The sequence below is a fragment of the Rutidosis leptorrhynchoides genome, chromosome 10 (genome assembly GCF_046630445.1).
Source record: "Rutidosis leptorrhynchoides isolate AG116_Rl617_1_P2 chromosome 10, CSIRO_AGI_Rlap_v1, whole genome shotgun sequence".
NCBI lineage: Eukaryota > Viridiplantae > Streptophyta > Magnoliopsida > Asterales > Asteraceae > Rutidosis > Rutidosis leptorrhynchoides.
The window spans coordinates 260,698,690-260,770,778 of NC_092342.1; the positions used below are offsets into that span (position 1 = coordinate 260,698,690).

The 72,089-nt window shown below is 34.2% G+C and overlaps 1 non-coding gene across 1 annotated transcript; it reads left to right on the forward strand.

Annotated features, from left to right (window-relative positions):
• The first annotated feature begins 33,132 nt into the window (after window positions 1-33,132).
• Window positions 33,133-33,239, forward strand: LOC139874101 (small nucleolar RNA R71). The gene has a single exon (XR_011767805.1). It is a non-coding gene; the product is annotated as a small nucleolar RNA R71 (small nucleolar RNA).
• Window positions 33,240-72,089: the final 38,850 nt, after the last annotated feature.

Sequence of the window (72,089 nt, forward strand, 5' to 3'; positions counted from 1 at the left end):
AACAACTCGTCCGAAATCGTGGTATTTATAGGACCTGGCCACACTTTTTGGCTCATGCGATCGCATGGCCAGCTGGATCAGCAGCCATCATCTTGTTTTCTAGCTTGCCGACACTTTATTTAAATATATATAATATATATAATTATATATAATTATATATATATATTATATTATATTCTTGTGCATAGGTGACTTGTAATTTTAGCTCCGTTGAGTCGTACGTTTCTTCTCAGTTTATGTCTCGGTTTCGAATTTTCGAACGTCCTTTCATATGATTTAATATCTTGTACTTTGCATTTTGTGGCTTGTACACTTGTCATTTTTAGACGTTTCTCATCAATAAATTGAACCACTTGGATTGTATCTTGTACATTTGAGCTTTTTGGTCATTTGCGTCTTCAAATCGTCGTTTTCTTCTTTTGTCTTCGCACTTATTTATTTAAACGATTACAACATAAAAATAGAACAATTGCAACTGAAAACTTTACATATTGGGATGATATTGCGACTAAATATATGTTCATTTGGAGCACTATCAAATATCCCCACATTTGAGCGTTGCTTATCCTCAAGCAATACAGAACTTGAAATAAAATCACACTTCACTCGAATCACTTTTTTAATTCTCACACTTTGTACATTAGTGATTTTGATACGGCGGTATAAACAATGATAGTAACGATGTGGTTTACAGTCCCACATGACTATGAAGATTTAGATCCTTTAAGGAAATTGAATCTTTATGAAAACATTTGATCTTTTGAAAATTCATTCTAGCTTTTATTCTAGATAAGTTTTCCGGAATAACCCTTCACTGGTGTTTGCAAAATGTTTTTTTGGGTTTTGTGGGTTTCAGATTTTAAAATTTTAGCTCAAAACTTGTGTTTTTGTGTCACCCACTTGCTAACCTTGTATTAGGAAAGCAACACGTCCATTATACTTGCTCCGTATATTAACTTTCGATAAACTACCGTCCGGTTGTAAAGGAAAGTGATGAACAAGCAACTTTTAAGGCAATGTCTAATGACATGCAGATGTTCATGGTCCACAACGTGTCGGATGCAATTACTATCCTTTGTAGGAGCAATATTAAAGATTACCCTATAGTTTTTCGGTCTGGCACAAGGTCCTGTCTTCGACCATGCTATGCAACCACCGTTCTTACGGTTGACACCCGATTTGGTTCAGGTGACCTAATGAATTCCGGTGAATTCTTAGGATTTTACGTTCAATGGTAATGAACGCATTGAAAATAGGTTTTCAGAAAACAAATCGGTTTTAATTTTGTTCAAAATATTTTCTCGTCCAAGCTCGAGTTTAGATATCATTGAATTCCATGAGTTTGTAATTCTCAATCTTTAAGGTCAATCTCAAGGATTGAGTAATATCAGTCTTAAAAGCTGATTTTTAATCTTTAAGGAGATTATCCTTTCTGGGGGTCTGATTCATTAGTCTTATCAAGCTAATTTGCACGGCGCCCTCCCCATTTTACGAGACAGATCCTCTCATGGATAGGATAAGTCTGACCACTTGGCGACCCTATTTGATGATGAGGTCCGTGGATTTCCTGCTGATTTTAGAGATGACTTTTCTAGATTTTTCGTCAACCTACAGCTGGTCTGGACGACAACTTCCTGACCTAAATCAAGAAGCGCGTGTATTTTTCGGAAGACTTTACTTCCTTCATTTCTTTTTCTGGAAGACTTTAATTCCTTTTAAATCAAGTGGCACATTTCTTTCAAATATATTATAAGAAATCGGGTAAAACTGATTAAAATCGTCCAAAACAAAAGTACCTTCAATTATTTGTACAAAAATTTGTGATATGTGATTTAAATAACTTGGTAAATTCTTCCCACACTTAGCTTTTATTTATTTCTATTTTTGCCTTTTTATTCTCCTTTATTCCATTTTAAATGAATTCTAATGTTTTGGGTTGTTTCTCAATTTATGTCCTTTCTGAGGCAACAATAATTTCGGTATTATCACCTAGTTTTATCGTTCATAAATATGTATAAACATGATTTTGATTTCATTTAGTTGAAATTTTTTTAAAATTTAACTAGAAGTGGGTAGTCAGTATATAAGACTATGGCTGTTCTTTATTATCAGAGAGCACTAGATTCTAATACAACTAGTGCTTTATTAGTAAAATTTAATGGTGGCTATTAAACCAAGTGTATAAATCAAATGTTTAAAACCTGAAAGAATTTAATCCCTTTCCACACTTAAGATCTTGCAATACCCTCATTTGCAAGAAATTAGACTATAATTATAAATTCATGAGGGTGATTAGTGTAGAAAAGTGATTAAAAATACCCAGTTTGTAATTACTAAGCTCGTCGAATGATAGATGGTGCGCCTCATCGTTCATTCCTTTTGTTGTAATTTCACATATGTTTTGCGTCTTATAGTCAAAATTAGTAGCTTTTCTGAACTTAATGCCAGTCTTTGAAAGTGCGCTGTTTTACCCTGTTTTGTACATAAGATAAACTACAAACATATATATACATAATATTTTTATTATTTTTTTTTTATAAAACCTTTATTTATTAAAACAATTTAAATAAATAATTTTTTTTAAGTTTTGTTTTCTTTTACTTTAGGTAGTTTCGGTAAGTTTACCTAGTCCGTCCCTCGACAAAATTTAAAATTTGTCGTTTTTAAAGCGATTGTTTTAAAAGCAAAGATTTTTGGGTTTTTTTAATTTTTTTGGTATATTTTAGTTCAATAATATTAAAAATAATGATAACAAAATTTTTCGCCCCGCCCTCGGGTAAAGCAATTTCGGTTCTATGACCTAGTCTTTAACTTACGATGAATTTTAGAAATCATTTTTTAAAATTAATGAACTAATGTAAATTTTGTTTTTAAAATCACACAAAACTTAAATTTAAAAAGCAAAAAAATTAATTTTATACAAAACCTACAAAAAAAAAAAATTTCAGAATGGGGGGAGAAAATTAGTTCTTTAGTGTCTGCTAGTGGAAAAGACCAATCGAATTCTATTCTCGGAACTACACGAGAACAGAACAACTAAATCTATACATCATTTTCTTTTTAGAACATTTGAATCTCCCCACACTTAGGTAGTTGTGGCGTCGGAATTGCGATTAACTTCATTGTCAATTTCTCTTGGACCATAATCAACTTGCATGTCTGTGACTTTTGCTTTAAGCCATTGGTCGGATTCCAGTGTAATATCCACAAATTCAACTAGTTTCGCCTTTTCTTTAGGCGATAGATTGGATACTAACCGGCTACATAACTTAAAGTTCCCCTTGGTTCTAGCATCGCGAATCCGTTTAATAAGTTTCTTCATTGAACAGTTAATAACGGGGTCATTTAATTTCGTATCAACAATGGGGTTTTTTGTTATCAGGTCATCATTAGGTGCTACTTCATCTTCCCTACACTTAGACATTTTATTATTGTTAAGCACTACCGTTGGAGTTGGTAAAACAATATGGTTCTTGCCAGTCGTCTTTATTGGTTCAACGGTTTTGGTTGGTGGAGATTTAGACTTTCAAATCACAAAGGTGACCGATTTTTCACCATCACTAAGTGTCATTCTACCTTCTCTTACATCAAATAATGCCCCGGTGGACGCTAAGAATGGTCGACCTAAAATTAGAGGAATGTTTGAGTCCTCTTCTATGTCAATGACAATAAATTCGACTAGAAAGGTTAAATTACCCACTTGAACGGGTAGGTTGTCAGCAATTCCAACTGGGTGCTTAATGGTTTGATCAAGGAGTCGAACACTCATTTTCGCTGGACTTAACTCACCTACTCCTAATCTCTTTTATAATGAAAGAGGCATAACACTCACACTTGCACCTAAATCTGCTAGTGCATCATACATGACACAATCACTAAGTAGACAAGGAACAATAAATTCACCCGGATCACCCAACCTGGGTGGAAGTTTTGGTGGAATTGTCTTCACCGGGTTTACTTTTACGATTTTTGTTTCTTGCACTTTCTTATTCTTCTTCTTCCTTCTAAAGGTATCACAAACTTTATTACCTATCACTTGCTCATACTCAACTCCTTTTCTTGGAAATGGGATGGGTGGTCTGTATGGTGCCACCACTGGCTTTACATACTTGGGTGGTGGTGGTGGTGGTGGTGTAACTTCTTCATTGTTACTCACATTTAAACCCTTCCCATCTTCTGGTGTTGGTTTCTCAAAATTTGTTGACACCATGTTAACATTCTCATTCTGAGGATTTACTTCAGTATTACTCGGTAGCTTTCCTTGTTCCCTCTCACTCATCATGCTAGCAAGAGTACCTACATGTTTTTCTAAATTCAAAATGGAAGCTTGTTGAGTTCTTATTGACTGATTAAACCTCTCATTCGTTTGGGTTTGAGATGTAATAAATTATGTTTGAGATTCCATTAGTTTTGCCATCATTTCTTCCAGATTTGGCTTTTTCTCTTCGGTTTGTTGTGGTGGTTTATACAAGCTAGGTCTTTATTGATTGAAAGTGTTGTTTTGAGTTGGTTGGTTATTCAGACCTTGTTGGTTATACGAGTTATTGTTGGGTCCATTTGGATTGTAAAGAATGTTTTGATTTCGATTGAAGTTTGGCCTTGGCGGTTGATAATTATTTTGATAATTATTTCCTGGCCTTTGGTTCATGTAGGAAACATTCTCACATTGTTCCATAGTTTGTTCAATGTGACAATCTTTCTTTAAGTGTGGTCCACCGCATTGCTCATAACTGATTTGTATTGCGTGAATATCTTTAGTCATCTTTTCCATTCATCTCTCGAAAGCATCTATTTTTGCGGAAACGGAATCAAAGTCATGGCTAGAATCGGCTCTAGCCGCTTTAGATGAACGAAAGATATCTTTTTCCCGGTGCCACTCATGCGAGCGGGAGGCTGTGTTATCAATGATTTTGTGAGCTTCGATTGCAGTTTTCTTCATAATGGAACCACCAGCTGCTGTGTCGATGTCTTTTCATGTTGCGACGTCTACACCTTGGTAGAATATTTGTACTATTTGATAAGTGTCTAAACCGTGCTGAGGACATCCTCTCAAAAACTTCTCGAATCTTGTGCACGCATCATATAATGTTTCATTTGGCTTTTGCGCGAACGTAACAATTTCTCCTTGAAGTCACATGGCTTTGGATGCCGGAAAGAATCTTTTAAGAAATTTCTCAACTAAAACATCCCATGTATCAATCGCTCCTTCAGGTAACGATTCTAACCAATCTTTGGCTTCTCCCTTTAAAGTCCAGGAAAACAACATGAGATAGATCTGTTCATCCTCAACTTCTCTGATTTTGAATAGAGTACAAATCCTATTAATGCTTTCGTTAATGATTGGTTTTAAAATATAGTTAGGCCCTTAAAAAGAGTTCAACCATAAAGAACACCATGGCCAAGTCAAGCTGACTTCCATGAACACGTTCGGTTATCCTAACGGTCCAATCCTTTATGTGTCTAAACAAACAGTTCCTTAATTAACTAAGAATCCCTCAAGCGGGGTACAATGCTTGAGACCACGTTATGGTGCAGTGTATTAATCAACACTGACCGGGTTCCATGGCCTTACTTAGCAGAGGTACAGCTTACAACAACCGCTGTGCTTCAGTGTGCACGTACAAATTTTATATGCTTGGTGACTACACTAGCACGGTCTGGGACTGACAATGTACTAAGGGTCTAGTCAGATGTTTCACTACGAAAGAGTCCTCAGTAGGAATCCAAAACTTGATAGACTTACTACAACCGGTGTGCCTCAGTCGATCTTACATTGTATCTGATAGACTTTTCTTACCAAAGGGTGACACAGATAGTGTACTCTGAATCGGGGTTCGCGACTTCCCAATAACAGAGCCAATAACTACGTTCTATTAGTTGGAAAAACAATTGAGTTTAAAGCATAATCGAAAATCATTTCAACAGCATACACAGACCATAACATTATTTCGGCATTATAACTGCTTACATCATAGCATACACTAAAGATAACTACTCGCTAATCATGGCAACAATATCACATAACATAATGATAGAAGACATTATATAAAGATAAGGGATAGAAGTACCAGTAGATTAAACGAGTTCCGAATACAAAAGTGACAACTTCAAGACTCCAGACCGCTCCTAATACAATCTTCGGCATTCTTCTCCGGGTACTAGGTTTCCCGCACGGAGTTGAAGGCCTTGAGAGTATGACTAATATTGTACAAGAGAGAGAAAGAAGTGAATTGAAGTGTGTGTTGGAATGAATGACAAAGACACTTTAAATAAGCAAGATTTTTGCCTGCAAATGGCTGGCAGGTCGTTTGCAGGGCCTATTTGATCAGGCGAGCCGTTTAATGAGGCCGTTTGATCTGGGCATTTGGTAGGCTGTTTTCCATACTGGTAGGCTGTTTGGCAGCCCATTTGTCAAGCCGTTTGGCTTGCTGATTCCCTGGATCGTAATTTGATTTCTGGTCTTTCACCGTTTTCGCTCTAGAGTCTTCATTTTAGCTCCGATTCTCTTGATTCTTTTTGCACTGTCTTCGTAATTACTTGTTCTTCAATTCTAACAGATGAAGTGGGTATTTTGCCAACAAAGTTCGAATCTTTCTTGTTTTTGGGTCTTAATACCGGGGTGAAAACGTGACTTTTTAGCCGATATCAAATATCCCACACTTAGACTTTGCTTGTCCTCAAGCAAACTCTCATTTCCTTAAGAATCTTTTCAGAGTTTCTTTTCTAATAACCTAAGCGGTTTGCTTTTTATTATAAGAGCAAAAAGATAAGGTGAGTCATCTATGTTATGATCGAAACTATCTCTGCAAGCATGCGGGGAGGTTATATGACATAGGATAGCTTTCACCGGTCACTCAAATCACTCAAGTGTTTAGGGTTCCCTATAGATCTAAGAAATGAATTCAATCATAGCCAGTCATGCTACACCCATCGTCATAGGTTTGATAAAGACTCAAATCCTTGCTGCTAATGCGAGAACGGTAGTAATCTTAGCTTCTAGGTCATTTGTCAATGATGGAAAAGGAATTTTGGAGTGGTAGTGAAGTTGTTTTTGATGGGTGAGATAAAAGGGTAATGTAGTCTTTATACAGAATTTTATTCGGATATATAGGAGTGCTGAAGTGTGTGAGAAGCACTTTTGAACTTTTCTTCATTTGATAATCATTTTCGGTTAACTTCTTCTTCGGCATTTCTTTTATTAAGTTCTGCTCCTTTTCAGAACTTTGAGAAATTTTTTTTCCATCTCGAGAAACTTTTTGCCGGTAAACTTTTTCAAGACCTTTGTCATGATACTTGAGGTTTATAACATCGGGTTTTCAGAAGGAATCTCGTTTTCTGGATTTTTCAAGTAATAGTAAAGATGATGTGGTTGTGGTGGTGGAGTAGAAGTAGTGAAGGTGCGGAAGGATTATTTTTGACAAATGAATAGCTCTTTTGATTATAACCGAATCACGTTTCGCTGCTTAGAAATGTAGATCTAAAGCAAGTTCTGATTCTGAGTATAGACATCATCACTCTCAACGGAAAATAGTGAAGCATTAAAGATAAATGCTGGTCTTATTTGGGGTGCCTCACCATAATCAATTTAGGTCGATAATGCCTTAGTCATGCAATGCTCTATTAGAGATTTGGTTCAAACAAACAAGATTTCCACCCTACTTAAGCCTTACTTTTATTGACAAACGTTTTAGGTTTTCAAAAATACTTTTTCGAAAAGGCTTTCTTTTGCAAAAATTTTAAAATTTGGCTTAAGGACTTGGAATCTTTGTAATGGGTTATTTTAATACAGCATAAAAAGGTTATACCAACATCCCACACTTAGACGAACATTGTCCTCAATGTTCCTAGTGTATCCCACACTTAGGAGTTTTTGTTGAAGATTTGGGAATATTTGTCTAGTGTTTTAATTGGGTTGATATCCCACACTTAGTAATAAGCTAGGATGTGGCATACCTTGAATCTTGAGTTAGTAGCGAAAAGAAAAAAATACCCCTAGCAGATGCGGCTGGCTTCCAATCCTTGCGTCTTTTATTGATCGGCTCATTTGTCATCCTTTATTCTTCTACTCTACTTTATTGCACGGGTTGCCTCCCGAGAAACGCTTTTGTTTAAGGTCGTTGGCTCGACCGTAGTGATGATTTAAAGAGCAAACATTCCTCGCTGATGGTTGTGATCTTGGTTTTCTCGAGGGAATGTGAGTCTTGGTGGGTAAATCCTGAGAAAGTGTCGGACCAATAATTGTAGAAGATCCGGTACTTCTTTTGAAGATCTTCTGAAAGATAAGTAGTGCGCAGTTTTGACTCTTAATAAGTCTTGAAGTCCGATGAGAATGTGATCCACGGGTCTGCTGGTTGACCCATGAATGTCAATCATAGAAGTGGTGCTGGTGGTGATTGTTTCTCTGATGGGATGCTCATTTTTGAGGTCTTTAAACAATGTTAGAAACTGTATCTTTAGAATCTCGAAGTCTTCAGAATAGTGATCTCCACAGTAAGAGTCTGTAGCTTTTCACAGATTTGTTAAAAGACGAAGCTGAAAAGAAGTGAACAGCAATCCTGATTCGAGCATTAACGTCACCGTCTTTGAGAATATCTCCCGACATCCAGCTTTAAATGTGAAACTAGGATCCGTGGATTCATGGAAGATACGTGATATCTGCTTCGTAACATAGGTGGCAATGTTGACTCGATCTGGTTCAAGATGAGAGAATGGATAGTTACACCTTACTTCCTCCGTAACAGCATCTCGTAACTCTTTGATAATTAGATCAGCATGGTGATCAATTGTTACGTAAATTATTAGTCTGTCTGGTGTGCTTTCAAAATTATCTCTTTCCACGAGAGCGAAAAAGCTGTGAATATCCTCGATCATTTGCAAATCAGAGTGATAAGTCGGGCGTCTGGTGGAAAGATCCATATGCTTCCGGAAGAGAGTTAGTATTGCTCGTTGGTTTCGTGAGAACGGAAGTGCAGATCCGGCTAAGGCGTTATAAACCTTAGAGTAAATGATCTTCTGATCTCAACAGAATCTTGTCTCAAGAATAGTGCGAACCACTGAATTGTGCTCTCGTTGCCTTTCTTCTTGGTAGATATGATCGTGAAGAGAATTGATAAATTCTTTAATGCATTCTTCTAGGATTTTGTGATGACCCGGAAATTTCTGACCAAATTTAAACTTTATCTTTAAATGATTTAAAGTTTTCGACATGATAAGCAAAGTCTGTAATGTTGAGTCTCAAAGTTTTGGAACTATATTCATGTAATCAATTATTCTTTGACTGTTCTCGAAGATTCACGAACAATATATATATATATATATATATATATATATATATATATATATATATATATATATATATATATATATATATATATATATATAACTTAATGTGCATATATATATATATATATATATATATATATATATATATATATATATATATATATATGTATATATATATATATATGATTTCAAGTTATTTAGTAAACGATAGTAACATACGATTATTGATTCGATTGATATTTAGATAAGTTAACTAAAGCGTTTAAGATGAACCAGTAAAACACTAATTTGCTACGGTATTTTCGAATTGCTACAGTACCTGAAAAGCTACATTGTTTTCGAAAATCACTATTTGCTACAGTAAAAAAAACTTTGCCACAGTAACTTTGCTACAGTAAAACACTATTTCAAAATGAAAATGTATATGTATATACTACGAGACGATGATTTATAGAAGTAAATGACCAAAACACTCAAAAGTTTAAGATACACTTTGAATGATATAATTTAGGGATAATTTAAGGTTATATTTTGACAAAGGTACGTGTCCCAAAATGTAAATTACAAGTTTTCTCAGCGTACGAAGGGACACTCGAAAAACCGGAACCGGGACATAAGTCGAGTGACGATGTACGACTTATCGGAACAAAAATTACAAGTCAACTATGCACGTGAATTTAATTTAATATATAATTAATTATATAAATTAAATATATTATATATAATATAAAAATATGTCGACAAACTAGAAGTTAAACAATTGTGAGCTGTCCCAGGGTGCCATGCGATCACATGGCCTTGAAGCACAAATCCCATGCGATCGCATGGGGTACTTTTTCAGGCCAGATGCTATAAAACGCGAAGTCTGGTACCAGTTTTATTTACTTATATCTCTCGTCTCAATCTCTCTATTATATTTATAATTATTATTATTATTATTATTATTATTATTATTATTATTATTATTATTATTATTATTATTATTATTATTATTATTATTATTAAGATTAATATTATTATTATTATTAATCTTAATATTATTAGTAGTATTATTAGTAATTAGTATTGTACATAAAATACTACGACGAGGTCATGAGCATGTCACTTTCAAAATAGTTTTTCGAGTGGGATAGAGCTAAGGAAACTATGGGTTATAGCTATGGAGGTTATGAGTAACGTTCGTGGGTATTGTTCGCAAGTCAGAACTAGTGTTTATCATCTCTGTTGCGTCTAAGTACTTTCCTACAATATTGAATCACAATATTGATACGTTGAGATCTACGATTATTTGGTAATCCGAGTTTCAGTCACCTTTTGGTGAATGACTTTATATGCTGCTAAGGTGAGTTTCATTTGCTCCCTTTTTAATTGCTTTTGCAATCTATATTTTTAGGCTGAGAATACATGCAATTTATTTTAAACGCAATGGATACAAGTACATACTAAATTCTACACTGAGTTTAAACCGAAAATTCCTTAGCTTTGGTAACTAGTAACTGCCAGTTATAAGAACTGGTGGGCGCGAGTAGTAGTATATGGATCCATAGGGCTTGATATTCCCTTCCGAGCTAGAGCACTAGCCTTTTAACGGACGTATGCTATTTGAGAAGCGTACACATTGGTTTGCGTGTATTATTAAGATGATTATACAAAGGGTATAAATTATATATACATTAAGTTTAGTTACCAGGGTGCTCAATTTTGTAGAATATTTTGATAAACGTTTCTGGATGAAACAACTGAAAACTTGTGATTCACCTTTATATACAGATTATGCGCAATATTAAAACTATGAACTCACCAACCTTTGTGTTGACACTTTTAAGCATGTTTATTCTCAGGTTTCTAGAAGTCTTCCGCTGTCTGCTTATACGTTATACAAGCTATGTCCATGGAGTCATACATGCTTTATTCAAGAAAACTTTGCATTCACAAAATCATCACCATGTATCTTATTTTGACTGCATTATCAACGGATGTAGTATTGTAAACTATTATATACAGTGATTGTCTATACGTAGATATCATCAGACGTCGAAAACCTTGGATTTATATATATTCATTTATGGTGTGCCTTTTCAAAAGAATGCAATGTTTACAAAACGTATCATATAGAGGTCAAATACCTTGCAATGAAATCAATGAATGACGTGTTCGTCCAGATGGATTTAGATGGGTCGTCACAGTTGGTATCAGTGCGTTGGTCCTAGTAAACCAGGTCTTGTATTAGTGTGTCTAACGGATAGTTGTTAGGATACATTCGTAAGTCTGGACTTCGACCGTGTCTGCATGTCAAAAGTTTTGCTTATTATTTCTTGTCGAAAATTATATGTCTATCATCTTAAGTCTAATCGCGTCTTATTGCATTGATTGCATAGATAGTATAGGCAAAATTCATATCTTGGCATATCTATTACAGTAAACTTTGTCTGACATCTTCCGTAAAATCCTCTGTAACTTGTGGGATTCTGGTATTATAAATACATATGTAAACTATGTATTGAGGAGTACCAAATTAGTCCTATAATCTATTTCATTTCAAAAATCTTTTATTTGATTACACAAAATGGATCATGTATCTAGTTCAAATTCCTTAGATTCCGAAAGCTATTCCGATATGGATATCCATTCGAGCTCCGAAAGTAGCGTAACCAGAATGGATCAACTAATTAGCCATCATCTCTCCTGGATGAATTGGGGATAGGTTCGTAATCTACTTAATCATTGGAGACAAGAAGAAGGCGATCCCTTCCATCCACCACATTCACCTCTTGGCGAAGAACCTGAAGCACTTACCGGCGAACCCGTTCGTAACACCATTTTCACCCTCATTTCCAGAATAGCTCGCAATGACTATGTAATATCCAATATTCTAAATCTTATTCATCCGCTTGTCCGAATCGCCAATCATCCCAGTATAATAGAAGAAGTCAACGAGCTTCGCGCTCGGGTAGTGGCTTTGGAGAATATGGTGCAAGGATTACAAACACCAGCAGCAGCACCAGCAGCATAACCAGTACCACCATCATCAACACCAACAGTATCATTACCACCACCAACAACCACATCCGCATCCCACACCTCAATATCACATCTAAAAAAAAAAAAAACTTTACTTCGGATATAACATCATACTCACCATAGGTACCAAGGAGTACCAACAACAATAAATGATGAAGTATTGATTCATAACTTCATCGGAGAAATATCCTACGGCGATTATATAATCTATAATCTTAGAGATTATCTATTCTAGCCCTAACCATAAATCAGATGAGTGAACCAAAATGATAGAAGGAAGAGTAGAAACCCTGACAAGAATGGTGCGTAAGGTACAAGCTAGACTTGTTTTACCAACAGCATCAACAGTACCCTTAGCCTCACCAGCACAGTCAGTGCTGTCAACATCGCCTCTCACATCACAAGCTCTGCCAGTCCAAGAAAGTACCGTGGACATCAATACGAGTCAACAACGAGTATATTGTATCAATGAGTTATGAAGTATTAACTCAATTCCTCTAAAGAATTTATATGTATATCTTATATATATATATATATATTTTAAAACTATCATAAATCATTTCGTACTAAGCTATTATGTATGAATTGAAAAAAAAAGGTAAATATTACTCGGTTAAATTCATATTACTAATATGCTATGATGTACATCCTTTGTTAAAAACTTAACCTTCATTAACTACAATCTCTATTTCAACTTAATGAATTCCATTTCATAATAAACCAAGTGTATTATTCAATTACATAATTGATTTTACATTTTCATTTTCGATGTACTCGAAACTTTCCAGAAAACGTCATCTGTGCCTTGTAAGGTTCACAAAAAAATTTCACGAGTACCAACATCCTTCACCGAGGAATATCAATAAGAATAAATAATGAAGTATTGATTACATTAGCAAAATACTCCGCAAAGATTATGTAATCTCTAATATTTTAGAGATTATTTATTTCTAAATCAAGCCAAAAATCAAATGAGCTTAATATGATATTAACTCATTAAATCTGATTACATCTGAAGAAAATATACATACATATATTTTCATAAAGACTGTAATGAAAAATTCTTTGGTACAAAATATTACTTGTGAAATCTTTAACGGGTAGGTAATACCCAGGAAATATTTAAGTTCGCAATTAATATGCTACACTGTACAACTTTGATTCAAAAAATTTTAACAAAGCTCACAACGATACACAATATTTTTCATACAAATTCAATTACATATTCTGATATTGACGGATTAGAATCCAAGTCATAACTCTGAACCGGTGACATCATTCTTAGATCCTTACATCTTTCGAAGCAATACTTTGACTTCAAAACTGTGCAAGATCCTTCAACATTGTTTTTAATGAAAATAATCTTGCAATCCCTTTTCAAAGTATCCAGTTTTATCACACTTCCAACCAGTTAACTTCGACTTTTCAAGATTAACCTTATTGTAACTTTGACATATACGTTTTTGTTACTAAGGAACCTTTTATGTTCCACCACATTAGCAGTAAATTTACCAACAACTTCATTGGTCCTTGACCCTCCAAAAAATCATTATAATCATTGAAACCCTATCATATACTCGTCTACATCTTCTAACGATAATTGCCATACCAACTACCGGGAATTAGCAATCAGTATTTCGAATTTCACAGTAATTGTACGCCAACAGTTATATATATACATATAATGTCTATCTTCTAGACTTACATACTTCGAATGTGAAGTTTCTGAAAAACATCCCAAAATATGAACTAGTTCTCTGAAATTGGAACAATGCTGATGAAGCAGCAAAAACTGTAAACGACCTTAACAGTCAAAAGTTTGATGATAAAGAATAGTATGGTGGTAAAGCTGAGAAAAAGAGAAGGTTTGGAACTGAAAAACGGATTGAGCAAAGTATGAAGGAGGTTGTGGATAAATCACAAAGACTGAACCTGCCTTCAAAGAATCCAAATGATTCAGTGTCTGCTGAAGTCATTAACGAATACCTTGCTCCTTACTCTAAAACCTTTGCGAACAATTGAAATGTCCCGTTCTTATTGATTAAAAACGTTCCATATTAATTGATTTCGTTGCGAGGTTTTGACCTCTATATGAGACATTTTTCAAAGACTGCATTCATTTTTAAAACAAACCATAACCTTTATTTCATAAATAAAGGTTTAAAAAGCTTTACGTAGATTATCAAATAATGATAATCTAAAATATTCTGTTTACACACGACCATTACATAATGGTTTACAATACAAATATGTTACATCGAAATCAGTTTCTTGAATTCAGTTTTTACACAATTTCATACAAACATGGACTCCAAATCTTGTCATTATTTTAGTATGCAACAGCGGAAGCTCTTAGTATTCACCTGAGAATAAACATGCTTTAAACGTCAACAAAAATGTTGGTGAGTTATAGGTTTAACCTATATATATCAAATCGTAACAATAGACCACAAGATTTCATATTTCAATACACATCCCATACATAGAGATAAAAATCATTCATATGGTGAACACCTGGTAACCGACATTAACAAGATGCATATATAAGAATATCCCCATCATTTCGGGACACCCTTCGGATATGATATAAATTTCGAAGTACTAAAGCATCCGGTACTTTGGATGGGGTTTGTTAGGCCCAATAGATCTATCTTTAGGATTCGCGTCAATTAGGGTGTCTGTTCCCTAATTCTTAGATTACCAGACTTAATAAAAAGGGCGTATTCGATTTCGATAATTCAACCATAGAATGTAGTTTCACGTACTTTTGTCTATTTTGTAAATCATTTATAAAACCTGCATGTATTCTCATCCCAAAAATATTAAATTTTTAAAAGTGGGACTATAACTTACTTTCACAGATTTTTACTTCGTCGGGAAGTAAGACTTGGCCACTGGTCGATTCACAAACCTATAACAATATATACATATATATCAAAGTATGTTCAAAATATATTTACAAAACTTTTAATACATTTTGATGTTTTAAGTTTAATAAGTCAGCTGTCCTTGTTAGTAACCTACAACTAGTTGTCCACAGTTAGATGTACAGAAATAAATCGATAAATATTATCTTGAATCAATCCACGACCCAGTGTATACGTATCTCAGTATTGATCACAACTCAAACTATATATATTTTGGAATCAACCTCAACCCTGTATAGCTAACTCCAACATTCACATATAGAGTGTCTATGGTTGTTCCGAAATATATATAGATGTGTCGACATGATAGGTCGAAACATTGTATACGTGTTTATGGTATCTCAAGATTACATAATATATAATACAAGTTGATTAAGTTATGGTTGGAATAGATTTGTTACCAATTTTCACGTAGCTAAAATGAGTAGTTTTTACCAATTTTGTTTTGCTCGCCATTTATTCGTTTCTAATCCGTTTTGAGTGATTTAAGCGGCCATGGTTTCGTATTGAACTTGAATTTATGAAACTAAACAGAAAAGTTATAGGTTTATAGTCTGAAATACAAGTTACAAGTCGTTTTTGAAAGAGGTAGTCATTTCCGTCGAAAGAACGACATCTTGATGACTGTTTTGAAAAACATACTTTCACTTTGAGTTTAACCATGATTTTTGGATATGGTTTTATGTTCATAAGAAAAATCATTTTCCCAAAAGTATAGCTTTTAAATCAAAGGTTTTCATAGTTTTAATTATCCAAACCAAAACAGCCCCCGGTTGTAACTACGACGGCGTAAATCCGGTTTTATGGTGTTTATCGTGTTTCCGGGTTTTAAATCATTAAGTTAGCATATCATATAGATATAGATCATGTGTATAGTTGATTTTAAAAGTGTAGTTAGAAGGATTAACTTTATTTGCGAACAAGTTTAGAATTAACTAAACTATGTTCTAGTGATTACTAGTTTACCACTTCGAATATGATAGCTTTTTATGTATGAATCGAATGATGTTATGAACATCATTACTACCTTAATTTCCTTGGATAAACCTACTGGAAAAGAGAAAAATGGATCTAGCTTCAACGGATCCTTGGATGGCTCGAATTTCTTGAAGCAGAGTCATGACACGAAAACAAGTTCAAGTAAGATCATCACTTGAAATAAGATTGTTATAGTTATAGAAATTGAACCAAAGTTTGAATATGATTATTACCTTGTATTAGAATGATAACCTACTGTAAGAAACAAAGATTTCTTGAGGTTGGATGATCACCTTACAAGATTGGAAGTGAGCTAGCAAACTTGAAAGTATTCTTGATTTTATGAAACTAGAACTTTTGGAATTTATGAAGAACACTTAGAACTTGAAGATAGAACTTGAGAGAGATCAATTAGATGAAGAAAATTGAAGAATTAAAGTGTTTTTAGGTGTTTTTGGTCGTTGGTGTATGGATTAGATATAAAGAATATGTAATTTTGTTTTCATGTAAATAAGTCATGAATGATTACTCATATTTTTGTAATTTTATGAGATATTTCATGCTAGTTGCCAAACAATGGTTCTCACATGTGTTAGGTGACTCACATGGGCTGCTAAGAGCTGATCATTGGAGTGTATATACCAATAGTACATACATCTAAAAGCTGTGTATTGTACGAGTACGAATACGGGTGCATACGAGTAGAATTGTTGATGAAACTGAACGAGGATGTAATTGTAAGCATTTTTGTTAAGTAGAAGTATTTTGCTAAGTGTCTTGAAGTCTTTCAAAAGTGTATGAATACATATTAAAACATTACATGTATATACATTTTAACTGAGTCGTTAAGTCATCGTTAGTCGTTACATGTAAGTGTTGTTTTGAAACCTTTAGGTTAACGATCTTGTTAAATGTTGTTAACCCAATGTTTATAATATCAAAATAGATTTTAAATTATTATATTATCATGATATTATGATGTACGAATATCTCTTAATATGATATATATACATTAAATGTCGTTACAACGATAATCGTTACATATATGTCTCGTTTCAAAATCATTAAGTTAGTAGTCTTGTTTTTACATATGTAGTTCATTGTAAATATACTTAATGATATGTTTACTTATCATAATATCATGTTAACTATATATATAACCATATATATGTCATCATATATTTTTTACAAGTTTTAACGTTCGTGAATCACCGGTCAACTTGGGTAGTCAATTGTCTATATGAAACCTATTTCAATTAATCAAGTCTTCACAAGTTTGATTGCTTAACATGTTGAAAACACTTAATCATGTAAATAACAATTTCATTTAATATATATAAACATGGAAAAGTTCGGGTCACTACAGTACCTACCCGTTAAATAAATTTCGTCCCGAAGTTTTAAGCAGTTGGAAGTGTTGACGTATCTTCTGGAAATAAGTGTGGATATTTCTTCTTTATCTGATCTTCTCGTTCCCAGGTGAACTCGGGTCCTCTACGAGCATTCCATCGAACCTTAACAATTGGTATCTTGTTTTGCTTAAGTCTTTTAACCTCACGATCCATTATTTCGACGGGTTCTTCGATAAATTGAAGTTTTTTGTTGATTTGGATTTCATCTAACGGAATAGTGAGATCTTCTTTAGCAAAACATCTTTTCAAATTCGAGACGTGGAAAGTGTTATGTACAGCCGCGAGTTGTTGAGGTAACTCAAGTCGGTAAGCTACTGGTCCGACACGATCAATAATCTTGAATGGTCCAATATACCTTGGATTTAATTTCCCTCGTTTACCAAATCGAACAACGCCTTTCCAAGGTTCAACTTTAAGCATGACCATCTCTCCAATTTCAAATTCTATATCTTTTCTTTTAATGTCAGCGTAGCTCTTTTGACGACTTTGGGCGGTTTTGAACCGTTGTTGAATTTGGATGATCTTCTCGGTAGTTTCTTGTATTATCTCCGGACCCGTAATCTGTCTATCCCCCACTTCACTCCAACAAATCGGAGACCTGCACTTTCTACCATAAAGTGCTTCAAACGGCGCCATCTCAATGCTTGAATGGTAGCTGTTGTTGTAGGAAAATTCTGCTAACGGTAGATGTCGATCCCAACTGTTTCCGAAATTAATAACACATGCTCGTAGCATGTCTTCAAGCGTTTGTATCGTCCTTTCACTCTGCCCATCAGTTTGTGGATGATAGGCAGTACTCATGTCTAGACGAGTTCCCAATGGTTGCTGTAATGTCTGCCAGAATCTTGAAATAAATCTGCCATCCCTATCAGAGATAATAGAGATTGGTATTCCATGTCTGGAGACGACTTCCTTCAAATACAGTCGTGCTAACTTCTCCATCTTGTCATCTTCTCTTATTGGCAGGAAGTGTGCTGACTTGGTGAGACGATCAACTATTACCCAAATAGTATCATAACCACTTGCAGTCCTTGGCAATTTAGTAATGAAATCCATGGTAATGTTTTCCCATTTCCATTCCGGGATTTCAGGTTGTTGTAGTAGACCTGATGGTTTCTGATGTTCAGCTTTGACCTTAGAACACGTCAAACATTCTCCTACATATTTAGCAATATCGGCTTTCATACCTGGCCACCAAAAATGTTTCTTAAGATCCTTGTACATCTTCCCCGTTCCAGGATGTATTGATTATCTGGTTTTATGAGCTTCTCTAAGTACCATTTCTCTCATATCTCCAAATTTTGGTACCCAAATTCTTTCAGCCCTATACCGGGTTCCGTCTTCCCGAATATTAAGATGCTTCTCCGATCCTTTGGGTATTTCATCCTTTAAATTTCCCTCTTTTAAAACTCCTTGTTGCGCCTCCTTTATTTGAGTAGTAAGGTTAGTGTGAATCATTATATTCATAGATTTTACTCAAATGGGTTCTCTGTCCTTTCTGCTCAAGGCGTCGGCTACCACATTTGCCTTCCCCGGGTGGTAACGAATCTCAAAGTCGTAATCATTCAACAATTCAATCCACCTACGCTGCCTCATATTCAGTTGTTTCTGATTAAATATGTGTTGAAGACTTTTGTGGTCGGTATATATAATACTTTTGACCCCATATAAGTAGTGCCTCCAAGTCTTTAATGCAAAAACAACCGCGCCTAATTCCAAATCATGCGTCGTATAATTTTGCTCGTGAATCTTCAATTGTCTAGACGCATAAGCAATCACCTTCGTTCGTTGCATTAATACACAACCGAGACCTTGCTTTGATGCATCACAATAAATCACAAAATCATCATTCCCTTCAGGCAATGACAATATAGGTGCCGTAGTTAGCTTTTTCTTCAATAATTGAAACGCCTTCTCTTGTTCATCCTTCCATTCAAATTTCTTCCCTTTATGCGTTAATGCAGTCAAGGGTTTTGCTATTTTGGAGAAATCTTGGATGAATCTTCTGTAATAACCAGCCAAATCCTAAAAATTGACGTATATGCTTCTGAGTTTTTGGGGTTTCCCACTTTTTAATGGTTTCAATCTTTGCCGTGTCCACCTGGATACCTTCTTTGTTCACTATGTGATCGAGGAATTGAACTTCTTCCAATCAAAATGCACACTTTGAAAACTTAGCGTACAGTTTTTCTTTCCTCAATACTTCTAGCACTTTTCTCAAATGTTCTTCGTGCTCTTGATCATTCTTTGTGTAAATAAGTACGTCATCGATGAAAACAATGACAAACTTGTCAAGATATGGCCCACACACTCGGTTCATAAGGTCCATGAACACAGCTGGTGCGTTAGTCAATCCAAACGGCATAACCATAAACTAGTAATGACCATAACGCGTCCTAAAAGCAGTTTTTGGAATATCATCCTCCTTTACTCGCATTTGATGATATCCAGAACGTAAATCGATCTTCGAATAAACCGACGAGCCTTGTAGTTGATCAAATAAGTCGTCAATTCTCGGCAGTGGATAACGGTTTTTGATGGTAAGTTTGTTCAACTCTCTGTAGTCAATACACAACCTAAATGTACCATCCTTCTTCTTGACAAACAAAATAGGAGCTCCCCATGGTGATGTGCTAGGTCGAATGAAACCACGTTCAAACAGTTCTTGCAGTTGGCTTTGCAGTTCTTTCGTCTCGCTGGGTGCGAGTCTATAAAGAGCACGAGCTATTGGTGCAGCTCCTGGTACAAGATCTATTTGAAATTCAACAGATCGATGTGGAGGTAGTCCCGGTAATTCTTTCGGAAATACATCGGGAAATTCTTTTGCGACGGGAACATCATTGATGCTCTTTTCTTCAGTTTGTACTTTCTCGACGTGTACTAGAACATCATAGCAACCTTTTCTTATTAGTTTTTGTGCCTTCAAATTACTAATAAGATGTAGCTTCATGTTGCCCTTTTCTCCGTACACCATTAAGGGTTTTCCTTTTTCTCGTATAATGCGAATTACATTTTTGTAACAAACGATCTCTGCTTTCACTTCTTTCAACCAGTCCATACCGATTATCACATCAAAACTCCCTAACTCTACTGGTATCAAGTCAATCTTAAATGTTTCGCTAACCAGTTTAATTTCTCGATTCCGACATATATTATCTGCTGAAATTAATTTACCATTTGCTAATTCGAGTAAAAATTTACTATCCAAAGGCGTCAATGGACAACTTAATTTATCACAAAAAATCTCTACTCATATAGCTTCTATCCGCACCCGAATCAAATAAAACGTAAGCAGATTTATTGTCAATAAGAAACATACCCGTAACAAGCTCCGGGTCTTCCTGTGCCTCTACCGCATTAATATTGAAAACTCTTCCGCTGCCTTGTCCATTCGTGTTCTCCTGGTTTGGGCAATTTCTAATAATGTGGCCCGGTTTTCCACATTTATAACAAACTACATTGGCATAACTTGCTCCGACACTACTTGCTCCGCCATTACTCATTCCGACACTATTTGTTCCTTTCGTTCTGTTAATCCCTGGTCCATAGACCTCACACTTCGCCGCGCTATGACCATTTCTTTTACACTTGTTGCAAAATTTGGTGCAGAACCCCGAGTGATACTTTTCACACCTTTGGCATAGCTGCTTCTGATTGTTGTTGTTGTTGCGGTTGTTATTGTTGTTGGGATGATTGTTGTAGTTGCTGTTGTTGTTGTTGTTGTTGTTGTTGTTGTTGTTGTTGGGCAGTTTTTTGTAGTTGCGATAAATGTTGCGATTGTTGGGATAATTGTTGCGATTATTATTGTAATTGTTGTTGTTGTTGTATTGGTAATTCTTATCACCGTTTTCCTCCCACTTTCTTTTGACTTGCTTCACATTGGCCTCTTCAGTCGTCTGTTCTATAATTCTTTCCTCAATCTGGTTCACTAGTTTGTGAGCCATTCTACATGCCTGTTGTATGGAGGCGGGCTCGTGTGAACTTATATCTTCTTGGATTCTTTCCGGTAATCCTTTCACAAATGCGTCGATCTTCTCTTCCTCATCTTCGAACGCTCCCGGACACAATAGGCACAATTCTGTGAATCGTCTTTCGTATGTGGTAATATCAATTCCTTAGGTTCGTAACCCTCTAAGTTCTGTCTTGAGCTTATTGACCTCGGTTCTGGGACGGTACTTCTCGTTCATCAAGTGCTTGAATGCTGACCACGGTAGTGCGTACGCATCATCTTATCCCACTTGCTCTATATAGGTATTCCACCATGTTAACGCAGAACCTGTGAAGGTATGCGTAGCGTACTTCACTTTGTCCTCTTCAGTACACTTACTTATGGCAAACACCGATTCAACCTTCTCGGTCCACCGTTTTAATCCGATCGGTCCTTCGGTTCCATCAAATTCCAAAGGTTTGCAGGCAGTGAATTCTTTGTAGGTGCATCCTACACGATTTCCTGTACTGCTAGATCCAAGGTTATTGTTGGTATGTAGCGCAGCCTGTACTACGGCTATGTTTGAAGCTAGAAAAGTACAGAATTCCTCTTCATTCATATTCACGGTGTGTCGAGTAGTCGGTGCCATTTCCTTCAAAATAGTCAAATGGAACAAGTTAATCATACATAATATTAAGAGTAGTTAATAGTATTTCGTCGCATAATATGAACTCATTTATAAAAGCTTTTTCTTCATATTAGCATTTTATAAGTTTAAATTCGGGTAGTACTTACCCGTTAAGTTCATACTTAGTAGCTAATATACAATTCAACTACTACAATTCTATATGAAAAACTGATTATAATAATATTTCGCGTTCAAACTTTTATACAATATTTTACAAACTTACAATACCGCTTATTTTACATAAAGCATGAAAAATAGCACACAATAACTTTGATACAAGATCGTTGTGAAGATAATTCTAGCTAGTACATAAGTCGTTCAGCAAAGGCAATAAAGACACGTAATTCATACGTCCAGAAACAAGTCATGCATTCTGGTTTTACTAGGACTACTTCCCATCCTTGGTCTTGTGGAACATAACCGTTATGGCCGTTGATAAGACAGCGTGTTGTAATGTCGTCAAAGGGACGAGGGTTACGTAATGACCAACAGTCTCGTAATAACCTAAAAACCTCATTTCTTACCCCAATTAGCGACTCCGTCACTTGTGGGAACGTTTTGTTTAATAGTTGTAGCCCGATGTTCTTTTTCTCACTTTGGTGAGAAGCGAACATTACTAACCCGTAAGCATAGCATGCTTCTTTATGTTGCATGTTAGCCGCTTTTTTCTAAATCATGAAGTCCTATATTCGGATACATTGAGTCAAAATAATTTCTTAACCCGTTGCGTAAAATAGCATTTGGGTTCCCCGCAATATATGCATCAAAGTAAACACATCGTAACTTATGGGTTCCCCAATGTGATATCCCCCATCTTTCAAACGAAAGTCTCTTATAAACCAAGACATTCTTGGAACGTTCTTCGAATGTCTTACAAACTGATTTCGCCGTAAATAGTTGTGCCGAAGAATTCTGACCGACTCTAGACAAGATTTCATCAATCATGTCTCCGGGTAGGTCTCTTAAAATATTGGGTTGTCTATCCATTTTGTGTTTTTATACTGTAAAATAGACAAGAGTTAGATTCATAAAAAAAAATACTTATTAATACAAGCAATTTTTACATATATCATAAAGCATAAGCACACTATATTACATATATTACACCACACGAATACAACTATCTTATTCCGACTCGCTCGTTTCTTCTTCTTCGGTTTTGGTTCGTTTTGCCAAGTTTCTAGGGATATATGATGTTCCCCTAATACGAGCTGTCGTTTTCCACAACGGTTTAGAAAAACCTGGTGGTTTAGAGGTTCCCGGGTCATTGTTACAACTTAAGGGCTTCGGGGGTTGACGATACATATAAAGTTCATCGGGGTTGGAATTAGATTTCTCTATTTTTATGCCTTTTCCCTTATTATTTTCTTTTGCTTTTTTAAATTCAGTTGGGGTAATTTCTATAACATCATCGGAATTCTCGTCGGAATCCGATTCATCGGAGAATTGGTAATCCTCCCAATATTTTGCTTCCTTGGCGGAAACACCATTGACCATAATTAACCTTGGTCGGTTGGTTGAGGATTTTCTTTTACTTAACCGTTTTATTATTTTCCCCCACCGGTTCTATTTCTTCATCCGGTTCCGATTCTTCTTCCGGTTCCGATTCTTCTTCCGATTCCGACTCTTCTTCCGGTTCCTCTTCGGGAACTTGTGAATCAGTCCACGAATCATTCCAATTTACATTTGACTCTTCATTATTATTAGGTGAGTCAATGGGACTTGTTCTATAGGTAGACATCTATCACATAATATCAAACGCGTTAAGAGATTAATATATCACATAATATTCGCATGTTAAAAATATATAGTTTCCAACAAAATTTGTTAAGCAATCATTTTTCAAGTAAACACGGTCGAAGTCCAGACTCACTAATGCATCCTAACAAACTCGATAAGACACACTAATGTAAAATTCTGGTTCTCAAAGACCAACGCTCTGATACCAACTGAAATGTCCCGTTCTTATTGATTAAAAACGTTGCATATTAATTGATTTCGTTGCGAGGTTTTGACCTCTATATGAGACATTTTTCAAAGACTGCATTCATTTTTAAAACAAACCATAACCTTTATTTCATAAATAAAGGTTTAAAAAGCTTTACGTAGATTATCAAATAATGATAATCTAAAATATCCTGTTTACACACGACCATTACATAATGGTTTACAATACAAATATGTTACATCGAAATCAGTTTCTTGAATGCAATTTTAACACAATTTCATACAAACATGGACTCCAAATCTTGTCCTTATTTTAGTATGCAACAGCGGAAGCTCTTAGTATTCACCTGAGAATAAACATGCTTTAAACGTCAACAAAAATGTTGGTGAGTTATAGGTTTAACCTATATATATCAAATCGTAACAATAGACCACAAGATTTCATATTTCAATACACATCCCATACATAGAGATAAAAATCATTCATATGGTGAACACCTGGTAACCGACATTAACAAGATGCATATATAAGAATATCCCCATCATTCCGGGACACCCTTCGGATATGATATAAATTTCGAAGTACTAAAGCATCCAGTACTTTGGATGGGGTTTGTTAGGCCCAATAGATCTATCTTTAGGATTCGCGTCAATTAGGGTGTCTGTTCCCTAATTCTTAGATTACCAGACTTAATAAAAAGGGCATATTCGATTTCGATAATTCAACCATAGAATGTAGTTTCACGTACTTGTGTCTATTTTGTAAATCATTTATAAAACCTGCATGTATTCTCATCTCAAAAATATTAGATTTTAAAAGTGGGACTATAACTCACTTTCACAGATTTTTACTTCGTCGGGAAGTAAGACTTGGCCACTGGTCGATTCACAAACCTATAATAATATATACATATATATCAAAGTATGTTCAAAATATATTTACAAAACTTTTAATACATTTTGATGTTTTAAGTTTATTAAGTTAGCTATCCTCGTTAGTAACCTACAACTAGTTGTCCACAGTTAGATGTACAGAAATAAATCGATAAATATTATCTTGAATCAATCCATGACCCAGTGTATACGTATCTCAGTATTGATCACAACTCAAACTATATATATTTTGGAATCAACCTCAACCCTGTATAGCTAACTCTAACATTCACATATAGAGTGTATATGGTTGTTCCGAAATATATATAGATGTGTCGACATGATAGGTCAAAACATTGTATACGTGTTTATGGTATCTCAAGATTACATAATATACAATACAAGTTGATTAAGTTATGGTTGGAATAGATTTGTTACCAATTTTCACGTAGCTAAAATGAGTAGTTTTTACCAATTTTGTTTTGCTCGCCATTTATTCGTTTCTAATCCGTTTTGAGTGATTTAAGCGGCCACGGTTTTGTATTGAACTTGACTTTATGAAACTAAACAGAAAAGGTATAGGTTTATAGTCGGAAATACAAGTTACAAGTCGTTTTTGAAAGAGGTAGTCATTTCCGTCGAAAGAACGACATCTTGATGACTGTTTTGAAAAACATACTTTCACTTTGAGTTTAACCATGATTTTTGGATATGGTTTTATGTTCATAAGAAAAATCATTTTCCCAGATGTATAGCTTTTAAATCAAAGTTTTTCATAGTTTTAATTATCCAAACCAAAACAGCCCCCGGTTGTAACTACGACGGCGTAAATCCGGTTTTATGGTGTTTATCGTGTTTCCGGGTTTTAAATCATTAAGTTAGCATATCATATAAATATATATCATGTGTATAGTTTATTTTAAAAGTGTAGTTAGAAGGATTAACTTTATTTGCGAACAAGTTTAGAATTAACTAAACTATGTTCTAGTGATTACTAGTTTACCACTTCGAATATGATAGCTTTTTATGTATGAATCGAATGATGTTATGAACATCATTACTACCTTAAGTTCCTTGTATAAACCTACCGGAAAAGAGAAAAATGGATCTAGCTTCAACGGATCCTTGGATGGCTCGAAGTTCTTGAAGCAGAATCATGACACGAAAACAAGTTCAAGTAAGATCATCACTTGAAATAAGATTGTTATAGTTATAGAAATTGAACCAAAGTTTGAATATGATTATTACCTTGTATTAGAATGATAACCTACTGTAAGAAACAAAGATTTCTTGAGGTTGGATGATCACCTTACAAGATTGGAAGTGAGCTAGCAAACTTGAAAGTATTCTTGATTTTATGAAACTAGAACTTTTGGAATTTATGAAGAACACTTAGAACTTGAAGATAGAACTTGAGAGAGATCAATTAGATGAAGAAAATTGAAGAATTAAAGTGTTTGTAGGTGTTTTTGGTCGTTGGTGTATGGATTAGATATAAAGGATATGTAATTTTGTTTTCATGTAAATAAGTCATGAATGATTACTCATATTTTTGTAATTTTATGAGATATTTCATGCTAGTTGCCAAATGATGGTTCCCACATGTATTAGGTGACTCACATGGTCTACTAAGAGCTGATCATTGGAGTGTATATACCAATAGTACATACATCTAAAAGCTGTGTATTGTACGAGTACGAATACGGGTGCATACGAGTAGAATTGTTGATGAAACTGAACGAGGATGTAATTGTAAGCATTTTTGTTAAGTAGAAGTATTTTGCTAAGTGTCTTGAAGTCTTTCAAAAGTGTATGAATACATATTAAAACATTACATGTATATACATTTTAACTGAGTCGTTAAGTCATCGTTAGTCGTTACATGTAAGTGTTGTTTTGAAACCTTTAGGTTAACGATCTTGTTAAATGCTGTTAACCCAATGTTTATAATATCAAAAGAGATTTTAAATTATTATATTATCATGATATTATGATGTACGAATATCTCTTAATATGATATATATATACATTAAATGTCGTTACAACGATAGTCGTTACATATATGTCTCGTTTCAAAATCATTAAGTTAGTAGTCTTGTTTTTACATATGTAGTTCATTGTTAATATACTTAATGATATGTTTACTTATCATAATATCATGTTAACTATATATATAACCATATATATGTCATCATATATTTTTTACAATTTTTAACGTTCGTGAATCACAGGTCAACTTGGGTGGTCAATTGTCTATATGAAACCTATTTCAATTAATCAAGTCTTCACAAGTTTGATTGCTTAACATGTTGGAAACACTTAATCATGTAAATAACAATTTCATTTAATATATATAAACATGGAAAAGTTCGGGTCACTACAACAATATTCTTCATCATCATCTTATCTTAAATATTCTATGATTTCATCGTATCTTCCATTATAAATATCTTCCATATTTCTGAAGATATTTTTTTATAACCATTCTTATCTGAAATCATTCATCTCTTCGCGCTATCTGTGTTACATCATGAAAGAAACTATTTTAGTTTCTAAAATCTAAAAAATTCAAAAAAATAGATGTTTTGAAGTAATGTTGGGAATTGAAGCATGAGTTAGTATAATATAATGACACTTGATCAGCGTGATTATATTACAGTAAGTCATGCTGAGTTTCTAATGAAACGTGATAAAGGTTCACAGATCACACCCTCATCATGAACCATGTTACATAACTCTTTCATTCTATTTAATCTCTAAATATATCAAGAAAATACTTTTCTTGATGATTCGGTCTTTTCCAGATATTTTGGTAATTTGACAAATCAAGATCGTGCCATTACAATTTATTTCTTAGAACATTAACTATGTTCATTCCGAAATGTATAGCTACAAATTCTGGACCATTATTCGCTTGACTTGAAGTCGGGAAGGAAAAACGAAAGCACGGAGCTCCTAAATATAAGGGAAAATATAAAGCCTGACAACAAAACATATATTACAAACCGTGTATATCAATGCGTATAGAAATATAAAGACACGGGAGAATGAAAAATACTATAACCCCAAGGTAATAGTAGAAGAAAATAACTTCCTCTGGTGGCAGATGAAAAAGAAGAATGAAGGATACGATAGCCAAGAAAATATCAAGAATCAGAACTGGATTAAGCATTTCACAATCTTTTGGAAGTATGAAAAAAGGAAGAAGATGTAGGAGTGGTGAAAATAATGAAACGGAAGTGGTTAATTTATAGCAAAATATCATACATAACAATCGAGGCAGATTACGCATTTAAAGGAAATCTTAATTTCCTTAAATTTCAAAGAATCAAATCTTATTTAGATTATGAAGATTTTCTATTCCTTAAATTCCGGAAATCAATCGTAACTACGTCAAAAGTTAAGAGGAATCTCTATTCTTTCATTTCACTCTTTTACGATAACTTCTCTCATACGCTTCGAGAAATCGGATTGTTTTATCCATATTATTCAACGGTGATAAAATTCTATTTATCAACTCATATTCGTCATGAAAACATTTTTATTGTTAGCCATGACGACCTCACTTAAATTTTGGGATGAAATTTCTTTAACGGGTAGGTACTGTGATGACCCGGAAATTTTTGACCAAATTTAAACTTTATCTTTAAATGATTTAAAGTTTTCGACACGGTAAGCAAAGTCTGTAATGTTGAGTCTCAAAGTTTTGGAACTATATTCATGTAATCAATTATTCTTTGACTGTTCTCGAAGATTCACGAACAATATATATATAACTTAATGTGCATATATATATATATATATATATATATATATATATATATATATATATATATATATATATATATATATATATATGATTTCAAGTTATTTAGTAAACGATAGTAACATTCGATTATTGATTCGATTGATATTTAGATAAGTTAACTAAAACGTTTAAGATGAACCAGTAAAACACTAATTTGCTACGGTATTTTCGAATTGCTACAGTACCAGAAAAGCTACAGTGTTTTCGAAAATCACTATTTGCTACAGTAAAAAAACTTTGCCACGGTAACTTTGCTACAGTAAAACACTATTTCAAAATGAAAATGTATATGTATATACTACGAGACGATGATTTATAGAAGTAAATCACCAAAACACTCGAAAGTTTAAGATACACTATGAATGATATAATTTAGGGATAATTTAAGGCTATATTTTGACAAAGGTACGTGTTCCAAAATGTAAATTACAAGTTTTCTCAGCGTACGAAGGGACACTCGAAAAACCAGAACCGGGACATAAGTCGAGTGACGACGTACGACTTATCAGAACAAAAATTACAAGTCAACTATGCACGTGAATTTAATATAATATATAATTAATTATATAAATTAAATATATTATATATAATATATAAATATGTCGACAAACTAGAAGTTAAACAATTGTGAGCTGTCCCAGGGTGCCATGCGATCGCATGGCCTTGAAGCACAAATCCCATGAGATCGCATGAGGTACTTTTTCAGGCCAGATCCTATAAAACGCGAAGTCTGGTACCAGTTTTATTTACTTATATCTCTCGTCTCAATTTCTCTATTATTATTATTATTATTATTATTATTATTATTATTATTATTATTATTATTATTATTATTATTATTATTATTATTATTATTATTATTAATATTATTATTAATCATAATATTATTAGTAGTATTATTATTAATTAGTATTATACATAAAATACTACGACGAGGTCATGAGCATGTCACTTTCAAAATAGTTTTTCGAGTGGGATAGAGCTAAGGAAACTATGGGTTATAGCTATGGAGGTTATGGGTAACGTTCATGGGTATTGTTCGCAAGTCAGACCTAGTGTTTATCATCTCTGTTGCGTCTACGTACTTTCCTACAATATTGAATCACAATATTGATACGTTGAGATCTACGATTATTTGGTAATCCGAGTTTCAGTCACATTTTGGTGAACGACTTTATATGCTGCTAAGGTGAGTTTCATTTGCTCCCTTTTTAATTGCTTTTGCAATCTATATTCTTGGGCTGAGAATACATGCAATTTATTTTAAACGCAATGGATACAAGTACATACTAAATTCTACACTGAGTTTAAACCGAAAATCCCTTAGCTTTGGTAACTAGTAACTGCCAATTATAAGAACTGGTGGGCGCGAGTAGTAGTATATGTATCCATAGGGCTTGATATCCCCGTTCGAGCTAGAACACTAGCCTTTTAACGGACGTATGCTATTTGAGAAGCGTACACGTTGGTTTGCGTGTATTATTAAGATGATTATATAAAGGGTATAAATTATATATACATTATGTTTAGTTACCAGGGTGCTCAATTTTGTAGAATATTTTGATAAACGTTTCTGGATGAAACAACTGAAAACTTGTGATTCACCTTTATATACAGATTATGCGCAATATTAAAACTATGAACTCACCAACCTTTGTGTTGACACTTTTAAGCATGTTTATTCTCAGGTTTCTAGAAGTCTTCCGTTGTCTGCATATACGTTATACAAGCTATGTCCATGGAGTCATACATGCTTTATTCAAGAAAACTTTGCATTCACAAAATCATCACCATGTATCTTATTTTGACTGCATTATCAACGGATGTAGTATTGTAAACTATTATATACAGTGATTGTCTATACGTAGAAATCATCAGACTTCAAAAACCTTGGATTTATATATATTCATTTATGGTGTGCCTTTTCAAAAGAATGCAATGTTTACAAAACGTATCATATAGAGGACAAATACCTCGCAATGAAATCAATTAATGACGTGTTCGTCTAGATGGATTTGGAAAGGTCGTCACAGATTTCAACATCATTGTCTTCTCTTCAGAGATAGAGGTTGTGCTCTTCTCGGATAGCCATAATTCGTTCTGTTAAGCGTAGCGAAAAATCAATTGTTGATTTATGGATGGCTTCGAGAGTATCTTCAAATTCATCGGTGTCATTGATGAAGGTTATCATGGCTGCGTGTGTGGATATAACCGGAATCCGATCTGAAGAAGAGTCCGGCTCCCCTTGATCTAGTTCGGTTGGAGAGTGTGAGTTATTCAGAATGTCTTCATGTTGTTCTCCCTCATCATCATCGGTGTATTGTTCTTCTGAGGATGCGTCTGATGAACGGGTTTCTTCAGTATTCTGATTCTCCACTTTGATACTTGCAGGATCAATCTCTATGTCCTTAACCTCAGCCTTGTCAGTCTTCTTCTTGAAGCGAATGATTAAAATGTGAACTTCCTTCTCAAGCCTCATTAATTCTTCATGACGCTTAATGCTTAGAGTGGGTATTGTCGCAGTTTCTTTTACGTCTTCCATTTCCTCTTCCTCTTCAGATTCCTCCTCTTCCTCTATTTCTTCGCTGGGATCCTCTTCTTCCATTTCTGGTTCTACTACATGCTGTGATTCGACAACCATCTCGATATCATCGGCTGGTGGTGTAGACTCGTCATCGGAAGTGATCCGTCTGATGGAAATAGCAAACATATCTGCCTGTCCAGAAGGATCAGTTGGTCGGTCAATTTTGAAGGTAACGCTCTCCCCATGTGATCGTAAGATCAAGGTTTGATTGTACACATCAATGACAGTCCTAGCCGTATTCATGAAAGGTCTTCCTAACACTACTGGTGTATGTAGGTCTTCCTTAATTTCCATTACTACAAAATCCGTAGGATACAAGAATTTGTCAACTTTCACCAAGAAGTTCTCAACTATGCCCTTAGGATATCGAATTGTGTGATCGGCAAGTTGGATTGTCATTTTAGTTGGTGACAAGTCTTCTAACTCTAATCTCTTATAGAGAGAGTAGGGGATTAGGTTGATACTCGCTCCCAAATCTGCTAGCGCATGAATGGTTCCAGATTGGTAGATTGAACACAGGAAAACAAATCGGCCCGTATCTCCTAGCTTTGGTGGTAGAGAGTTCCTGAGTAATGCAGAGCATTCTTCACTCAGTGGAATTTTGCTAGAATCTGGTATCCTCTTCTTTGTAGAAAAAAGCCTTCGAATGTATCTCTTTTGGTTTGGGACCTTGGACATAATGTCCAGAAATCTTCCATCAAGTTTGAAGGAATTAAGCTTGGATGGTTCTTCTTGTAGCCTTCCAGGATAGGGTACACGAACTGGAGTTTCAGGGGTCAGCTTCTGAGTATATGTCGATTTATTCTTGAGCCTAGCTGACCTTCTCCGTAGTTCTTCCTCTGAGATTACGGAATTTATTTGCTTTGCTTCTTCTATGTGGGGATTTTGGATAGTATTACTTGGTAACCTTCCCTGCGGTCGGGTTTCAAGGCGTTATGATAACTGCCCGAGCTGCATTTCCAGACTTTTGAGCAGAGCCAATTGATTTCTCATTAGTATCTCCGTATGATCTTGCATGGCTGCAGTTCTCTGATTTAGTTGTTGTTGTCCTTGAATGAACTGAGTCAACTGATCATCAGCTCCGAGAGTGGGGTTAGTTGCTTTTGTAATCTAGGTGGTAGGGGAATTTTCCTCGACTGGTGAACCAATGAGTAGAAGTGGTTGATCATAGGTCAATTGAGATTGTTGGGCTGGATAAAGTGGATAGCGATAACGAAAAGGTTGATTGCTTCGCTGAAATTGATTAACCCTAGGTTGTTGATTGAATTCGGGATTTGGTGGACAAGATGGGTATTGGACGTAACAGACTGAACCGTCAGGGTTTTTGTACTCAACTTGATATTCTTCGGTAGGTTACGGGTTGGTATAATTAACACAAGCCTGAGCTTGGTTGACCTGCTGCGGCTGCGTCTTCAATTCTTCGAGTTGTTTAGCGAGAGATTCCATCTTATCCGTGAGGGATTTGATGGCCTCTGTTTGATTGTTAAGTGTAGAGAGTGGGGCAGATGATGAAGTTGTTTCACCACTGTTACAGTCATGATGATGCATTGTCATCTTCTCGAGCAATTCCCATGCTTCGTCTGCGGTTTGGTTCATCAGATTCCCTTGAGCTGCTGCATCGATTGTCGTCCTATGATTTACCGTAAGACCATTGTAGAAGGTACAGATTTAGGCTGACCGTTCTAGCTGGTGATTAGGGCATTTCTTCAGCAGGGTTTTGAATCGCTCCCATGCAGTGTAAAGAGATTCATCATAACTTTGTTTAAAGTTAATGATGTCATTCTTTAATTTGATTTGTTTAGAAGGAGGGAAATATTTGGTTAGAAATTTAGTAGCCATCTCCGTACACGACGTGATGGAATCTTTTTCCAGTCCTTCGAACCAGGTTTGAGCATGATGAGTGAGAGAATAGGGGAATAAGTATAGCCGGACTATATCTTGTCCTATCCCTGGTTGTTTTTAGGAGTTCGAAAGAGATATGAATTTATCAAGGTGAGAATTAGGATCGTCATTCGGTAATCCATGAAATTGACAGCTATTTTGAATGAGCTGGATGATGTGATGTTTTAACTCGAACGAGTGTCCTTGAATCTCCGGAAATCTGATCGGTCCTCCTCGACCTTCAATCGAGGGTTTGGTATCTTCTGCTAAAGTAACGCGTAACGCCATTCGATTTCTGATTCGTGCTTCCTTATGTGCTTTAGAGATTATTGCGTTTAGATCAGGTATGAATAACAACGGCCCTGGTCTAGATCGGGTTTGGGTCATACACTGGGTATGCCTTTTTGTTTTTAATTTTTAGCAAATAAACTAAATTTCTAAAGTAATCTAACGTAAACTAAACTAGTCTAAGGTAGTCTAATTCTAAAGTAATCTAATTCTAAGGTAATCTAACTTAATTAACTAACTATCCTATGGTTGAATATGTTTTTGGTTCTGGCTACTGATTCCCTGGTATTTCGATAACAGAACTCCGCACGAACTATTCAACAAACTAAGTGGTCAGGCCGACTACGGAGAGGAAGGATCCTTTTGGTCCCAATATAATTGGCGACTGTTCGGAAAATCCAACAATCAAGTCCGTGTATAATTGTCTTTCTTAGACACCACTAAATGCTTGTGAATAAGTTTGATAAAGAGCAGTATTGCCTGATACCAGTTCCCCGGCAGTGGCGCCAAAAACTAGACTCCCCCTTGATATGGCTGAAACAGATGGTTTTATTTGTGCGGTATCGTCAGGCCGCAGCACGCCAGAATCAACCACCAAGGGGGTGGGTACTGTTTTAAATTTATATTTAGCGGGGCCTAAATCGTACTACTCCTTAGTATGATTAAGGGAAGTATGACCTAGAGTCGTATTTTTGAGATATTAGTAGAATCGAACCTATATTTAAGCCTAGGATAGTTAAGACGGAGTAGTGGTTACTTAATTTTGGATTTTCTAATTTATAAGACAGATAAAATAAATTCAATAAAATTCGTAATTCAGATAAGGTTAAAATGAGTGCATACTATGATTTCGTCAGTTATTCTGCCGAGATTATGGAATGATAGCTCATGAATAGGCAGAGACCTTGTATTCATTACACTAGTCCTAAACGCCCCTGTCATAAGACATGTCACTGGATACTGCGTTAGGCTTGAAGATTCTGAATAGACAGTAATGTCCCTTATCCCCGACGCCCGTGCAGTCTGACTACAGGCATACACGTTCATACGGCTCATCCAATTGAGCGACTCGGTTGGGTGACGTATTAACATTCCACAATGGTCTAAACTTTCTTAAGCATAATAGAATACATGGTTTACCATATCCGAGAGACGTGATCTGTTTCAATGCTTTCATTAATGATTGGTTTTAAAAGATAGTTAGGCCCTTAAAAAGAGTTCAACTATAAAGAACACCATGGCCAAGTCAAACTGACTTCCATGAACACGTTCGGTTATCCTAACGGTCCAATCCTTTATGTGTCTAAACAAACAGTTCATTAATTAACTAAGAATCCCTCAAGCGGGGTGCAATGCTTGAGACCGCGTTATGGTGCAGTGTATTAATCAACACTGACCGGGTTCCATGGCCTTACTTAGCAAAGGTACAGCTTACAACAACTGCTGTGCTTCAGCGTGCACGTACGAATTTTATATGCTTGGTGACTACACTAGCACGATCTGGGACCGACAATGTACTAAAGGTCTAGTCAGATGTTTTACTACGAAAGAGTCCTCAGTCAGAATCCAAAGATTGATAGACTTACTACGACCGGTGTGCCTCAGTCGATCTTACATTGTATCCGATAGACTTCTCTTACCAAGGGGTGACACAGATTGTGTACTCTGAATTGGGGTTCGCGACTTCCTAATAACAGAGCCAATAACTACGTTCTATTAGTTGGAAAAGCGATTGAGTTTAAAGCATAATCGGAAAGCATTTCAACAACATACACAGACCATAACATTATTTCGGCATTATAACTGCTTACATTATAGCATACACTAAAGATAACTACTCGCTAATCATGGCAACAATATCACATAACATAATGATAGAAGACATTATATAAAGATAAGGGATAGAAGTACCAGTAGATTAAACGAGTTTCGAATTCAAAAGTGACAACTTCAAGACTCCAGACCGCTCCTCATACAATCTTCGGTGTTCTTCTCTGGGTACTAGGTTTCCCGCACGGAGTTGAAGGCCTTGAGAGTATGACTAATATTGTACAAGAGAGAGAAAGAAGTGAATTGAAGTGTGTGTTGGAATGAATGACAAAGACCCTTTAAATAAGCAAGATTTTTGCCTGTAAATGGCTGGCAGGCCGTTTAGCAGGCCGTTTGCAGGGCCCATTTGATCAGGCAAGCCATTTAACGAGGTCGTTTGATCTGGGCGTTTGGAAGGCCGTTTGCCATACTGGCAGCCCGTTTGGCAAGCGGTTTGGCTTGCTAATTCCCTGGATCGTAACTTGATTTCTTGTCTTTCACTGTTTTAGCTCTAGTTTTAGCTCCAATTCTCTTGATTCTTTTTGCACCATCTTCGTAATTACTTGTTCTTCAATTCTAACTAACGAAGTGAGTATTTTGCCGACAAAGTTCGAATCTTTCTTGTTTTGGGTCCTTAATACCGAGGTGAAAATGTGACTTTTTAGCCGATATCAATGAGCCAATCATTCATGATAAGGTGACTGGCTCCAAATACAAACCAGTGGATCTTACCGATGATGCTGATAATGATGTTGCAAAGGATACCAGTGGTTCTAAACCTTCGGATGAAGGTAAAAATGATGGTGATCACGATGATGAGTCAGATTCTGATCTTCCACCTCCACCACTCCATGGAGGTACTCCTATTGTGGCTGCTAGTGATAGCCCCTCAACCAGTGGATCTGTTAACACTGAGGTGGCTGAGGTTTCTACTCTGGCTGTCTACAGGACAGTTGCCAGAATCACACCTGATATCACCAAAACCATCAGGGAAACCCTTACTGACTGCATGGCTGAAGCTATTAGAAGAGCTGGGTGCATTACAACGTCTACTATTGAAGCTCAACTCAAACAAGTATGTGCCTTTGCAGACTTAGCAGTAGATTCCATTTGCCAACACCATGAGGAAGAAGAGAATCTTAAACAGCGAATCATCTCTCATAATGAATACACTGATCATATTACCTGTCTTCAAGATGAACTTGATGCTGCAAATCAAAGGAACAGATTCCTTAATGAAGAGAACAGGGTACTAGAAGAGAGATTGGAGTCACAAGAAAGACAAATGGCTACCATGATTCCTGCTTCTACTTATGTTACCTTGGTGGAGACAATGCAATGCATGGCTGCTCTACAGGATGATGTTAGAGCAAGTGTTAATCAAATGGCCATGGGTGTTGCAAGGAATGAAGTCAGATCTTCAAACCTATGTCTCAGGCAATATGGTGTTGACCCTGATGCCCATCTATCTCCTGCTGATGCTGACTGGAACAACTTTTCTTTTTCTGTTCCAGAATTAGATAGTGATATTGATGCACGTGTTTCCCCAGATCATCCTTCTGCCCCTGCTGATGACAAAAAGGGGGAGAAGAAATCTAAAAAGCATAAGAAGAGACTACAGACTGAGGGGGAGCATGAGCATGAAAAAGCTCCAAAGCAGTAAAGGAGAGATGGTGATGATGGTGGTGATGTTACTGGTCAAGGTACTGGCTCTAAGCCCAACAACGCTCATACTGAAGCAGGTGTCAAGGCTGCTGGTGAATCTTAACCCAGTGTGCCTACCACATCTGTGGATGATATTGGTTCTGGCAGTAAGCCCAATGATGTTTCTGAACTGGGTGTTGCTGAATCTTTTGTTGTCTCGCAAACGATTGAAAGAAAGATGAAAAGAAAGATGGAGAGGCATCAGAAGAGACAGCAAGGAATTAAATGATGTCTTTAATACAAAATGAGAGGCCTATGATGCTCGTAAAAGACATAGAATTGAGCATAGAAGAAGCCTCGACCCTGAAAAGATGGATATTCATGATGAACTTCTCAGCATAAATAAATACATGAGAGATGCTCTAAAAACAAATGCTAAGTTCATGGTGAAATATGATAAAAAGAAGGTAAAGCTGTATGCTGAGCGAGCAGATAGAATTAAAAGGATGACACCTGAAGAGATGCAAGATTACTTGAATTCTACTGAGTCAGGAGGAGTTAGAACTGATGTATTCATGAAATAGCTGGATGTTATGTTAGAAACTAGCCAATCCTCTCGACCAGCATCGTCTGCTCAGCCAGCTGCACTAAACAGCCAGCAGAAGTCATCAACCTTGATGATGATAATATTGAGGGGGAGTATCTTGCTATTACTCCCTATCTGCCTCCACAGGAACCAGTATCAACAAAAGAACCACCAACTGAACCTAAGCCAATCGATAAACAAAGGGTAAAATCTGCCCCTAAGGAAAGAGCCCTTATTTGATGCAGCTGGTGAAGATACTGCGACAGCTGTGCCAGCTGATACTGATCAGTCAGCTGGTACTGAAGACACAGCAACGAGTGATGTGATTGAAGACCCAACCAGAAGTGTGTTGCTGGGTGTAACAAGTGTTGAAGACCCAACTAAGGTGGATGAGCTGGGTGCTAACCAGGATAATGATTCTGTTGATGCTGTTGACTTCACAGTCTGAGGCAGGGGGAGTTCAACCTTTATTCAATCACCAATACTGCCTGGACTCTTGCTTACTTTGATAGGACATGGGATGAACCTGATTTTAAACCCGTGGGTCCTTCTAGCACAGCAGAATCATTCTTTGAATATCCTCCATCTTCCCCAAAACGTAATGATAAACACACTATTTGGGAAGATGATTCAGTTGCAAAAGAGGAGACTGATTTAAGAAAGATGAATCCAGACGAAAGAGAGGCTTACAGGCTTGAGATCACTTTTCCTAAACTGCTTGAACAAAGAGCAGCTGCCATACCAGAAAGGATACGCCATATCAGATTGTTGTACCATCCACTTGATCAGCAATTCTACATTAATGCCTTGGAATTCGGCATTGAGGTTGGTATGTATCTATACAATAGTGGTCAAAGGCTACATAATGATGAAGAGAAAGCTCTCTTTTATGAGGCTCTGCAGCTGGATATGGACTTAAAGCAATATTGTGATGCCCTAAATACGGATAAGGGCAGGCAATTGATTGCAACAGCAAAATCCCTCAACATTTTGAGGCTTCTAGAAAAAGAAGCTAAGTTGGCTGCTGACAGAAAACAAGAGGCTGCATCCCTCAAGTTAGCTAAAGCCATTGTTAAGGAACAGGATAAGGTATTTGATGAATTAGAAGCTGCTGAGAAGGTACCTGCTGCAACTCCTATTGAAACTGAAAGAACCATTGAATTATATGATTATTTCTTTAGGAGTAAATACACTGATGTGATGACCAAAAGATCTAACCCTGGTAAGATCATCAAGGTGCATAAAGGCACAAAGCGGTCCTTCAGTATCAGTAGGGATAACAATGTTCATGAGAGGGTAGACTACACTGAACTAAGATCCTTAGGATTCAATGAATGGATGGAGATACTGCAGTACTTTATTGTTAAAGGTAAAAGTGGTATTAAAGATACACTGAAGCCTGAACTTCAAGAGCTCTTTAATAAAGCAGTAAAGTATGGGAATGCACCAGTAGTAAATGTAGAAGAGGTTCTCTCTAAAAAGCCTAAAAGGAAGAAGTCTATTGGTGCAGGTCCACAAAGGAGAGATCCCATCATTCTACCCCCTTAAATTCCAGTGTTTGATCCAGATGAGACACCTTACTTATTTCCTGAAGCCTGGGCAGCCGTGAAAGTGAAGGAAGAAGAGCTATCTGGTGATGAACAAGAGAAAGATAAAGATAAAGACAGATAGCCTTCTAGTGATTAATTATATCTTTTGTTATTTCATTTTTCATTATACTATTTTGTAAATGTTTGTATATACTCTGCTGTAATGAAAATGAAATGAGTTTATCTTCAAAATCATATCAATTTATAAGATATAGATAACTCAGCAAAAGATCCCAAAATAAACCAAAAAGGGACAATTTTACTGCTTATTTTTCTTTAGGTCTCTTAGTGCTAGCTTTAGTGTTTTCTCTATATGTCATAAGTTTTGTCATCATCAAATAGGGAGAGATTGTTGAGTCCCCAAAGTAATGAAACAGATTTAATTATGACAAAACAGAATTTATTTGCACTAAAATGAAATGTGCAGCCAGCACAAGTTTGTTTATGTATAGATAGAAAATATTGCTATGTCGAGTGTCTAGTATGCTGCCTAGTCTACCAGCACAAGGTAGATAGTATTCTTCAAATCAGCACAGGATGTGTACTCAGCAATTCAAGAATATCAAGTGACTCAGCATAGAAGAACCAGCATACCTGGTAAGCAGCATACAACACAAGATAGCTATGCTCTATTACAAGCATAGTGGTTTCCTGAGTGGTCTACATCAATTGTACTATTCAACAGAAGTCAAAGACAAAGTTGAACAGAAAAGGACACGCGTCGGCGGCTGACAAGTGACCTTACAAGACCATGTGGGAATGCAGAAGTTTAATGCATGTGCAGACATGTGTTATCCTTTGTCAACTCCTAGGGAAAACAATATTCAATTTGTTTAAAGAAATAGTGGTGCCAAACCGAATTGGGTGTTCCTGCCAATAGCTACCAAAGAGGAAAGAAGGGAGCACGCTCTCTGACACAATTGTCCCTACAAGTACAGATATCCTATGTACCAGTGGACAATCGAACAATTACACGGATAATAGGACTACTATAAATTGGTGATGTTAAAGCTAAGGGGTATAAAATAGCTATTAAATTTTATGCAGAAAATACTATTAAATATGATACAATTTTACACAAGATAATTATTTATTTATAGAATGGATATACTAAAACCTTGCTACAACACTTATAGGCAGTGTACCTAATCGTACAGTAGTGTAGTTTTTAGTAAGTCCGGTTCGTTCCACAGGGAAAATCTTTAAACAAAGCTTAACGCTATATTAGTTTACTTTTATAAAAATACAAATAAATATATAAGTAATATTATTATTATAAAGGGGGGTTTTTACCGTTTAATGACCAGTTTGTCGATTTTAAAACTTTAGTCGCAGTTAAAACCAAATGTAAAATATTAAAAATAAATACAAGACTTAAATTAAAGCGTAACGTAAATAACAATAATGAAATTGCGAATAATAAAAGTGCGATAAAATAAACTTGTGATAATTAAAAAGTACGATAATTAAAAGTGCAATTAAATACAATAACAATAAAAATGCGATAATTAGAAGTGCAATTAAATATAAAATAAAGGAAATTAAATATGAAATAAAAGAATTATACTTATTTAAACTTCCGTAATCATGATGTTTGACGTGTTGATTTTAGTTTTATGCCCATGGGTTAATTGTCCTTTGTCCTGGATTATTTAATATGTCCGTCTGGTTTTTGTCCATAACAGTCCATCAGTCATAAATATAAAGTGCGAGTGTCCTCGTCAAATTTTCCTTATACCCGAAGTTAAATATTCCAACTAATTGGGGACTTAAACTGTAACAAGATTTTAATACTTTGTTTAATAATTACACCAGGATGACGACTGAGTGTAACCCAAGGTTTTAATAGTTTGTTATCAATTATACCAAGTGTCCTTGTACATAATTTCACCCCTGTTTTAATTATTCTAGTGGCTATTAATCCATTCCCATGTCCGGTTAAATGAACGATTATTCGTACATATAAATACCCCGCCCATCGTGTCCGATCGAGTGTATATGGCAATTTATAGGGACGCCCAATTGTAAATCTTTATATTAAAATTAACAAACTATCATTTAGTTAAACAAATATAATGCCCATTAATAGCCCATAGTCTAATTTCCACAAGTGTCGTTCTTTTGTCCAAACCCCAATTATGGTACAAAACCCAATTACCCAATTTTAATAATTAGCCCAACATCATGATTACTTCGGATTAAATAAGCATAATAATAACTTAGCTACGAGACATTAATATAAAAAGGTTGAACATAACTTACAATGATTAAAAATAGCGTAGCGTTACACGGACAGAATTTCGACTTACACCCTTACAACATTTGCTAATATACCTTTATTATTAGGATTAAAATTAAAATTAAAATTAAAATATAAATATAAATATTTACGTATAGATATAGAGAGGATGGATATATGAGTGTGAAAAATGATCAGAATTCGGATGGCTTTATAGGGAATTGAGTTCAGGGATACTCCGCGACTCGCGGCATTTTTTGCCTTCAAACTCCACGAGTCGCGGAGTTTGAAAATACAGCTCACTCCAAATTGGATCTTAGTCTGCCGACGGTTTATTATATAAATATAATTTATATAATTAATTATATATTATATTATATTTATATACATAGTTAACTTGTAATTTTTAGTCCGTTGCGTCGAGCGTTGAGAGTTGACTCTGGTCCCGGTTCCGGATTTTCGAACGTCCTTGCGTACAATTTAATATCTTGTACTTTGCGTTTTAAATCTTGTACTCTTGTAATTTCGAGACGTTTCTTATCAATAATTGGAACCTCTTTGATTGTATTTTGTACTTTTGAGCTTTTTGGTCGTTTGCGTCTTCAATTCGTCGAATCTGTCTTTTGTCTTCACCTTTTATTATTTAAACGAATATCACTTTTAAATAGAACAATTGCAACTAAAAGCTTGTCTTTCTTGATGAATAATGCTATGAAATATGTGTTCGTTTTTAGCATTATCAAATATTCCCACACTTAAGCGTTGCTTGTCCTCAAGCAATATCGTCTTGAAATACTAGAATCACTTATTTATTCTTCACACTTTGTACATCAGTGATTTCTATACGGCGGTATAAACAATGGTAGTAACGATATGGTTTACAGTCCCACATGACTATAAAAATTTAGATCCATTAAGGAAATTGGATCTTTATGAAAACATTTGATCTTTTGAAAAATAAATCTAGTTTTTACCCTAGATGAGTTTTCCGGAATAACCCTTCACCGGTGTTTGTAAAATATTTTTGTGGGTTTGGTGGGTTTCAGATTTGAAAATTTTAGCTCAAAACTTGCAGTTTTTTGTCACCCACTTGCTAACCTTGTATTTGGAAAGCAACACGTCCAGTTTACTTGTCCCGTATATTACCTTTCGGTAAACTACCGTTCGGTTGTAAAGGAAAGCGTTGAACAAGCAACTGTTAAGGCAATGTCCCCTGACATGCTTTTAATTATGGTCTATAATGTGTCGGACGCAATTACTATCCTTGGTAGGAGCAATAGTAAAGCTCACCCTTATGATTTTTCGGTCTGGCACAAGGTCCTGTCTTTGACCACTATGCAACCACCGTTCTTACGGTTGACACCCAATTTAGTTCAGGTGACCTAATGAATTCCAGGTGAATTCCTAGGATTTTATGTTCAATGGTAATGAACGCATTGAAAATAGGGTTTTCAGAAAAAAAATCTGTTTGTAATTTTGATCAAAATATTTTCTCGTTCAAGCTCGAGTTTAGATATCATTGAATTCCATGAGTTTGCAATTCTCAATCTTTAAGGTCAATCTCAAGGATTGAGTAATATCAGGCTTAAAAGCTGATTTTTGATCTTTTAAGGAGATTATCCTTTCTGGGGATCTGATTCATTAGTCTTATCTAGCTAATTTTCATGGTGCCCCCCATTTTACGAGATAAATCCTTCTCATGGTTAGGATAAATCTGACCACTTGGCGACCCTGTTTAATGCTGAGGTCCGTGGATTTTCTGCTGATTTTAGTGATGACTTTTCTAGATTTTTCGTCAACCTACAGCTGGTCTGGACGACAACTTCTTGACCTAAATCAAGAAGCACGTGTCTTTTTCGGAAGACTTTACTTCCTTTTAATGATGGAATTGATTCATCGTGTAGATCCATCTTTCTTACAGTAAATCAGGTAAAACAGTTTAGTTTAGTCCAAAGCAAAAGTATTTTCAGTTATTTGTTACAGATATATGTGACATATGTTTAAGATAACTTGGTAAATTTTCCCACACTTGGCTTTTATTTTCCTTTTTATCGTCCTCTATTCCATTTTAAATGAATTTTAACATTTTGGTTTGTTTCTCAATTTATGTCATTTCTGAGGTAACAATAATTTCGGTGTTAAAACCTAGTTTTATCGTTCATAAATATGTATAAACATGATTTTGAGTTCATTTAATTGAAAATTTTGAAAAATTTTACTAGAATTGGGTAGTCAGTATATAAGACTAGGGCTGTTCTTTATTATCAGAGAGCACTAGATTCTAATACAACTACTACTTTACTAGTATTTCTAATGGTAACCAAGTGTATAAAGTAAAAATTTTAAAATCCGAAAGAATTTAACCCCTTCCCACACTTAAGATCTTGCAATGCCCTCATTTGCAAGAAATCAGTAACAATTTAAATTATTGAGGGTGATTTGTGTGAAAATGATTAAATTTTACCAAAGTTTCCAAATATATTGGCGTTTGTTTGCTGAATGATAAATGGTGCACATCATTTGTTCATTCCGTCTTGTTGTTATTTCACATATATTTTGCATCTTGTCGTCAAAATTAGTTGCTTTTGCTGAACTTAATGCCAGTCTTTGAAAATGCGTTGTTTTACCCTGTTATGTACATAAGATAAACTGCAAACATATATACATATTTTTGAAGTTTGGTATATTACCCCACATTCAAAAATTATTAAAATCTAAGAATAAAAGTTAGAAAATTATAAAAACTATTACAATATTAACATAAGTATTAAACGTATCAACATTACAAATTACAAAATAAATAAAACTAAGTAGACTAGGGATGATACTGATACCAATAGGGGTTCCATGCATAACCATAGGTGCTATAAAATGCTTCGGCAGGGTTATACGTAGGATACGGTGGTTGCATCTCTATAGACCAGGGAGGGAATATGGGTTTTGGAGTAGGAATATAGTTTCTACCTATATGTTGGCAATGAGCTATGATTTGGTTTTGATGAACTGGCCAATCTTCAAATGCTCTCTGTCTAGCATTTTCGTACTCCTGTGAAGCTATAAACCTTTGCATTTCTTGCATTTCATTTCCCCCTCCTACATTACCTTGCTGTTGGTTTCTCTCAACCTGTGGATGTCTACCATGGTATCGTACTGCGGCGTTATTTCACCTCTTCAAAACTTTCGCACCATGGTATACATTTAAACCTATAGTATCGCGGGGTTCTGGTTCTTCGACTAATAATCCCCCCCGACTTATATCCACACCGAGATATTCAGCAATCAAAGTAATAAAAATACCACCTCCTATTATGCTATGCAGTCTCATCCCCCTAACCATAGCTGATAAATAATAACCCACACAATAAGGTATACTTACAGCGCTTTGTGGGTCTCGAATACACATATGGTAAAACAAATCCTGTTCATTTACCTTTTCCTTATTCTTACCTCTTTGTGTAATCGAATTAGCTAAAAACCTATGAATTACTCTTAATTCAGCTCTATCTATATCCAAATAAGAGTAATTTCCCCCTTTGAATCGGGGATGGCTTGTCATTTGACTCCATACACCATGTGTATCAAAATTTTCATCTATCTTTCTACCATTTAGTATCAACCCTCTACAATCGGCAGATGCTAACTCCTCAGGCATATATATACGTAAAGCCTGAGCCATGTCTAGTAAAGACATGTGGCGCATCGAACCTCCTAACAAAAATCTAATAAAAGATCGATCGGTTAAACTAGCTACTCGATCATTTAATTCTATACTACACAACAATTCTTCACACCATACTTTATATACAGGTCTACGCATGGTGAATAAACGTACCCAGTCGTTAAAAGTAGAATTACCATACCTCTGTGCAAGTAATTCTCTAATTGGCCCGGCCAATTCTACAGCTTCTAATGGTCCCCATTCTATGACCCTAGGTACCTCAACAACTTTAGAATGAAGAGTATGCAAACCCCTTTGGTATTTTGGATAATCTATCCAAAGTCTGTCAAATCTCAGATTCGGGTGCAAATCTTCCAAGTGCATATCAGAAAATGTCATGACTGGATGAGGTATATCTTGTTTGTAGAAGTTATCCACCTCCTGTTGTTCCGCATTCTCAGCAGGAGCATTGCGAGCTTGGGATGAAGATTCACCCCTTTCAGTCTGCAAAACACATCAAACACAATTTTTGTGTATCCAAATATGCATTAGTGTCAGCAAAATCATCAATCAAAATAATTACAATGACATGATCAATTTATATCAAACTTAAGCTCATTTTCACATTTTTATCAAATCTACACTTTTTCAAATAAGCATATACGAAAATGTTTGCCAAGTTCATAAGCATTTAACTCAAATAACATGTCAAAATAATCATTACTAGCAATTAAACAAGTTTCAAATGACATTATCTTTCAAAAATCAAGTTCATGAATTTTAGACTTGAAAAAGTCCACTTTAATTCTCAAAATCATGTTTAGACTCAAAGTTTGGATCATTTAACTACCTAAACATGTTACACTACTTAATTTAGCAACAATTCATGACAAAAATCGGCCATAACCTGTTTATATCAAAAAGCCCCAAATTGCTCAAGAACACAAACCCTAGATTACTCAAAATTTGAAGTTTAAGGCTTCTAATCATGTTAAATAGCATCAATCTAGGTTATACAAGCATAATACATAAACAATTTAAGCATAATTACACTAAAAAGCATCAAAATCAAATTGGGGAAAAAAATTGCTCAAAAACACTAATTTTCGGATTAAATGGTGTTTAGGTGTAGAAATTTACCGTTTTTCTTGAGTAATTCCTTGATAGCATCCTTCTCAACATAATTTTAGTAAAAGATTTGATGATTAACGGTTAAAAATTGTGATTTTGGGGGTGTTTTTCGGGTTTTTTCGCGCAGTATTTTAGCTGTATGTGTTTTTGTGGTGTGTGGTTTGAGCCGTTCGTTCAGCTTTATTTTTTTTTCTGTAATTTGGTCCCTCCGCGAGTCGCGGGGTTTTTACTCTTCAAACTCCGCGAGTCGCGGAGTTTGTATATTTTTTTTTTTTAAATATCTTATACTAATTAAAACAATTAAGTAATTAATTTTAAAATTTTGTTTCCCTTGTCATTTAGGACGAGGTCATTCCGGATCGATGTCCTAGTCCGTCCTTCGACAAAATTTTAAAATTTGTCTTTTTGTAGCGATTGTTTTAAAAGCTAAGATTTTTGGAGTTTTTTTTTAATGTTTTTGGCATACTTTAATTCAATAAGATTAAAAATAATGATAATAAAAGTTCTCGTCCCTCCCTTGGGTAAAGCAATTTCGGTTCAAAGACCTAGTCTTCAACTTACGAAGAAGTTTAAAAATCATATTTTTAACTTAGCGAGATAAAGTAAATTTTTGTTTTTAAATTCACACAACTTAAATATAAAATTCAAAATTAATATTAAAAATTCACACCAAACTTAAAATTTGAAATGCATAAAATTAAAATTTATATTTTAAAAATTAAGAATTCACACCAAACTTAATTTAAAAATTCATATTATAAATTCATACCAAACTTATATAAATTTTTCAAATATTTACAATTTTAAATATATTGTTTTTACAAAGTTTACAATATTAATTTAAGATTTATATATTAATTTTAAAAACATGGTAAAAATAAAATTAAAAATCTTTTTGGCTTTTTATCCCACTTTAATCAATCAAATATTATCAAAAATATGCGCCCCTCTTTTCGGTAAAGTAATTTCGGTTCCAAGACCTAATTTAACTCATGACGAATTTTTTGAAATATTTTGGGTTGATTGATTAAAGATATTTATACCTTAAGAATAAACGTTAAATTTCGCAGTGATGTAATAAATTTTTGAATGATATCAATAATTTCGGTCGCCAAACCTAATTTTATTCAATACCAATTTAATACTTTATAGCGAACAAATTAGCGTTTATTATCAAAAGGTTAAAAATAAAAAAAAATAAAATAAAAACTGTACAAACATACATGTGAAATAGATTTCTTAGTTATATGATCTATCCCATTCATAAGATAGTCGGTTTAATTGGTTTTCCATAGCGACATAGGCGTAACCTTGAGCATTCAGTGTCTTTTCTTCTAAACATATGAACGGTCCGTCTCTACATAAAGTAACAAATTCGGTATTTGAATAGGTTTGATTATTTGAACATTTACCTCCATGTGACCATTTTCCGCATTTGTGACATCTTTCTAGGTGTCGTGCTCTTCTTTTTGCTGCGGATTTTGATTTTTCTTTACCAAATTGTAACTTATTATCTTCGCATCTGGATTCTTTTCTAACTCCGTCCAATCTTTCTCTGATTAATGATACTATTTCACTCGGTAGTGTGTCATTATTACGTTTAGTGATCAAAGCGTGTAGCATTAGACCATGGTTTAGTTCACAGGCAGTCTTCATTTTGTAAAAACCTAAAAAAAATAAAAATTCAGAATGGGGGGAGAAGACTAGTTCTTTAGGGTCTGCTAGGGAAAGACCATTCGGGTTCCATTTTCGAGAACTACATGAAAATAGACAATCTAACTCTAACAGAAATACATATTATCCTTTAAAGACTTGATTCTCCCCACACTTAGTTAGCTGTGGTGTCGAAATTGTGATTAACTTCGTTGTCGACTTCCATCGGACTATCTATGTAGTGTTTAACTCTGTGACCATTAACTTTAAATTCCATCCCATTTGAATTTATTAATTCTATCGTTCCGTATGGGAAAACTCTTTTGACTATGAATGGTCCAGACCATCTTGATTTCAATTTTCCAGGAAATAGCTTGAATCGTGAATTGAAAAGAAGAACTCTGTCTCCTTCTTTAAATTCTTTTGAACTTCTGATTCTTTTATCATGCCATTTCTTCGTTCTTTCTTTATAGATTAACGAATTTTCATATGCTTCATGTCTTAATTCTTCTAATTCGTTTAGTTGACTTAATCGTAGACGTCCGGCTTCATGTAAATCAAGATTACATGTCTTCAAAGCCCAAAATGCTTTGTGTTCAATTTCTACTGGAAGATGACATGCTTTTCCATAAACAAGTCTAAAAGGTGTGGTTCCAATTGGAGTTTTGTAGGCTGTTCTAAAAGCCCATAGTGCATCCTCCAATTTAATGGACCATTCCTTCGGATTTGATCCTACGGTTTTCTCTAGAATACGTTTTATAGCTCGGTTGGTATTTTCAACTTGTCCACTTGTTTGTGGATGATATGCGGTGGAGATTTTATGAGTTACTCCATATCTTTTAAGAACTTTCTCAAGTTGATTATTACAGAAATGAGTACCCCGATCACTTATTAAAGCTTTCGGTGTTCCAAACCTTGCAAAAAGACGTTTTAAAAAGTTGACTACAACTCGTGCATCGTTAGTTGGGAGAGCTTGTGCTTCCGCCCATTTAGATACATAATCAATGGCTACGAGTATATATAGATTATTATGAGATTTTGAAAATGGACTCATAAAGTCAATACCCCAAATGTCAAATACTTCACATACTTGTATGACATTTTGTGGCATTTCATCACGTTGACTTATTTTTCCGGCCCTTTGACAAGCATCACAGGATTTGCAAAGAAGGTGTGCGTCTTTGTAAATTGTAGGCCAATAGAATCCAGCATCATAAACTTTTCTTGCTGTTAGTTGAGGCCCATAATGCCCTCCTGTTGGTCCTGTGTGACAATGGTTTAATATTTTACTAGCTTCATCTCCAAATACACATCGGCGTATTATTCCATCGGGACAACTTTTAAACAAATGTGGATCTTCCCAAAAATAGTGTTTTATATCACTGAAGAATTTCTTTCGTCTTTGGTACGATAATCCTTTTTCAAGGAATCCACAAACTAAGTAGTTTGCATAGTCTGCAAACCATGGAATTTCTTTATAATCTATCTTCAATAGATATTCATCAGGAAAGTTGTCTTGTATGGCCGATTCATTTAGAACTTCTAATTCGGGATTTTCAAGACGAGAAATATGATCAGCGGCGAGATTTTCTGCTCCTCTTTTATCTCGGATTTCAATATCAAACTCTTGTAAGAGTAAGATTCAACGGATTAATCTTGGTTTAGCATCTTGTTTTGAAAATAGGTATCTAAGAGCAGAATGGTCGGTATAGACCATCGTTTTTGCTAGAACGAGATATGATCGAAATTTGTCAAAAGCAAAGACAATAGCAAGGAGTTCTTTTTCAGTAGTTGTATAGTTCGTTTGTGCTCCTTGTAACGTCTTACTAGCATAATATATAGGTTGAAATCGTTTTTCAATCTTTTGTCCTAAAACGGCTCCCATTGCAAAATCACTTGCATCGCACATTAGTTCAAATGGTAGATTCCAATTTGGTGTTATCATGATTGGCACATTAGTGAGTTTCTCTTTAAGAATATTAAAAGATTTGATACACTCATCTGAAAAGATGAATGGAGCATCCTTTTCTAGGAGTTTATTCATAGGAGTGGCAATTTTAGAAAAATCTTTTATGAAACGTCGGTAAAAATCGGCATGCCCTAGAAAACTCCTAACTCCTCTAACATTGGTGGGATGTGGAAGTTTAGCAATTACATCTACTTTAGCTCTATCCACTTCAATTCCTTCTTTTGAAATTTTATGACTAAGAACGATGCCTTCTTTAACCATAAAATGGCATTTCTCCCAATTAAGAACTAGATTTGATTGTTCGCATCTAATAAGCATTCGTTCCAGATTAACTAGACATGATTCAAATGTATCACCGAAGACTGAAAAGTCATCCATGAAAACTTCCATGCATTCTTCTATCATGTCGTGAAAAATCGCCATCATACACCTTTGAAAGGTTGCAGGGGCGTTGCAAAGTCCAAATGGAATGCGTTTGTAAGCAAAAGTACCATAAGGGCATGTGAATGTGGTTTTCTCTTGATCTTCGGGTGCTATTGGAATTTGAAAATATCCAGAAAATCCATCTAGAAAACAATAGTAACTATTTCCGGCTAATCTTTCCAACATTTGATCTATGAAAGGTAAGGGAAAGTGATCTTTTCTGGTGGCGTCATTTAATTTTCTATAATCAATACACACACGCCATCCTGTTACAGTCCTAGTAGGAATAAGCTCATTTTTTTCATTTGTAATGACAGTCATGCCACCCTTCTTAGGTACGCATTGGACTGGGCTTACCCATGGACTATCAGAGATAGGATAAATTAGACCTGCGTCTAGCAGTTTAATAATTTCTTTTTTAACTACATCTTGCATATTAGGATTTAGTCTTCGTTGGCATTGCACATACGTTTTATGACCTTCTTCCATAAGGATTTTATGTGTGCAATACGAAGAACTTATTCCTTTAATATCATGAATCTTCCATGCAATGGCTGGTTTATGAACTTTCAACACAGAAATGAGTTGTGATTTCTCATTTTCAGTAAGAGAAGACGATATTATTACAGGTAATTCAGATTCACCATGTAAATAGGCGTATTCCAAATGGTTTGGAAGTCGCTTTAACTCTAATTTCGGAGGTTCTTCTATCGATGATTTGTATCGATATCTGTCTTCTTATTTTAGCATTTGAATTTCTTCTGTTATTGGTTTATATCCATTAGCTATAAGTGTAGCTAACATTTCAGCTTCATCAATTGGTTCATTACCTTCTCCTAAAGAACATTCTCCTGTTCCTTGTAATTCTGGAAATTCTTCTAATAATTCTGCATGTGCATCTATAGTTTGAATATAATAACATGTATCATCTGCAGATTGCGGTTGTTGCATTGCTCTATCAACTGAAAAGGTAACACTCTCATCCTCTATACTTAGGGTCAATTTCTTACCGAACACGTCTATCATTGCTTTAGCCGTGTTTAAGAATGGTCTTCCTAATATGAGAGGAACTTGAGAATCTTCTTCCATGTCCAGAACAACAAAATCTACTGGAAATACTAAAGTACCAAATTTAACTAGCATGTTCTCCATTATCCCTCTAGGATATTTTATTGATCTATCGGCTAGTTGTATGCTTATTCTGGTTGGTTTCAATTCTCCAAGGTCTAGTTTAGCGTATAGTGAATATGGCATTAGATTTATACTAGCACCTAAGTCTGCCAATGCTTCTATTGAACTAAGACTACCCAGAAAACATGGAATTGTGAAACTTCCTGGATCAGATAATTTTTCTGGTATCTTATTCAACAGCACTGCTGAACAATTAGCATTCATGGTAACAGCCGAGAGTTCTTCCATTTTCTTTCTATTTGAGATTAGATCTTTCAAGAATTTAGCATATCTAGGCATTCCTGAAATCACATCAATGAAAGGAAGATTTACATTTATCTGTTTAAACATATCCAAGAATTTGGATTGCTCGGCTTCAAGTTTCTCTTTCTTCATTTTACTCGGGTAAGGAAGTGGTGGTTGGTATGGTTTAACATAAGGTTTAGCCTTAACTGTGTTATCATCATTAACCTTTTCAACTACCGGTTCTTTTTCCTTATCTTGATCAGGTTGTGGTTCTTGTGGAGTAGGAATAGCTTCATCAGAAGTTACAGGTATTTCAGGTGGTTTAAGTGTTGTACCACTTCTTGTGGTAATGGATTTAGCTGTTTCATTTCGGGGGTTAGCATTTGTATCACTAGGTAGACTTCCCGGTTTTCTTTCACCTATTAACCTTGCTAGGTTACTTACTTCTTGTTCTAGATTTTGAATAGAAGCATGTTGATTTCTAAATTCTTGAGCATTTTGTTCATTAGTTTGTTTCTAAGATGTGAAAAACTGCGTTTAAGTTTCAACTAGCTTCGTCATCATATCTTCTAAATTCGGCTTTTTATCATCGGTTTGTTGTGGTGGTTTGTTTTGAAAATTAGGTCTTTGCTGATTGTAAGTACTATTGGATACTTGTTGATTGCTAGGACCTTGTTGGTTGTTGTATGGAATATTTCGGTTATAATTCTAGTTTTGATTGTAAATAGGTCTTGGAGGTTGATAATTATTCTGATAATTATTTCCAGGCCTTTGGTTTATGTATGAAATATTCTCTCTTTGTTCCATTGTTAATTCAATACTGAGACAATCTTTTGTCAAATTTGGTCCTCCACACTGCTCACAACTAATTCGTATTGAGTGAATATCTTTAGTCATCTTTTCCATTCGTCTCTCGACAGCATCTATCTTTGCGGAAATGGAATCTAAGTCATGGCTAGAATCGACTCTAGCTGCTTTAGATGATCTAACGATATATATTTCTTGGTGCCACTCATGTGAGTGGGAAGCAGTGTTATCAATAATTTTGTAAGCATCAGTTTCGGTTTTCTTCATAATAGAACCACCAGCTGCTATATCTATGTCTTTCCTTGTAGTGATGTCGCATCCTTGGTAGAATATTTGTACTATTTGACAGGTGTCTAAACCATGTTGCGGACATCCTCTTAACAACTTTTCAAATCTAGTCCACGCCTCATATAGAGTTTCATTTGGTTTCTGTGTGAACGTAACAATTTCTCCTTGAAGTCTTACGGCTTTAGATGCCGGAAAGAATTGTTTAAGAAATTTTTACACTAAAACGTCCCATGTATCAATCGCCCCTTCAGGTAACGATTCCAACCAATCTTTGGCTTCTCCCTTTAAAGTCCAGGGAAATAACATGAGATATATCTGTTCATCCTCCACTTCTCGGATTTTAAATAGTGTGCAGATCCTATTAAAGGTACGTAGATGTTCATATGGATCTTCCTTCGGCGCACCACTAAATTGGCATTGATTAGTCACCATGTGTAGAATTTGTCCTTTGATTTCATAATCTGGCGCATTAATGTCTGGATGAGTAATTGCGTGACCTTGGCCAGTGCGTTTAGCTCTCATTCGGTCTTCCATACTTAAAGGTTCCAGATTCTCCATAATTAAATTTGTTGAATCGGAATCATTAGAGGATTCTGATTTAATGGTTCGTTCCTCAACAATCTCTGTTTGAATGATTGGTGGTTCCGGAGGAAAGTTTAGTGGTTCAGGATCTATGAATCGTCTCTGAATATTCTCCGGATTCTCAATTGTGAGGTCGGGTTCAAAAAATGGATTATCGGAAATTTGAACTGGAGTACTTGGTCGACTGGATGACGATTCTAAAGAAAAATCAACGGCGGTAATATTTGCTAAATGTCTTGATCTAGTTACAGGTGGTGAACGTTTTGCTCGGTGCATTCACTGAATATCCTATTAGTTTTTAAAAGGAAAGAAAAATTATAATAAGTTATCCAATCAATAGACTTTTCTGATTTTGCCCACGTTTCGAATAGCCAAAAGATGCAGCAGAGGGGCAGGATTCGTTTGGTCTCAATATAATTGAGGACTGTTTGGCTCCAATAACCCGGTCCACGTATAAATCCAACTATTACTACGAACCAGAAAATTTTGATGTCTATCAATTTAACCACTTAAAATAAATTTTCGTAATTTTAAGAAATTTAGATAAGAAGTAGAATAAAAATCTATGTCCTAAAACTAGAATAGCGAGAAATAAGAAAGAAAAAGAGTTCGTCGAAAAAGGTCGAAAAAGAAAAATGGTTGAAAAATAAAAGGTGACGGAAAAATAAAAGAAACTTATAAAACTTAAAAACAATTGACTAACCTAACCTTATTACTACAACTAACTTAAAATTATAATCGCAAATTGAGATTACTAATTGGAATGATAATTGATACATAGGAAAAAGTCGTCTAAAAATATTAAAGCTTACAAGAAAAACTATATCCCAAATGGAAATAACTTAAAAAGAAACTAAAACTTAAAAAGGCGTCGCAAAATTCTAAAGCACCTAAATCTTAGTCTAAAGAAAAAGCACTTAAGGAATTCTACGGCAAAGCCTAAAAATCTAGAAGTAAAAATAACTATGGCAAAAACTAAGTTTAAAACTAAATATGAGCTAAAAATACAAATATTACGCTAAAACGATTAAAAAGGGATAAAATATAAAAATAAACTAAAAGTTGTAAAAATACAATTTTTATAAAAATATTATTTTTATATTATTTATTTATTAAAACTACTAATTTTACAATTTAATTAAACTAATTTAACTAAATAAAACAAATTAAATAAAAAGAAACTTTAAAATAAAACTAATTATAATAATAATAGGTAATTAGGGTTTATAATAATAATAATTAATTAATACCCCGTAATTAATGATGTTTAGGGTTTCTGTCGGTGGCGGCTCCGCGAGTCGCGGTGACCCAGTTCAAAACCTCCGCGGGTCGCAGAGGGTTCAATTCCAGTTCAAAAACAGGTCAAGTTTCGACAGGTCAGTTTTATTATATATATTTTTTTTTTCTGTTTTATATTTTCTGTTTTGATAGTTAAATAAAATATATAAATTAAATAAAAACTTTTTATTTTAAAACTAAATTAAAAATAGAAATACTTTATAATTTTATAAAAATCTTAAAATTTTATATATATATGTTTTTTTTTATATTTTAAATAAAAACAAAATAATTAAATAAAACTTATATAAAAATAAAGAAACTTTATAAAACTTAAATATTTAACAAAATCTTAAAAATACTTATATTTTTGTTTTTCTTTTTATATTTTCGAATATTTAAAACGTATTTTTATAAAAACGAATTTTAATAAAAGTAAACTAAAAATCTTTTTTTATATATATTAGCGTTGCGCTTCCGGCTTTTAAGCGATTCCCCGGCAGCGGCGCCAAAAATACTTGATGTTTGCAGCGGGGTGTACGAAATACTATTAATTTTAGCAGGAAAATACTATTAAATACGATACAATTTTACACAAGATATTTATTTATTTATAGAATGGATATACTTAAACCTTGCTACAACACTTATAGGCAGTGTACCTAATCGTACAGTAGTGTAGTTTTTAGTAAGTCCGGTTCGTTCCACAGGGAAAATCTTTAAACAAAGCTTAACGCTATATTAGTTTACTTTTATAAAAATACAAATATATATATAAGTAATATTATTATTATAAAGGGGGGTTTTTACCGTTTAATGACCGGTTTGTCGATTTTAAAACTTTAGTCGCAGTTAAAACCAAATGTAAAATATTAAAAATAAATACAAGACTTAAATTAAAGCGTAACGTAAATAACAATAATGAAATTGCGAATAATAAAAGTGCGATAAAATAAACTTGCGATAATTAAAAAGTACGATAATTAAAAGTGCAATTAAATACAATAACAATAAAAATGCGATAATTAGAAGTGCAATTAAATATAAAATAAAGGAAATTAAATATGAAATAAAAGAATTATGCTTATTTAAACTTCCGTAATTATGATGTTTGATGTGTTGATTTTAGTTTTATGCCCATGGGTTAATTGTCCTTTGTCCTGGATTATTTAATATGTCCATATGGTTTTTGTCCATAACAGTCCATCAGTCATAAATATAAAGTGCGAGTGTCCTCGTCAAATTATCCTTATACCCGAAGTTAAATATTCCAACTAATTGGGGACTTAAACTGTAACAAGATTTTAATACTTTGTTTAATAATTACACCAGGTTGTCGACTGAGTGTAACCCAAGGTTTTAATATTTTGTTATCAATTATACCAAGTGTCCTTGTACATAATTTCACCCCTGTTTTAATTATTCTAGTGGCTATTAATCCATTCCAGTGTCCGGTTAAATGAACGATTATTCGTACATATAAATACCCAGCCCATCGTGTCCGATCGAGCGTATATGGCAATTTATAGGGACGCCCAATTGTAAATCTTTATATTAAAATTACCAAACTATCATTTAGTTAAACAAATATAAAGCCCATTAATAGCCCATAGTCTAATTTCCACAAGTGTAGTTCTTTTGTCTAAACCCAATTATGGTACAAAGCCCAATTACCCAATTTTAATAATTAGCCCAACATCATGATTACTTCGGATTAAATAAGCATAATAATAACTTAGCTACGAGACATTAATATAAAAAGGTTGAACATAACTTACAATGATTAAAAATAGCGTAGCGTTACACGGACAGAATTTCGACTTACACCCTTACAACATTTGCTAATATACCTTTATTATTAGGATTAAAATTAAAATTAAAATTAAAATATAAATATAAATATTTACGTATAGATATAGAGAGGATGGATATATGAGTGTGAAAAATGATCAGAATTCGGTTGGCTTTATAGGGAATTGAGTTCAGGGATACTCCGCGACTCGCGGCATTTTTTGCCTTCAAACTCCGCGAGTCGCGGAGTTTGAAAATACAGCTCACTCCAAATTGGATCTTAGTCTGTCGACGGTTTATTATATAAATATAATATATATATATATATAATTTATATAATTAATTATATATTATATTATATTTATATACATAGTTAACTTGAAATTTTTAGTCCGTTGCGTCGAGCGTTGAGAGTTGACTCTGGTCCCGGTTCCGGATTTTCGAACGTCCTTGCGTACAATTTAATATCTTGTACTTTGCGTTTTGAATCTTGTACTCTTGTAATTTCGAGACGTTTCTTATCAATAATTGGAACCTCTTTGATTGTATTTTGTACTTTTGAGCTTTTTGATCGTTTGCGTCTTCAATTCGTCGAATCTGTCTTTTGTCTTCACCTTTTATTATTTAAACGATTATCACTTTTAAATAGAACAATTGCAACTAAAAGCTTGTCTTTCTTGAGGAATAATGCTATGAAATATATGTTCGTTTTTAGCATTATCAATTGGTGTATCCACTATTGTAACAATTAGTGGTGTGGGTTTTATTTTTTAGAGTCCAAAACGTGTAATAGCTTTAAGATTATCCTCATAGCTATAAACTAGGTAAATCTGTATTAACCAACTATCATTCCGCCAAGGATAGTTGTAATTCTTTGTGATTCTATCAATAAAGAATAAACTGTTGAAAATTACCTGTGACTCTATTTAATTTACTTGCTTGAATACTAAAGTGTCTTTAACTGTTAAGTTAATTAAAAGAATTGTATTCACCCCCCCCCCCCTTCTACAATACTCCTGTTATTTATCAAGGGACCAACAATATATTTTTCATTATTGTTTAAGCATATTATTCTATTTAGGTCTTTAAATGTTGGTATGCATTGCTAATAAATCTGGCACTTTCTATCAAGAGCATTCAGTTTACCCATTCATGCAAAAAAAATCCTTTTTCCCTTTTTAGATGAAAATGTATTCTGCTACACACTTATACTTAAACCCACGCAAACATATTATAGCACAGAATACGTACGTACCTGTAAAAATATTCAGGGTCCGTCTCTTCCCTTATATCGTGAGGGTGGCATGCATTGACTACCATCCTGACCTCCGTATCACCCCTCTTGACTACTACTACATTCCATGCATGAGGGGCAAAATCCAAATACCCTCTTACAAGTTCACATGGAACTCTAGGCTTCACTCTGTCACAAATGTACTAAATTTTCCCCAAAAAAAAATAATATTCGTAAGTACAATATATAGGCATCAGAAAATTAAAATATAGTGAGACATTAGTCTGGTTACCTTCATCAGCAAGGCCCTATGTCTAATAACACCAAATTGTAGACTTCCAAGAGGGACAATAATAACTGGATTTTTCCTTATTTTAATTAATTGAAGAGATTTTTCACAGAGACCGAAGAGAACAGCATCCTCTGAGGCGTTAATATTAACTTTTGCAGGTTTCATAATATTATCATTGTTCCCAGTTGGACAAGTGCACACAAAAGGCTTGTTATAATTTGATCCCGATATGGACTTTCGTTCCCTATCAACCATTTCACTTTTGTCACTCCCTCCAAAATGATCTGATACAAATTGAGCAAGAATAGAAGCAACCTGCAAATTATCAACGCCCCCATCTTTGTTGAAACCATGAATTTCACTTAAGTGAGACAATAATGCTTTTGCGCAAAGTGTTACGGCATCAACTCTTCATCTCTTTCCCGAAAAAGAAATTACGTTAAAACAGATTCATGTTTCAGTTTGCAAGTGAAGCATGTATTTTTGTAGAGCATTGATATATCTATCATCTTTTCTGATATATCCACCATAACTGTGCATTGAAGGTTGTACAATGCAACATGTTAATGCATATTCATGGTGGATATATCACCACCCATATTTGTATGATACATATCAAGATCAAGAAACTACATGTCCATAACAATAACTTCACGCGAGCCAAGTGTGATGATCCGGGAATTTTCGACCAAATTTAAACTTAATCTTCATATGATTTCGACACAATAAGCAAAGTCTGTAATGTTGAGTCTCAAAATTTTGAACTGTTTTCATACAATCAAGTTTAACTTCGACCATTTTCGACGATTCACGAACCATTACATATAAATAAATAAAGACATATATATTTAAATATATAAATATATATAATACTTTGAAATATAGTTGATTTAATATATGATTTAAATTATAAAATAATATAAGAGATAATAAAATGTATTATATAAAATAAATCTATATATGTACATAAAAAGTATATTAAATATATTTTTTTTTGTGATTTCGAAGTTATTTAGTAAACAACGGTAACGCTCAATTGTAACTCGATTAATAGTAAAAGAGTTAAAAATGAATTTATGTGATTTTAAAATAAACGGTGATACGAAAATGATTTATATAAGTTATAGACTTATTAAAAGTATATTTAGGACCTAATTATTTAATTTTAACACTTTTTATATTTTACCCATAAATGAGAGAGACAGTTGATGTAATTTTTATTTATTAAATTAATGATTAAATTTTATACCATAATGACCAAAATAAATAAATATAGTTAATTTAAAAATATGGGATTTTTCTGTAAACTTTTGTCCACTACTGATTAACAACGGAGTACGAGATAACACTCCTAATAAAACTCTCGGTAGATGGCCTACTCCACATTTTAAGACCATATAAATATATTACATATTATATTGAATCGTCTATATCATTTTTCTACTTTTTGAAATCACACAGGCCCACACAAATTATTAACCCGTGAATTTGATTTGAAAATCTTGTGGGTTGCTGTTTTGCATTAGTTGTCCTCTATCATTCAATAAAATAATACAGACAATATATATATACATATACTCATGATAGATATCACTCACACCATCTACCACTTCAACCTATCCTCTATTTTCTGTCTCCACTTCATGATTCATAAAACCACCACTTTAATTTTTTTTTTACTGTCATCAAACTAGAACTCAACCTCATAACTACTAAACCCATTCACTGCTGCAATATCGAGTTGCTTCTATGTTACCGAACCATTGCAACACTAACTCACGAAACCCACTTTCACCATACCAATCACTATTATCTTCATCATGACAAAACCCACCACTCGAATCCTCTTAATACTAGCAAGTCTTCTGTTTCTATTCCTAAATGACCACTGTTCGAACCATCAAACCATTCTCAATCGGCAACCACCACAATCACCATGACTTCACCATTTAATGACCACTTCCACCACCATCTATTCCTTCACTACAACCGGTTACCACCATCTCTCTATCTCCCTCATCATACTTGAAACCGATAATCACATTCGACCACAATAACACAAACCTCCATCGTGTCTATATAAACGATTAATCAAGAGGAACACCATCATATATTTTTTTTTTTTTTTTGCAACTCACCTCTTCTCCGAAACCACCATAAACTTAGAACACCACCTCTGGCCACCATGGCCACCATCAAACACCAACCCGTCACCACCTTTTCTCTCTCTCTCTCTCTCTCTCTCTCTCTCCGTTTTCCTCTCTCTCTCTTCTCCAATTCGCGAAGGATGATTTTCTGTTTCGCTGTTTTCTGTTGAAAACACCACCACCCAGAACCGCTATGATGTACATGGTAATGAAGATGTTTAATATAGGATGAATGGTGATCGTGAAATAGAAGTGGAAACGATAATGATAGTATGTACATGATAACGATTACGATGATGAAGATGGTTTGATGATGAACTCCATTTGTAACGGCTATACTTATGTTATTATCCTTAGTTGACGATTCGTAGATGAACGATGGGATTAGAATAGATGAGGTGAACTAGGTTTTCTTTTTTTTTTTCTCCTGCGAATAACAGCAAGATGAAACCCAATTTAAATTGGGCTTTCATTTAGTTAATTATTTGTTAAATAGACTACTAAGTTATTGGGCTGTATGAAAAATAATCTGTTGGGCCGAGATTAATTGCCTGTTGGGCCAGAACTTGCTTTGGAAAAGATAGACGGGTTAAATAAATGTCAAATTCATATATAAACGGAAAAACAGAAGCGGTGAAATGGTTGACAGTGTTGTTGGGATTTCGAGAGGTCGCGGGTTCGAGTCCTGGCTTAGGCGGGTTGCTAGTTTATTTTTTTTTGAGCCTATAATGCCTTTAAGGTAGTAATCAAATTTTTTTTATATTATTATATTTTTTTATATAAATCATATTATTATTATTATTATTATTATTATTATTATTATTATTATTATTTATTATTATTAATAATACTAGTATAAATATTAAATTATCAAATAACTATTAGATATATAGAACTATATTTACTACTTATAGCATAATTTTATTAATACTTTTATAACAAATATTAATGAATATAACTAACTAGGTTATTTATGAAACACCGGTTATTTATGAAACACCTAATTAAAATACCAATTAAATCACTGATAAAAATATATATATTTGTTCGATTACAATTATGTATATTAATAAATATACAAATGATATAGGTTCGTGAATCCGAGGCCAACCCTGCATTGTTCAATATAGTCGTATGTATTTTTACTACAAAATACATTAGGTGAGTTTCATTATTCCCTTTTACTCTTTACATTTTTGGGGCTGAGAATACATGCAAATGCTTTATTAACTGTTTTACAATATTTATATGCGTGAGTTTCATTATTCCCTTTTACTCTTTACATTTTTGGGGCTGAGAATACATGCAAATGCTTTATTAACTGTTTTACAATATTTATATGCGTGAGTTTCATTATTCCCTTTTACTCTTTACATTTTTGGGGCTGAGAATACATGCAAATGCTTTATTAACTGTTTTACAATATTTATATGCGTGAGTTTCATTATTCCCTTTTTATATACATTTTTGGGCTGAGAATACATGCAAATGCTTTATTAACTATTTTACAATATTTATATGCGTGAGTTTCATTTGCCTTTTTACTCTTTATATTTTTGGGCTGAGAATACATGCGTAATTTTTATAAATGTTTTACGAAATAGACACAAGTAATTGAAACTACATTATATGGGTGAATGATCGAAATCGAATATGCCCCTTTTTATTAAGTCTGGTAATCTAAGAATTAGGGAACAGACACCCTAATTGACACGAACTCTAAAGATAGATCTATCGGGCCCAACAAGCCCCATCCAAAGTACCGGATGCTTTAGTACTTCGAAATTTATATCATGTCCGAAGGAGGATCCCGGAATGATGGGGATATTCTTATATGCATATTATGAATGTCGGTTACCAGGTGTTCAATCCATATGAATGATATTTTTGTCTCTTTGCATGGGACGTATGTTTATGAGAAATGGAAATATGAAATCTTGTGGTCTATTAAAATTATGAAATGATTATTTATGATAAACTAATGAACTCACCAACCTTTTGGTTGACACTTGAAAGCATGTTTATTCTCAGGTATGAAAGAAATCTTCCGCTGTGCAATTGCTCATTTAAAAGATATTACTTGGAGTCATTCATGACATATTTCAAAAGACGTTGCATTCGAGTCGTAGAGTTCATCAAGATTATTAAGTCAATTATAGTTAGATGTATTATGAAATGGTATGCATGCCGTCAACTTCCGATGTAATAAAAGATTGTCTTTTCAAAAACGAATGCAATGTTTGTAAATGTATCATATAGAGGTCAAGTACCTCGCGATGTAATCAACTGTTGTGAAACGTTTATAATCGATATGGACTTCGTCCGGATGGATTAGGACGGGTCATTTCAGTTGGTATCATAGCGGTGGTCTTAGCGAACCAGGTCTGCATTAGTGTGCCTAACTGATAAGTCGTTAGGATGCATTAGTGAGTCTGGACTTTGACCGTGTCTGCATGTCAAAAGTTTTGCTTATCATTTTGTGTCGAAAATTTCCTACTTATCATTCTTAGAGAATCACTTGCTTATCATCCTTAGTCTAGACACATCTTATTGCATTAATTGCATGATTAGTGTATAGACAAAAATTTATATCTTAGCATATTTGCTAATTCATACCTTAGCGTATCTGTTATTGTTACCGATGCCTGACAGCTTCCGTAGATTCCTCCGTAACTTTTGGGATTTTAGTATTATATATGCATATGTAAATTATGTATTGCAGGGTACTAATCTACATCCTATAATCTATTTCTTATCGAAAATCCTTCATCTGATCGTACGAGATGAATCTTGCAACCAGTTCGAGTCCCTCAGATTCCAATAGCTATTCCGATAGTTATTCCGACAGCTATTCTGACATAGATGTTCACCTAAGCTCCAAAAACAGCGTAATTGGCATGAATCAACCAATCAGCCATTATCAATTCATCTGATGGGTTCGTAGTCGACTTAATTAATGGAAACGCGCAGAAAGTAATCCCTTCCACCAACCGAATTCACCTCTTGACAATGAACCTGAAGCATTTACCGGCGAATCTGTTCGAGACACCATTTTCAGTCTCATTTCCAGGGTAACTCAACAAGATTATATTCTATCCACAATTCTGAACCTTATTCATCCGCTCGTTCCGACCGACAATCATCCTGGAATAATAAGTCAATGAACTTCGCGCTCGAATAATCAATTTGGAGAATATGGTGCAAAATGTACCAGCTTCAGCAACATCACCGGCACCAACAGTAGCATCAATAACAGCACCAGTACCATCAATAATCCATGCTTCAATATCATCATCTGTACTTTGAGTATGATCTTCGTTCTACGTATCGTTCTACCTCATTTATCTTCGTTCGACATGGCGAATATGTAATCTCTAAAGTTTTAGAGATTATTTATTCTAGTTCCAACCGAAAAGCAAATGAGTTTAATATCATATTAACTCATTAAATCCATGAATACATCTGAAGAAAATATATATGTATATATGTTTTTATAAAGATTGTAATTAAAAATTCTCTTGTACAAACTGTTAATGGTGAAAATATTTTAACGGGTAGGTAATACCCGAGGACTATTTAAATTTCACATTAATAAGTTACATTGTATGCTCTTCGAATCTGTTTCAACAGTCATATACTATCCTACTTACATCCACCGATATACGAATCCGCTTACCACAGAATAACCATTTTCGTCCAAATTCAATTTCATATTTGGATTTTGATTTATCAGAATCCAACAAGTGGCATAACGAAGAAAATAATTGATACAATAAAATTTGTTAGAAACAAACAAATTAACTATGAGGAATTTTGTTAAGAATCCACGCTAACTGTTCCTAGCTAATTGTTCCTAGCTAACTGATTATATTTTATTTATCGCAATTTAATTATCGCAATTTATTTATCGCAATTTACATTCTCGCAATTTTATTTATCGTCATTTAATTTCTGTTATTTACTTTACGCACTTTATTTATCGTCATTTAATTTCTGTTATTTATTTTACGCACTTTAAATATCGAGACACGTATACAAGGTTTTGACATATCATATCGACGCATCTATATATATTATTTGGAATCACCATAGACACTCTATATGCAGTAATGATCGAGTTCTCCATACAGGGTTGAGGTTGATTCTACAATAATATATATACTTTGAGTTGTGATCGAGTCTGAGACGTATACGGGTCACGACACGTATTAATTAATTCGAATATTATATATTCAACTATATATGAATTATTGAATTGCTAACTGTGAACTTTGAATTATGGGTTATCAACATTGGACAATTAAAATGAATTAAAATATTGATTAAAACATATGAAACTAAAAAATTCTTCAAGTTTGCCACTTGATTTCATTTTAAACCTCATTTGTATCTTGACGATTACAATCTGTGTTCAAACCTTTCATGATTCTGGAAAACACCTCATTCGATAGGATGAATTAATCGCACTTTATATACGGAAGGAAAGATTTATGCATATAGTTATGCACCTGAGAAACTCTCGGCAACTGAGTAAAAGTTTAACACGTAGCCGCGTTAGATCCTTTGGCATTTATTAGCAAAAATAATTTTGCGATCCCTTTTCAAGTAGCCAATTTTGTCACAGTTCCAGCAAGTCAGACCTCGACTTTTCAATCGAAGTAGCCTTACTATAAACCTGATATATATATACGATTACCCTTTTGATACTGGAGAATTCCTTTATATTTCACCATATTACCAGCAGACGTACCAGCAACCTCGTTGCTTCTTGGCTTAGATCTCTCTGACAAATCATTATATTTATTCTTTGAAACCCTATCATATACTCATCCGCATCTTGTAACGAGAACTGCCATACCAATTACCAGGAATCAACAATCAGTACTTTGAAAACTCACATCATATCTACATCAACAGTTATATGTATGACATTTATCTCTTAGAATTATGTTCTCTCATTCTGAAATTCTGAAAAGCACTCAGTCACAAACCAATACTATGAATGTTGAAAAAGTTAAATGAAGCAGCAGAAACCATAGACAACCGTAAACGACCTTAATCATCGGAAGTTTGATGATGAAGAACAGTATGTTGGAAAAGCTCAGAAAAGTTGGAACTGGAAAACGGATTGAGCTAACCACGAAGGAGACCAAGGACAAATACAAGGACCAAACCCTATATTCAAAGAATCCAGGTAATTTTGAATCCGATGAAATCTTTAGAGAACATCTCGCTCCGAAGTCATGTTAAAATCTTGCGGAAAATCTTTCTCCATCAACCATCGAACTTAGAAATTCCAAAATATCATCATCAATATCTTCGATATTTCTGAGAATATTTTCAAAAATATTCTCGTCTGAAATTATATACCTCTTCGTGCTTCCTGTGTATCATTATATTGGAAACATTCAATAGAAAATTTAGTACCGAAAAGTAGATTATGCGAAACTATGAAGAAAGCCGTGGACAAATCACAAAGAATAAGTTTGACTTCAAAGAATCTAAATGATTCAATGTCTGCCGAAGTCTTTAGCGAATATCTTGCTCTTTACTCTAAACCCTTGCGGACAATAGTTTCTATCATCCTCTAATCTTAGATATTCCGAGATATTATCGTATCTTTCATTATAAATATCCTCGATATTTCTGAATATATTTTCATAGCTAATCTTATCTGAAATCATTAATCTCTTCGTGATATCAGTATTACATCATATAGAAACTGTTAGTTTCTATATTCTATAAACTTTTGAGCTTAAAATATGAATGTTATTGAAGTAATGTTGGGAACTGATGCATGAGTTAGTATAATATAATAACATTTGATCAACGTGATTATATTACAGTAAGTCATGCTGAGTTTCTAATGGGACGTGATGATTCACAGATCATAACATCATCATGTGCCATGTTACATAACTCTGTCATTCTGCTTAACTTCTGAACATATCAAGAAAGTATATTCTTGATAGTTCTATTCTCAGTGAATCTAGTAATTTGACAAATCAAATCGTGCTATTACGTTCCTTCTTATTTAGAACATTAACAATGTTCATTCTAAAACTTATATCTGCGAATTCTGGACCATTACAAGAGATGCCAAATCGCCAGAAGAAGAAACGAAGGGACAAAGCTCCAAAATAGAAATTGGAGTATAAATCGCAGCAAAAAGGAGGGAGCATTAACTGTGGATGACAATGATTATAGAAGAGAGAAGCAGGGACTTTAAAATATAAGAGAAAACATAAAGCCCGATAACAACACGGAGGTTACAAACAGTAGATATTAATACGAATAGCAATATAAAGACACGGTAGAATTAAGAATAGTATCACCCCAAGGTAATAGTAGAAGTAAACAGATTTTTCTGGTGAAAAAAAATTTAAAAAAAAAAAAGATGACAGAAATGATAATTAGGAAAATATCAAGGGTTAGAACGGGATTAAGCATTTTCACAATCTTTTGGATGTATGAACTAAGAAAGAAAGTATAGGAATGGTGAGAATAATGGAACGGAAGAGTTTAATTTATAAAGAAAAAAAATCAGACGTAACAATCAAGACAGATGATCGCATTTAATTATAGAGATCTTAATTTCCTTATTCACCGAAGAATCAAATCTTGTGGATTTCGAAGATTTTCTTTAAATTCCTTGAATTCCGGAATTCAACCAAGACAACGTCAAAAGTTAAGACGCACCTTATTTTCTAAATTCAACCTGACTACGTCAAAAGCTAAGACAAATCTTTACTTCTTTATTTCACTCTTTTGTGATAACTTCACTCGTGTTCTTCGAATAATCGAATTGTTTTATCCATATTACTCAATGATAATAAAACTCTATTTATCAACTCATATTCGTGATGAAAACATTTTTATTGTTAGCCATGACCACCTCACTCAAATTTCGGGACGAAATTTCTTTAACGGGTAGGTACTGTGATGACCCGGGAATTTTTGACCAAATTTAAACTTAATCTTCATATGATTTCGACACAATAAGCAAAGTCTGTAATGTTGAGTCTCAAAATTTTGAACTGTTTTCATACAATCAAGTTTAACTTCGACCATTTTCGACGATTCACGAACCATTACATATAAATAAATAAAGACATATATATTTAAATATATAAATATATATAATACTTTGAAATATAGTTGATTTAATATATGATTTAAATTATAAAATAATAGAAGAGACAATAAAATGTATTATATAAAATAAATCTATATATGTACATAAAAAGTATATTAAATATATTTTTTTTTTGTGATTTCGAAGTTATTTAGTAAACAACGGTAACGCTCAATTGTAACTCGATTAATAGTAAAAGAGTTAAAAATGAATTTATGTGATTTTAAAATAAACGGTGATACGAAAATGATTTATATAAGTTATAAACTTATTAAAAGTATATTTAGGACCTAATTATTTAATTTTAACACTTTTTATATTTTACCCATAAATGAGAGGGACAGTTGATGTAATTTTTATTTATTAAATTAATGATTAAATTTTATACCATAATGACCAAAATAAATAAATATAGTTAATTTAAAAATATGGGATTTTTCTGTAAACTTTTGTCCACTACTGATTAACAACGGAGTACGAGATAACACTCCTAATAAAACTCTCGGTAGATGGCCTACTCCACATTTTAAGACCATATAAATATATTACATATTATATTGAACCGTCTATATCATTTTTCTACTTTTTGAAATCACACAGGCCCACACAAATTATTAACCCGTAAATTTGATTTGAAAATCTTGTGGGTTGCTGTTTTGCATTAGTTGTCCTCTATCATTCAATAAAATAATACAGACAATATATATATACATATACTCATGATAGATATCACTCACACCATCTACCACTTCAACCTATCCTCTATTTTCTGTCTCCACTTCATGATTCATAAAACCACCACTTTAATTTTTTTTTTTACTGTCATCAAACTAGAACTCAACCTCATAACTACTAAACCCATTCACTGCTGCAATATCGAGTTGCTTCTATGTTACCGAACCATTGCAACACTAACTCACGAAACCCACTTTCACCATACCAATCACTATTATCTTCATCATGACAAAACCCACCACTCGAATCCTCTTAATACTAGCAAGTCTTCTGTTTCTATTCCTAAATGACCACTGTTCGAACCATCAAACCATTCTCAATCGGCAACCACCACAATCACCATGACTTCACCATTTAATGACCACTTCCACCACCATCTATTCCTTCACTACAACCGGTTACCACCATCTCTCTATCTCCCTCATCATACTTGAAACCGATAATCACATTCGACCACAATAACACAAACCTCCATCGTGTCTATATAAACGATTAATCAAGAGGAACACCATCATATATATTTTTTTTTTTTTGCAACTCACCTCTTCTCCGAAACCACCATAAACTTAGAACACCACCTCTGGCCACCATGGCCACCATCAAACACCAACCCGTCACCACCTTTTCTCTCTCTCTCTCTCTCTCTCTCTCTCTCCATTTTCCTCTCTCTCTTCTCCAATTCGCGAAGGATGATTTTCTGTTTCGCTGTTTTCTGTTGAAAACACCACCACCCAGAACCGCTATGATGTACATGGTAATGAAGATGTTTAATATAGGATGAATGGTGATCGTGAAATAGAAGTGGAAACGATAATGATAGTATGTACATGATAACGATTACGATGATGAAGATGGTTTGATGATGAACTCCATTTGTAACGGCTATACTTATGTTATTATCCTTGGTTGACGATTCGTAGATGAACGATGGGATTAGAATAGATGAGGTGAACTAGGTTTTCTTTTTTTTTTTTCTCCTGCGAATAACAGCAAGATGAAACCCAATTTAAATTGGGCTTTCATTTAGTTAATTATTTGTTAAATAGACTACTAAGTTATTGGGCTGTATGAAAAATAATCTGTTGGGCCGAGATTAATTGCCTGTTGGGCCAGAACTTGCTTTGGAAAAGATAGACGGGTTAAATAAATGTCAAATTCATATATAAACGAAAAAACAGAAGCGGTGAAATGGTTGACAGTGTTGTTGGGATTTCGAGAGGTCGTGGGTTCGAGTCCTGGCTTAGGCGGGTTGCTAGTTTATTTTTTTTGAGCCTATAATGCCTTTAAGGTAGTAATCAATTTTTTTTTATATTATTATATTTTTTTATATAAATCATATTATTATTATTATTATTATTATTATTATTATTATTATTATTATTATTATTATTATTATTATTTATTATTAATAATACTAGTATAAATATTAAATTATCAAATAACTATTAGATATATAGAACTATATTTACTACTTATAGCATAATTTTATTAATACTTTTATAATAAATATTAATGAATATAACTAACTAGGTTATTTATGAAACACCGGTTATTTATGAAACACCTAATTAAAATACCAATTAAATCACTGATAAAAATATATATATTTATTCGATTACAATTATGTATATTAATAAATATACAAATGATATAGGTTCGTGAATCCGAGGCCAACCCTGCATTGTTCAATATAGTCGTATGTATTTTTACTACAAAATACATTAGGTGAGTTTCATTATTCCCTTTTACTCTTTACATTTTTGGGGCTGAGAATACATGCAAATGCTTTATTAACTGTTTTACAATATTTATATGCGTGAGTTTCATTATTCCCTTTTACTCTTTACATTTTTGGGGCTGAGAATACATGCAAATGCTTTATTAACTGTTTTACAATATTTATATGTGTGAGTTTCATTATTCCCTTTTACTCTTTACATTTTTGGGGCTGAGAATACATGCAAATGCTTTATTAACTGTTTTACAATATTTATATGCGTGAGTTTCATTATTCCCTTTTTATATACATTTTTGGGCTGAGAATACATGCAAATACTTTATTAACTATTTTACAATATTTATATGCGTGAGTTTCATTTGCCTTTTTACTCTTTATATTTTTGGGCTGAGAATACATGCGCAATTTTTATAAATGTTTTACGAAATAGACACAAGTAATTAAAACTACATTATATGGGTGAATGATCGAAATCGAATATGCCCCTTTTTATTAAGTCTGGTAATCTAAGAATTAGGGAACAGACACCCTAATTGACGCGAACTCTAAAGATAGATCTATCGGGCCCAACAAGCCCCATCCAAAGTACCGGATGTTTTAGTACTTCGAAATTTATATCATGTCCGAAGGAGGATCCCGGAATGATGGGGATATTCTTATATGCATATTGTGAATGTCGGTTACCAGGTGTTCAATCCATATGAATGATATTTTTGTCTCTATGCATGGGACATATGTTTATGAGAAATGGAAATATAAAATCTTTTGGTCTATTAAAATTATGAAATGATTATTTATGATAAACTAATGAACTCACCAACCTTTTGATTGACACTTGAAAGCATGTTTATTCTCAGGTATGAAAGAAATCTTTCGCTGTGCAATTGCTCATTTAAAAGATATTACTTGGAGTCATTCATGACATATTTCAAAAGACGTTGCATTCGAGTCGTAGAGTTCATCAAGATTATTAAGTCAATTATAGTTAGATGTATTATGAAATGGTATGCATGCCGTCAACTTCCGATGTAATAAAAGATTGTCTTTTCAAAAACGAATGCAATGTTTGTAAATGTATCATATAGAGGTCAAGTACCTCGCGATGTAATCAACTGTTGTGAAACGTTTATAATCGATATGGACTTCGTCCGGATGGATTAGGACGGGTCCTTTCACCAAGATGCAAGTTGTTCTCATAACTACTAAGAGGTAAGAAAGGTCAATCTCTTCCAGCATCATAAAATCCATCTAGCAGATGGTCATGGATGCTACAGAACGACATTGTTCTATATTTATGGGACACATCTAAACATCGTTCAATTAGTCTACTCCTCTTCAGATGTTTAGGTTCCTTAACCCTTTCAGAGTATATTTTTGACCGTTTACTACAAACATTTTATCCACTAACAAGTGCTCATCTTGGCACTTTACGGGACCCAATGCAACATCATGCTCGGCACAATCATCTTTAACTTCTTTATTATGTGGATCACCCTGATTCGCATGAGAGTTCCTACTCTCATCATCTTCAGTGTGACGATCTTTCCAAATCTCTTTGGACGAATACATCATTCATTGATTTCATAGCGAGGTTTTGACCTCTATATGATACGTTTTGTAAACATTGCATTCTTTTCAAAAGGTACACAATAAATGAATATCAATTTCTAAGGTTTTCAACGTTTGATGATTTCTACATATAGACAATCACCATAAATAATAGTTTACTATAATACATTCGTTGACAATGTAGTCAAAATAAGATACACGGTGACGATTTTGTGAATGCAAAGTTTTCTTGAATAAAGCATGTATGACTCCATGCACATAGCTTGTATCACATATAAGCAAACAGCGGAAGACTTCTAGAAACCTGAGAATAAACATGCTTAAAAGTGTCAACACAAAGGTTGGTGAGTTCATAGTTTTAATGTTGCGCATAATCTGTATATAAAGGTGAATCACAAGTTTTCAGTTGTTTCATCTAGAAACATTTATCAAAATATTCTACGAAATTAAGCACCCTGGTAACTAAACTTAACGTATATATAATTTATACCCTTTGTATAATCATCTTAATAATACACGCAAACCAACGTGTACGCTTCTCAAATAGCATACGTTCGTTAAAAGGCTAGTGCTCTAGCTCGGACAGGGATATCAAGCCCTATGGATCCATATACTACTACTCGCGCCCACCAGTTCTTATAACCGGCAGTTACTAGTTACCAAAGCTAAGGGATTTTCGGTTCAAACTCGGTGTAGAATTTAGTATGTACTTATATCCATTGCGTTTAAAATAAAGTGCATGTATTCTTAGCCCAAAAA